The 72,089-nt window shown below is 50.7% G+C and overlaps 1 protein-coding gene across 1 annotated transcript; it reads left to right on the top strand.

Moving 5' to 3' along the window:
* The first annotated feature begins 40,995 nt into the window (after nt 1-40,995).
* Nucleotides 40,996-43,564, top strand: LOC103627429 (wall-associated receptor kinase 5). The gene is made up of 3 exons (XM_008647727.3): nt 40,996-41,955; nt 42,049-42,219; nt 42,340-43,564. Exons 1-3 carry the CDS (start codon nt 41,010-41,012, stop codon nt 43,527-43,529), a joined length of 2,307 nt encoding a protein of 768 aa, XP_008645949.1. The 5' UTR covers nt 40,996-41,009; the 3' UTR covers nt 43,530-43,564.
* Nucleotides 43,565-72,089: the final 28,525 nt, after the last annotated feature.

Here is a 72,089-nt window from a genome sequence, read left to right as displayed (position 1 = left end):
GCCCTGGGTCGGGCGAAGCGGAGTTCGCCGTCTTCCGGGTCCTAGCCCGAGTCCGAGCCCTGGGTCAGGCGGAGCGGAGTTCGCCGTCTTCCGGGTCTTAGCCCGAGTCCGAGCCCTGGGTCGGGCGGAGCGGAGTTCGCTGTCTTCCGGGTCTTAGCCCGAGTCCGAGCCCTGGGTCGGGCGGAGCGGAGTTCGCCGTCTTCCGGGGCTGAGCCCGAGTCCGAGCCCTGGGTCGGGCGGAGCAGAGTTCGTCGTCTTCCGGGTCTTAGCCCGAGTCCGAGCCCTGGGTCAGGCGGAGCGGAGTTCGCCGTCTTCCGGGGCTGAGCCCGAGTCCGAGCCCTAGGTCGGGCGGAGCTTCCTATGGTGCCTTTGGCAGGGCCTTTGCGTTAAATGCTCCTGCAACTTGGTCGGTCGGTGCGGCGATTTAGTCAGGGTTGCTTCTTAGCGAAGGCAGGGCCTCGGGCGAGCCGAAGATGTGTCCGCCGTTGGAGGGGGGCCTCGGGCGAGACGGAAATCCTCCGGGGTCGGCTGCCCTTGTCCGAGGCTAGGCTCGGGCGAGGCGTGATCGAGTCGCTCGAATGGACTGATCCCTGACTTAATCGCACCCATCAGGCCTTTGTAGCTTTATGCTGATGGGGGTTACCAGCTGAGAATTAGGAGTCTTGAGGGTACCCCTAATTATGGTCCCCGACAGTAGTCATAATCCATTATGAGATTATATCAATATGTTATCTCTACGCAAATTGTTCTTACCACATGAGATCCATTATTGGTGCCAGTTTTATAATGGTGTCATGGTTAAGGACTTATGGTACTGCAGCGAAACTGAGAGCCTCCTGTAAATGTGCACACAGGATTTTGCTGCTTGGCGCATGCCGGTACCAAGGTCTCTGGTCATGATCCATTGTGAAACTACACTGATGTGTGATCTTCTGTGGACTCCTTCCTTAAAACAATTTCTATGTTGTTTGTGAAGAGATCAAGCAACATCTGTCATTTCCGTTGGATCAAATGGATATACCACTTTCATGTGTGGTCTTATTTCTTTTGATCTTAGTAGTGACTACCCACACAAGTTCCCTTTACATCCTTTGTGTAAAGGTGAAGCCTTGGAGCTCTTTAGTGTTGGACAACAATTGATTAGATCCCAAAATAGAGATCTGTTTTCCCTGCTACTGAAATGCAGGAGTTTGTTCATTCACTCTCTTATTTAATTCAGGTATTCCCTAAACAAGTGGATAATTCATCTCGCATGAGAAAAATGGATGAACAACATGACCAAATAGATTTCTAACCAAGTGCAGGATTTCTTGTTAGCAAATGTGAACTCTCAACCCTTGGTTTACCAATGGTACTGAGAGGATTTGCTTAATGTCTAAAGTAGTTCAAGTTGGTTTTGACTAACTTGTAATTGCCCAGTGAACAAAGGCTGAGTTTAGAGATCACTTTATCGAATTGTCTAAACTCACTTTGGTTCAACCCACCCTAAAGAAAGTACTTACCAAAATCAAATTAAGTCGACCAGTAGCCACCTAATCATTGCTCTAGTCGTGCCTCGACCGCCTCACGCATGTTTTTCCTGCGTGGGTGATCATGCCAGTTTACGACTAGTGCTGGGTAAAATGGACTGGTTGCAAAGTCCGCATTTATAGATCCCTCCGCTGGTAATTTTCTCGAATCTATATCACCTTTCGTGGACTTGGATTCCCTGGCTAACACGAGTTGACCATGATATTATTCGACATTCACACCCGTCTCGTGTGCTATGAAACTACTGTAACCACTTGTTGGTAAACCTCTTCTTGTGTGTTTTACCCAAGATGGTGCATCTGATTCTATTTGGGTAAAGTTGCATAATTGCCACCCAACAGACTCAGATAGTACAGTGTCATCAGAAAAAGCAAGTTGCACACATGGAACCTTATGTGTTCTTCTGGTGGGCAAAGATGCAAATTGAAATTGCACACTATGTGGCTTGATGTGACACTTGTAAACGTGTCAAGGCCATATACATGAAGACTGTTGGTCCATTACAATCCTTACCTATCCCAACATGGAAAGGGGAAGATATTGTATGGACTTCATCGTGGGATTACCCAGGACTACAAATGGGTATGACTCTATCTGGGTTATTGTTGATCGGCTTAGGAAAATTTCTCATTTTCTGCCAGTCAAGACAGATTACCCAGTTACTGTCTATGCCCAATTGTACATTGCTCGTATTCTTAGTCTGCACGGTGTTCCGAAGACCATAGTGTCGGATCGTGGATCGCAATTCGTATCCAAATTCTGGGAAGAACTTCATAAATCCCTGGGTACTAAACTGCTCCACAGTTCGGCCTATCATCCTCAAACCAGTGGACAGACTGAGAGAGTAAATCAGATACTTGAAGATATGCTGCGGGCATGTGTTCTGGACTTCTCACCGAAATGGGATGAATGTTTGCCTTTGGCGGAGTTTTCATATACTAATAGCTATCAAGAAAGTATCAAGATGGCACCCTTCGAAGCTTTATATGGACGACGATGTCGTACTCCGCTAAATTGGTTTGAACCAGGTGAAAGGTACTTCTTCAGGCCTGACCTGGTAAAAGAAACTGAAGACAAGGTTCAGAAAATAATACATAATATGAAGAAAGCCCAAACTCGTCAAAAGAGTTATGCAGACTGACGACGACAACCCTTATGCCTTCTCGTAGGAGATTATGTCTACCTGAAAGTTTCACCAATAAAGGGTGTATCGCGTTTCGGGATTAAAGGAAAGCTTGCACCCGGTATATTGGTCCATTCCCTATACTTGAGAAATGTGGACCAGTGGCATACCGACTCCAACTACCCGAAACATTGTCTGCTGTGCATAATGTGTTCCACGTGTCACAATTGAAGAAGTGTCTTCGGGTTCCCGATCGAACCATTGAAGTAACAGATGTTGTCCTTGAACCGGACTTGACGTACTCTGAGCACCCTATTCGAGTCTTGGATCAAAAGGACAGGGTTACCCGGAGAAAAACTCTCAAGTTTTATAAGATACAGTGGAACCAGCATTCTGAAGATGAGGCTACATGGGAAACTCAAGACTTTTTAGATAAGAATTTCCCAGGCTTTTTAGCCTCTTGTAAATTATAAAGCCTGTATAGCTGTGTAATAAAGAAGTGACCCCCACATCATCCCTGCCTTGTACCAAAAATAAGGAAATAAAAGTATTTCGCGTTTCCTTTTCCATTACTTACCCTAGGACTTTTAATCTCGGGACGAGATTCTTTTATGGGGGGAAGGATGTAACACCCCTGGTGTTACTATAACTAAAACTTGAGCATGGCATCATAAGCATTGGCATTGCATATGTTTCATACACCTAGAGTGCATTCACTAGGCAAAAATTTCAAACAAGTTGTATTGTTTAAGTGTTTTTGCAAATAGAACCCTGGATAGGAAACTTAACCCTAAATAGGGATTGAAGGGGTAAAACTTAACCCAAGTTGAGAAAACCTAAAGACTTTAGGGAAATAGTTGTAAAATATCCCCAAAGATAAAGTTGAATCACCTTTATACCCCTGGGATACCAGAAACCCTAATTGGAACCCTGGAAAACCCTAAAACTAAACCCTAGGGGCCTATGTGCAAAATTAGTCCACTTTTGGGCTAAAGTGCAAAAACCAAGTCAAATAAGTATTTTAAGTCATTTGGTTCACAAATATGTGGACTTGAAAGCCAAACCCTAAGTTTTGGACTCATTTGCAAAAAGGACCCCAATTTTGATTCCTATGCTGAGTCTGAAATCAGGGTTATAGGCCCAACTTTGGGGCTGTGTAGCTTTCAAAATAGTGAGAATTCATATTAGTTCACCACAGCATAATTGTAACCTGATTATAGAAGAACAACTTTGCTTAAGGTAGTAAGCTCACCTGTTAAGAAAAATCCAGAGATAATTGAGCCTGAAGTTGGACTGTCAGACTGCTTGAGGTTTGAAATTCAGAGTAACAGTGTTATGAGATGAACTTTGAGCTCGATTTTGAATGGGATCCAGTGACTTTTTGTGAGAGCACATTGTAGCAAAGTTATAGATGGATTATAGTTCTACAACTTTACTACAGAAAGTTGGCTTAGGTTTCACATAAAAATTTGAGAAAACTGGGCTCCAACTTGGTCTGTCAGTTAAGCTGTCCACTGAAGCTGGCACACTGTTCACTGTCATCTGAAATATCCCGCCGTGGATCAGGATCAGTCCCCCCGCCGGCGATAAGAACGCCACCGCGGCGTGACTGGTCGTCGGTGGCCGTGGTAAATATCCTTGGCGTCGTGGCAAAAGGTTACCGAGGTGGCGAACTCCGGTTAAACGGCGACCCCCGTGCCCTCACCGGAATCCGTCGCGCGGAAAAGCTTGCCAGCGCATCCGTAGTCCGCGCTTCTTCTCCAACTCCGGTCGACGGCCTATAAATTGAGCTCGGACTCCGCTTCTTCTCTCCATTGCGCACCCCAGTGCTTAAGCAATCAACTCCATTTCGCCAGAGAACTTGCGCAGCCCCAATTCCCTCTCTTCTTCGTTCTTGCTCCGCCGTGAAGAACTTCTTCGTCGCTAGCGTTCCTCTGGTCAGTAACTCTCAAATTGCTCCCTGTTTTAGTTAATCCTTGATCTCCTATTGCCCTTAGATGTGGCAATTTAGAGTTTGGCCGAAGCTCCTCACTGGAACGCACTTGTGCGCTGTCAAACACCGTCGTAACCCCCCCACCGTCGACCCGTTCTTCGGGTCTTGTTCTACCCAAATCAAAGAATGTCCGTAGACCCTAGTGCACCCATGAACCTTTCCCCAGCCTTAATTCGGTCGTCGTCGCTGTCGTTTGCTCGGAATGCCTTCATCCTCTTACCCATCCGCTCGGTCACCGTGGACCAATTGATTCGTAGTCCCAACAATAAAATTGATTTGGGGGAAATGATCCGTAGGAGTCCAATTGTGTTCCTGTCGCTCGGGAGCTCCAGCCGTCGCGTCGTCCGGCCGGTCTAGCTCGCCGGAGCTCAGCTCCCAGCACGGTTCGCCGCTGTGGACTCAGACTGAGAAAGGTTAGAAGCACGGGGATGTTTCTGCAAACTGTCAGTGAGACGTTAAACAGTCGCCTGGGGTTCTTAACGGATAACCGAAACTGCAAGGGCCCTGTTGCAAAAACTCCACTGTGGGCGCGGGCGCGCGCGTGGACGTGCTTCTGCTGGCAGTGGGCCGACCTGGGCTGGATTCAGTCCAATACTATTCATCTGTTTTTCTTTTTCTTTTATCTCCAGAGCCAAAACAATTATATAAAACAGTAGAAAAATTATAAAATTGTGAAACCAATTTTCCTAGGTTTCTTATTTTCCCTAGAATTTAATAAAAATAGTTTTGTGATTTTTAGTGGGAATAAGAAATTTTAGGTCATTTAAAGTAGTTAAAAGTATTAGTTATGGATTTTTAGAAAATAATTGGTAAGTCCAAAAATGCCCAAACTTTTTATGGGAACTTAAAACAATATTTAGAAGCCTTGGGTAGAGTTTGAATTGATTTGGACCTTGTTTGATCACCAAACCCCAAAACAACCGCTGCCTTATGAACTCCTTTACCGACTCCGGAAACCCTAAGTTCTCGGAGTTCCGTGAAGGAAAGTTGTATTCAAGACATAGATAATAAGTTTATATTATCTTTGCATCCTCATGAGCATCCCATGGCATCCATTCTTATACATATGTATGGTTATGATTAGAACGTGAAGAAGAAATAGAAGTCACCGAAGAAAGGACACCACCACCCTCGGATTCTCAAGCAGGCAACTGCTTCTACTTCGATATTTGTGGATCCGAACCCGACTCACCTGTTAACGAAGGCAAGCCCCGGTGCATTTGCCACCTCCCTTGATGTTTTTAAAATCTTTCTCACTTGCTTGCTGCATTAGGTGATAGGAGTTGATTGATTAAACAATTCCTGCATTACCTTCCTTGATCTTGATTACCCTCCTTGAAACCTTGTTTTTACAAAAAGGTTTTACTATGCTTAGTATTGCTTTAGAAAAACAAAAGGATTTGTTTTACAAAAGATGTTCGGCAAAGTGGGAGGGTTGTTTTCGAAAATAAAACTTGATGGTGAATCCATCATGGCCATGATGGATTCAACATCGGAAAAGATGTACCTCTGCCAGGTACCAAGTTTTTGGGTTAAAAGATTAAGCTGAGACCGGGCGGGTGACTTGCACGAGAAAGGAGTCTCGGTGTAGTGTCTCCGTCTGAGTCGATTAAGGACCTTGTCGATGTAGGCTTGATGATCGAGGACCCTTTAACTGGTCACATGCCTCGTCATGGGTAAGCCTTGCCTCGGGCAGACTAAGGCCAGAATAAGATAACACGAAATGGGCGTGGAGCGGTGGCGAGAGTAGCGTGTACCCTCCGTGGCAAGAGGCTGGACGGTGGTGTATCTGTGCTCTCGGTTTGAGTGAACCTGATCTGGTCTTAAGAACCCCGGTGGCGGGTTGACATATGCAAGGGTTAAGTGCTACATATGTCGTGTGATTGGAGATCCTCAGCTGAGTATAATCGATTCGGATCGCCGTACCTTCGCGGTTATGAAGACTTGGTCACTGACCTACACGTAGCATTCCACTAAAGATGATGGGTTTTTGTTAAGAAATTGGCTACTGCAGGACCAGTGATTGAACTAGGGTAGAAGGAACTCTAGTTACAGGTAACTCTACTTAACTTGACAAATAAAACTAGATTTTAAGGATCCACTTTAGTAAGCATTTCTGCAAAACAGAGTCTTTGATTATTGAAAGGCCTTACCTTGACTCCCATATAACCAGCATACCCTTGAGAGTCTTTTCTTTAGTCGGGTAAGACTTGCTGAGTAATTCCATACTCAGGGTTTATCCCTTCGTTGTTTTTAGGTGAGGAAGTAGCAGATTTCTGTTGCTTCTGTGCTAAGGTGGTTCCCCATGATGAAAAACAAGACTGAAGTGCGGGAGGACTTGGTCCTCCACATAGGATCTTTTGCTTAAAATTTATCGGGAGGAGTTTGTACCTCCCTTGGTTTGTATAATATTACTTCTCAGCACTCGCTTTTAGTTCTGGTCTGTAATAAAACAACTTGAGCTTGCTTTCTAATAAATGTAAGTTATGTAATCGCTTCCGCAATTCTTTATCTCCGATGTTCTGTAATGTCTGCAAGACGGGTGAATCGTTCCTAGTAAGGTAAGGAAAGATACCGAGCTTGTCAAGTAGTTCAGGGGCACCTACAGGGTTGTCTGAGGTCCGTTGGACAAGGACAACTGTAGGTGGGCCTAATTACTTGGGAGGTTCCGTCACAGCGAAGTGACGGCGGTCACTTCGGCTCTGCCGGGGGGGGGGGCGCGTCAGGATAAAGGTGTCAGGCCACCTTTGCATTAAATGCTCCTACGACTTGGTTGGTCGGTGTGGCGATTTAGTCAGGGTTGCTTCTTAGCGAAGGCAGGGCATCGGGTGAGCCGGAAATATGTTCGCTGTTGGAGGGGGGCCTCGGGCGAGACGGAAATCCTCCGGGGTCGGCCGCCCTTGTCCGAGGCTAGGCTCGGGCGAGGCGTGATCGAGTCGCTCGAATGGACTGATCCCTGACTTAGTCGCACCCATCAGGCCTTTGCAGCTTTATGCTGATGGGGGTTACCAGCTGAGAATTAGGAGTCTTGAGGGTACCCCTAATTATGGTCCCCGACAGTAGCCCCCGAGCCTCGAAGGGAGTGTTAGCACTCGCTTGGAGGCTTTCGTTGCACTTTTTTGCAAGGGGACCAGCCTTTCTCGGTTGCGTTTTGTTCCGGTGGGTGCGCGCGAGCGCACCCGCCGGGTGTAGCCCCCGAGGCCTCGGAGGAGTGGTTTCACTCCTGCGAGGTCTTAATGCCTCACGTAATGCTTTGGCTGGTCTGGTTGTTCCCTCATGCGAGCTGGCCGTAGCCCGGGTGTACGGTCGGGTCCCAAGTTCTCGGGCTGGTATGTTGACGCTGTCAACGGTTCGGCCGGAGCCGTGTTTGCGAGAGCAGCCCCCGAGCCTCTGCACAGGGCGAGAGGGCGACCAGGGACAGACTCGGCTTTTTTACATACGCCCCTGCGTCGCCTTTCCGCAAGGAGGAGGGGGGGAAAGCGCCATGTTGCCCTCGATGGGCGCCGAACATGGTGTCTCCGGTGAGCTGCAAGCGGGTAATCCGAGTGGACGTCCGTGCCCCGTTCGTTAGGGGTCGGCTAGGGGCCCAGAGGCACGCCCAAAAGTACCTGCGGGTGATCTGCCGGACCCGGTCCCCTGGCGACGGGGTCCGAGGGCTCGATGCCTCCCTCTGATGGGATTTCGTTACAAGATCGCTCTCGCTGGTCTCGGAAATGTCCTAGGGTACCTCAGGAGCGCAACCCGAGCCTTGGTTATGTATCGAACGTACCCATGGTCATCCCTCGCTCGGCGTCTGAGGCGGCTGTGAACCCTTCGGGGGCCAGCCTTCGAACCCCTGATCAGTAATGGGCACGGAGCCCGAGTAGTCTGAGGCGGCCGTGGAACCCTTCGGGGGGCCGACCTTCGAACCTCTGACTAGTAGTGGGTGTAGGGCCCACGCGATCTGAGGCAGCTGTCGAACCCTTCAGGGGGCCAGCCTTCGAACCTCTGATCAGTAGGGAGGCTCGGAGCCTGGTTCCTTCACGGGGAAGGACCCTTTTCGGGGTATCCCCCTTTCCCGGTCCCTATTGCAAGAGAGAGAGAAAGAGGAAAAAAGGAAAAGGATACGAAATCGAACGACGCGGCGTACCTTTACTGGCGCGGTCATTATGGCGAAGGCGAAGCGTCGCCCGCTCCTCCAGCCAGAGGCGCCGCCTGTCCCGCCGCGGAGTTAATGCGACGGGGCGAGTGGTTGGCGGGGCGATCGTTGCGCGTGCACGAGTCGTCCGGGGAACGGCTATTCGCTTTGCGTTTTTGAATCCCGCGTCCGGTCCGGGCGGAACGTTTGAACCGGTCTCGCCTTGGTCTTTATATACCCGGGAGAGGGTCTGGTGACGGTTCTTTGCTCCGCTTCCTGCCTCCTTTTTAGGTTTTCGTAACCCGAGAGACTTAGCCAGAGAAGAGGAAACCGCCCTTCCTGCCCCTTGCGCCGCCATCCCTTCCGCTTGGTGATGGTTGACTGGGTGGCCATCATCTCGCCGCGCGATCCATGGCCTTTTTCCACGGTGACGGTGAGTGATCTGGAGGATCTGGTTGGCGAGGGCTTACTTCGCCCTCTCACCGATGAGCAGCGACCGGAATGGATTCCTCCCGTGGGCGGAGCCGCTCCGTCCCCACCGCCGGGGTACATCGTGAGCTTCGTCTCCTTCCACGAGCGGGGATTCGGTGTGCCGGCGGGCCGCTTTATGCGGGCGATCCTGCACCACTACGGGGTGGAGTTGCACAACCTCACCCCCAACTCCATCTCGCAGGCCGCCATCTTCGTAGCGGTGTGCGAGGGGTACTTGGGGATCGCCCCCCATTGGGATTGGTGGACCCATCTCTTTTTCGCGGAGCTTTTTGCCTCGCCGACGGGGGAGAGGAAAGTCCGCGCAGCGGTGCGGGCCGGCGGGTGCACCCTCCTGCTGAGGCAGTCACGGGCATCGTTGTATATTCCTGCCATCCTCGCGTCCTCAAACAAGGGGTGGCAGCGCCGGTGGTTCTACCTCCGGAATGACGGCGAGTTGCTCCCGCCGTTCTCCCAGCGAGTAGTCACCACTGCCGCCGACGCTTGGCGCCACGGGACCCCGCACGAAAGACAGAAGAACCTCGAACCCCTTCTCCAGGCCTTGGAGGTGTTGCGGAAGGGGGGACTCACCGCTGGGGGAGTGATTGCCGCCATCCACCGTCGGAGGGTGCTTCCCTTGGCGGAGCGACGACTATCGCTTTGGGAGATGACACCGGAGGCTGACTTGGAGGGCTCGCGAATGTCCTCTGATCCTCTTCCCTTCGACGCCCTCCACGGGCGGGTGTCCATCGCGTTGGGGAAGCCGGACCCCACCGCCTACTCCCAGCTTTTGATGCGCCCAGACCAAGGGTGCGTGACTCTGGTGAGTGTCCGCTTCTTCCTTCCTCTTGCATCGGGTTGCTCCTGGTTCTTACGGTTGGGTTTTTCCTCCTTCTTCAGGAGGTGGGGTGGCACAAGCCTTCCCTGCCATGGGTCCCGCAGGATGCGGTGGACCGAGCAGCGCGGCGGGTCGCCGCGGAGGAGAAGAAGAAGAAGAAAGACGCGGAAAAGGCCCGGGCCCATGAGCGGAGGCGGGCTCGAGACGCCTTGGAGAAGCTTCGTCGCCGGCAGGAGAGGGAGGGGCTCCCGAGGGAGCCGTCGCCGGAAACGCCCGACGACGACGACGATGATGAAGATGATGACGAGGAGGACGACATGGCTGCACGCTTCGGCCTCAGCCCCGGCTTGGGGTTTGGCCAGGAGCCATCAAACCAGCCCCCGAGCGGGCTGATGCCGTCAGTCCCCGGGGTTGGGACACCGAGGTCCTAGCCCGAGGGGCGGGGGCAATCCGAGAGGGTACCGGACCCCTCGGCTGGAAGAGCTGAGGCGACCCCGGGGGGCCAGGCCGGAGCGTCTGCTCCTCGAGAGCCACCACCCGTGCCGGCAGCGCAGGGGAGCGACCCTCAGGTCGCCGTGACAGTGCCTGGGCAGTCCGCCCCCCGGGCGTCCAGGGCGCTCAAAGCAAGGGTGGTGCCGAAGCTGTCGGCGAAGCGGACCTCGGTGGTGGTTCCGGGGGTCGAGGTCCAAGAGACTTCCCCCCAGGCACGGTTGATCATGGCCCGGAGCGGGTAAGTATCTCGGAATGTCTTCGTCCTGGCTTTTCGTTCATATGTCCCGGCCGTGATTTTCCTTTTTCCCTCAGCAAGCGGAGCCATGGCCTAACCGACCTGGCACCCCGGAAGGCCCTTAAGACGGCGCCGGCTTGCGTGGCTAGCGCCGCTCCAGGCCTTGCCGTCCAGCCGACCTTCTCGCAAGGCGTTACACCGCAGGGGGCTCAGGCGGCACCGGTCGCCGTGGAGCAGGTTCCCGAGGCTGGCTCTTCTGTCGAGGCGGCCATTGTGATAGGGGAGGCGGCTGATGCTGACGTGGTCCCGAGCCCACCGGACGTGCCGGCCACGCCGGCGCCTGCCGCTACTGAAGTCGCCGCCGCCCCCGTCGGAGAGCGATCGGTTGCTGCCGACGTTGAGACGGCTGATGCGTCGGCGCTTGGTGCCTCGGAAGAGGGGGGCATGGAGATGCAATCCGTCCCGCCGGGCGGCAGCCTCGTCGCTGTGCGGCAGAGCTCCGAGGGCCGGCGCCAGTTGCTCCGGTTTTGGACCCGTGAGGCCTCGGACCCCGTCTTCGTTCTCGACGATGAACGGGAGGACCAGTCCTGGGATGAGCTCCGCAAGTGTGCTGAAGCAATGGTGGGGTCGCTCCGGTCGTCGCTGGAGGTTTTCTGCAGGGACATCCCCAAAATCCTCCAGGTAACGGTTTCAGGCATACCTTTTCTCTTCTGTGACCGAGGCATTCTTCGTGACGCCCCGCTTCCTTCCCTCAGGATCTGACGAATCGGAGCGCCGCCAAGTCGTCGTTCATCCGCCGCGAGGTCGACGTCTGGGGCTCACTGTGATCCTTGAGGACCTCGCTCGCCGGGGCTACTGCGCGCCTTTCTTTGCAGGGTGCCGAAGTAGCAGACCTCCAGTTGCTCTGCACCGACCTGAGAGCCGAGGCGGCAGCAGCGCGCGCGGAGGCGGCCGCGGCGCGCGCAGAAGCGCAACGGCAGCGGTCGGAGCTCGACCGGGTCGTCGAGGAGCGGGACCAATCTCGGGGCCGGGCTGCCGAGGCCGAAAGCCGGGCTGAAACGCTTGCAGCCGACTTAGCCGTAGCCCAGGTCGCAGCCTCGGAGCAGCGTGCCCGAGTCGGAGGTACGCCTTGGCCATCCTTGGTTTTCGTTCCTGTTTGTTTCCTCTGCTTGTGTTTGAGATCTTTCTTCTGGCTGTTCGCAGAGCTTGAGTCCGCCCTTGATGAGTCCGCCAAGGCACTTGCCGAGGCGCTTGCCGGGGCGGCCGAGCAGAGGGAGGCTGACCACGCGGCCATGTCCAAAGCCGTCTCGGATGTTTACCGGATCCTTGGCTTCGGCGACGTTCCCTCAGGAAGCTCCCCTCAAAGTCGCCTCCAAGTCTTGGGCGATCATGTGCGCGGCAGACTCCGCGAGGCGCTACACCACGGCGTCAGGCGAGCCTTCGCCGTGCTCGCTTCTCACTACGTTGTGGACCTGGAGCGGGTTAGCGAGGGGTATTGCCTTCCCGACGAAGATGAAGTCGCCCTGGCAGAAGTCCAGAGGCTCGATGCGGCCGCGGTGGGTCCGAGCGCAGTGCTGGCGACCACCTTTGAGGCGGAGATCCTCCCACCTACGTCGTCGCTGGAAGCCGAGATGGACCCCGTTGAAGGTGGGGACGGAGCTGAAGGCGCGGCTCCTTCCCAAGGCGACGCCTAACTTGTTGGAACAGTTTCTGTTGGATGCGCGTGTGTCTTTCTGCGGCCGCTGAGGCCTGAACACTTTGTTACCGTTGCATGAAGTCGCACTCCTTTTCCTTTTATTTTGCGTGTCCGGCTTCGCCTGTCGGTAGCAGGGTGGCTTCCCCAAGTAGGGGTCACTTTTCATGGCGGGTGACGAGTGAGATGTCCCTAACCCGGAGGCATGGGAGTACCTCGGCTCGGTCGGCCTTGCCACTTACATGCACCCACGTTCGCTCCTTGGGGTCCTGCTTCTGACATAGCCGGGGGAACGTAAAAGCCTTTTTGATTGAAAATTTTGGACGCAGAGGGGTTCCCCAATCTTGACGCAGAGCGATAAGGGGGGTTCCCCCCTTTTTAGCTCCCGAGGGAGGGTCAGGCTCTGCCGAGGCGAGGCTGACCCTTCCTTGACGACTAAGACTTGCGTGGGAGCGAGGTATACGAACAACTTGAAAACATCTTAAGGGTAGAAGCGACATAACCGTTGGATGTTCCAAGCGTTGCCGTAGACTTCGCCCTGACTGTTGGCCAGCTTGTACGTTCCGAGCTTCAGAACTTTGGTGGTGATAAGCGGTCCCTCCCGGGGGTGCGTGTAGCCCCCGGGTGCCCCCAACAAGGGCTCGGGGTGCTGTGCGGTGGTCGCAATCCTCTCCGGGTGGGCTTCGATGCCCCGCCTGGAGATGATAAACCCTAAGAACAGGATTGAGCTTGGCGCTTTTCGCCTCTTTGATGAACTCCGCCGCCATTAGCTTGTGGATCTCCCCGCTTATGGCTCTGCGCTTCTCCTCGTCGAATCGGCGCAGAGGCTGCCTGACGGGTCGGGCTCCGGCCCGAATATTCAGCGAGTGCTTGGCAACATCCCTCGGTATGTCGGGCATGTCCGAGGGACTCCACGCGAAGACGTCGGTGTTCGCGTGGAGGAAGTCGACGAGCACTGCTTCCTATTTGGGCTCGAGCCCGGAGCCGATCCGGATCTGCTTGGAGGCGTCGCTGCTGGGGTCGAGGGGGACGGCCTTAACCGTCTCCACTGGCTCGAAGTTGTCGGCATGACGTTTCACGTCTGGCGCCTCCTTGGAGAGGCTTTCTAAGTCAAAGATGAGGGCCTCGGACTCGGCGAGGGCCTCGGCGTACTCCACGCACTCCACATCGCATTCGAACGCGTGCTTGTACGTGGGGCCGACTGTGATGACCTCGTTGGGGCCCGGCATCTTGAGCTTCAGGTAGGTGTAGTTGGGGACGGCCATGAACTTCGCGTAGCATGGCCTCCCCAGTACCGCGTGGTAGGTTCCTCGGAACCCGACCACCTCGAACGTCAGGGTCTCCCTTCGGAAGTTGGAGGGTGTTCCGAAGCAGACGGGAAGGTCGAGCTGTCCGAGGGGTTGGACGCGCTTCCCGGGGATGATCCCATGGAAGGGCACATCGCCTGCCCGGACAGAGGACAGATCAACACGCAGGAGCCCGAGGGTCTCGGTGTAGATGATGTTGAGGCTGCTGCCTCCGTCCATGAGGACCTTGGTGAGCCTGACGTCGCCGATGACGGGGTCGACGACGAGCGGGTATTTCCCCGGGCTCGGCACGTGGTCGGGGTGGTCAGCTTGGTCGAAGGTGATGGGCTTGTCGGACCAGTCTAGGTAGACTGGCGTCACCACCTTCACCGAGCAGACCTCCCGGCGCTCTTGCTTGCGGTGCCGAGCCGAGGCATTCACCGCTTGTCCACCATAGATCATAAAGCAGTCGCGGACCTCGGGGAACTCTCCTGCTTGGTGATCTTCCTTCTTATCATCGTCGCGGGCCCTGCCACCCTCCGCGGGTGGCCCGGCCCTGTGGAAGTGGCGCCAAAGCATGACGCACTCCTCAAGGGTGTGCCTGACGGGCCCCTAGTGATAGGGGCACGGCTCCTTGAGCATCTTGTCGAAGAGGTTGGCACCTCCGGGGGGTTTCCGAGGGTTCTTGTACTCAGCGGCGGCGACAAGGTCCGCGTCGGCGGCGTCGCGTTTCACTTATGACTTCTTCTTGCCTTTCTTCTTGGCGCCGCGCTGAGTTGACGCCTCGGGAGCATCTTCTGACGGGCGGCCTTGGGGCTGCTTGTCCTTTCGGAAGATGGCCTCGACCGCCTCCTGGCCGGAGGCGAACTTGGTGGCGATGTCCATCAGCTCGCTCGCCCTGGTGGGGGTCTTGCGACCCAACTTGCTCACCAGGTCGCGGCAGGTGGTGCCGGCGAGGAACGCGCCAATGACATCCGAGTCGGTGATGTTGGGCAGCTCGGTGCGCTGCTTCGAGAATCGCCGGATGTAGTCCCGGAGGGACTCTCCCGGCAGCTGCCGGCAGCTTCGGAGGTCCCAGGAATTCCCGGGGCGCACGTACGTGCCCTGGAAATTGCCGGCGAAAGCTTGGACTAGGTCGTCCCAGTTGGAGATCTGCCCCGGGGGCAGGTGCTCCAACCAGGCACGAGCGGAGTCGGAGAGGAACAGGGGGAGGTTGCGGATGATGAGGTTGTCGTCGTCTGTTCCACCCAGTTGGCAGGCCAGACGGTAGTCCGCGAGCCACAGTTCTGGTCTCGTCTCCCCCGAGTACTTTGTGATAGTAGTCGGGGGTCGGAACCGGGTCGGGAATGGCGCCCGTCGGATGGCCCAGCTGAAGGCCTGCGGACCGAGCGGTTCGGGCGAGGGACTCCGATCCTCCCCGCTGTCGTAGCGTCCCCCACGCCTGGGGTGATAGCCTCGGCGCACCCTCTCATCGAGGTGGGCCCGACGGTCGCGGTGAAGGTGCTCGTTGCCGAGGCGGCCCGGGGCCGCAGGCGCGGTGTTGCGCGTGCGTCCGGTGTAGACCGAGGCTTCCCGCATGAATTGGGAAGTCGCGGCATGAGGTTCCGAGGGGTATCCCTGCCTTCGGGAGGCAGAGCTCTCGGCCCGTCGGACCGCGGCGCCTTCCAGGAGATTCTTGAGCTCCCCCTGGATTCGCCGGCCCTCGGTGGTTGATGGCTCCAGCATCGCGTGGAGAAGCATCGCTGCGGCAGCCAGGTTCTGGCCGACGCCACTAGATGCGGGTGGCGGCCTGACCCTGGCGTCGTCGGCGACGCGGTGCTGGAAACCCTGGGGCAGATGACGTATTTCTCCGGCCGGGGGTTGGCCCGCCCATGCCTGCCTGACGTCCCGGTGGATCGGCTCAAGCGCCCCTGCTCCCTCGTCAAACCTGGCCTGCGCCCCGCGGATTTGCTCGAGCTGTGGGTCATGGCCCCACGCCTGAACGGGGACCACAGCTAGCTCCCGCGGGATGTCGACGCGGGGCACTAGCCTAGGGAGGTCACCGTCCTCCGGCATGCCGAGATGATTGCCTTCAGAGGGACCCCCTAGATCGACGTGGAAACATTCGCGGCTTGGGCCGCAGTCCCCGTCGCCGAGGCTGCGGCTACCGTCGGAACAGTCGTAAAGGCAGTAGTCACATGCGGCCATGAAGTCCCGCATGGCACTGGGGTTGCCAAGTCCAGAGAAATCCCAACAGATGATGCGCCCGTCGTCTTCCTCGGACCCAGAAGGCCCGTAGGTCGAGACGTCCGTCAGCCCGTCCCAAGGCGACCGCATGCGAAACCCTAGAGGGTTTGGACTCGCCTTTACGAGAACGTCCGCCAAAGCAAGGTCGCTAGGCGGGTTGAGGCTGAATCCAAATGACGTAGGATGGGAATCGGTCGGTACCTTTTGGTCGACGAGCGGCGATGAAGTCACGTCGGGGACTGACTGCACCGTCGTCTCAGGTGCGAGGGTGACGTCCAGCAAGCTTTCCGCGAGCGCGCTGGCGTCGTCCGCTTGCTCGGCATTGGCGTGTCGCGGGGAGACGACGCTCACCTTCGTCTCAAACGCGAGGTCGACGCCCGGTGCGCCCCCCGTTGGGGTGCCGGGGCCGTCGGCTCGCTCGACAGCCGACGAGGCGCTGTCTCCTGCTTGGCCTTGGTTGCCCCGCCTCCTCCTCCGTCGGTGGGGGAGAGGACGGGGTGAGCTCGAAGGTTGCTCTCCCACCATGCGGGGGAGACGTCGCCGATTCCGCCGCCGGCGGGCGGGCTGCCAGCCGCCATTGTCGTCGTCGCGCGGCGGTGGAAGGAGTATCATGTCGTAGCTGCCGTCGAGGGACATGAACTCAAGACTCCCGAAACGGAGCACCGTCCCGGGTTGGAGAGGTTGCTGGAGACTGCCCATCTGGAGCTTGACGGGAAGCTGTTCGTCAACACGCAGCAGGCCCCTACCTGGCGCGCCAACTATCGGCGTTTCGAGACCGGGGGGTCCCTAGGCCGACGAGTGAATGTCGCCGCGTGCCCCAGCCCAGATGGGTCGAGCGCGAGGGCGAGCGCGAAGGGGGGAAGAGCGAGGCGGCCGGAGACCGGCGTGAGAGAGGTGGGAATCCCGCGGCCTTCGTGTTCGTCCCGTGCCCAGGTCGGGTGCGCTTGCAGTAGGGGGTTACAAGCGTCCACGCGGGAGAGGGAGCGAGCGGCCCCAAGCGAGCGCCTGTTCTCGTCCTCGTCCCCGCGCGGCCAACCCTCTCTAAGAGGGCCCTGGTCCTTCCTTTTATAGGCGTAAGGAGAGGATCCAGGTGTACAATGGGGGGTGTAGCAGAGTGCTACGTGTCTAGCGGGGGAGAGCTAGTGCCCTAAGTACATGCCGTCGTGGCAGCCGGAGAGATTTTGGCACCCAGCTGGTGTGATGTCGTGGCCGTTGGAGGAGCGATGGAGCCTAGCGGAGGGACAGCTGTCGGAGCGGTTGGGTCCTTGCTGACGTCTTCTTGCTTCCGTAAGGGGGCTGAGGGCCGCCGTCGTCACAGAGCATGCGGGGCGCCATCATTGCCTATCTGGCGGAGCTAGCCAGATGGGACGCCGGTCTGGTTCCCTGTGGCCCGAGTCAGCTCGGGGTAGGGTGATGATGGCGCCTCCTATTGACGTGGCTGGCCTGCGCCCTAGGTTGGGCGATGCGGAGGCTCCTCCGAAGCCGAGGTCGAGTCTGTCTTCCGTGGCCGAGGCCGAGTCCGAGCCCCTGGGTCGGGCGAGGCGGAGGTCGTCGGCTGAGGCTAGGGCGGAGTCCGAGCCCTGGGGTCGGGCGAAGCGGAGTTCGTCGTCTTCTGGGACTTAGCCCGAGTCCGAGCCCTGGGTCGGGTGGAGCGGAGTTCGCCGTCTTCCGGGACTTAGCCCGAGTCTGAGCCCTGGGTTGGGCGGAGCGGAGTTCGCCGTCTTCCGGGACTTAGCCCGAGTCCGAGCCCGGGGTCGGGCGGAGCGGAGTTCACCGTCTTCCGGGACTTAGCCCGAGTCCGAGCCCTGGGTCGGGCGGAGCGGAGTTCGCCGTCTTCCGGGACTTAGCCCGAGTCCGAGCCCTGGGTCGGGCGGAGCGGAGTTCGCCGTCTTCCGGGACTTAGCCCGAGTCTGAGCCCTGGGTCGGGCGGAGCGGAGTTCGCCGTCTTCCGAGGCTGAGCCCGAGTCCGAGCCCTGGGTCGGGCGAAGCGGAGCTTTCTATGGTGCCTCCAGCGGGGCCTGACTGTCTGTCAGCCTCACTCTGTCAAATGGCACTGCAGTCGGAGTGGCGCAGGCGGCGCTGTCCTTCTGTCAGGTCGGTAAGTGGAGCGGCGAAATGACGGCGGTCACTTCGGCTCTGCCGGGGGGCGCGCGTCAGGATAAAGGTGTCAGGCCACCTTTGCATTAAATGCTCCTACGACTTGGTCGGTCGGTGTGGCGATTTAGTCAGGGTTGCTTCTTAGCGAAGGCAGGGCCTCGGGCGAGCCGGAAATATGTTCGCCGTTGGAGGGGGGCCTCGGGCAAGACGGAAATCCTCCGGGGTCGGCCGCCCTTGTCCGAGGCTAGGCTCGGGCGAGGCGTGATCGAGTCGCTCGAATGGACTGATCCCTGACTTAGTCGCACCCATCAGGCCTTTGCAGCTTTATGCTGATGGGGGTTACCAGCTGAGAATTAGGAGTCTTGAGGGTACCCCTAATTATGGTCCCCGACAACTATTTATCGTTACTATTCACCGACACTATTCATCATCATTACTATTCACCATCGTTACTATTCATCGATAATACCTATAATTACTTTTCCATCATCACTATTCATCATTACTATTCATCGATCATCTGATCACCCCAAATTTCAACTACTCATCCATCATGTTGTCCAGTCCACTAAGACCAGCCAGACCCATATTCCAGTCATACGAACTCCGGTGATTGTGATTTTCCTTCTAGTAGGGAACTTCCCATCTGGTCATCCATCCCAGATTTCTCCAAGTTGAGCACGCCTAACTTTGGGATTCTTTCAAGCCAGACTTCCAAAAAAATGGCGAACCATGTTTGTATGGATACATCTTCAATCCTATAAAACCTGGCCTAAGATACCACAACCCACTTGGACCAGAATACCACAGCATTCCAGCTATCTAGATCCCGCCTTAGTGTTGTCTGATGTGACACAGTAGGTAGGAACAGTTTCCACCAACATAAACCTCTGCCCAAGAAAAGCCCAAAAATAATTCCTTGCACCCCGCTCAAAAATACATTTGTATTTTTGATTTTCCAAATATCTCTAAATATTCAAATTCTAGAATATTTCTTTCCTTTTCTTTTTTCCCTATGATTATAAAATCCAAAACTCCTCCATCCAAACTCAGATTTTAGTCATTCTTGTTTCTAAAATTCTTGTCAAACTATTCCCTATCCAACCATGTCATCCCTTAAGCATGGTTCATATTCCAGAAAACTCCCAAAATACTCTTGTCCCATATTCTACCTATAACTCTCCTGTCTATGCTAAGTCAGACGATTCTTTTGTCACTATTCTCACCAATAGTGAACTTCACTGAGCTACACCACATACACCCAGCTACCCACTCCACACACTCAACACCCTCAGCCAAGGCAAACACCCCACCCACTCAGTTACTCCGCTCTGCCGGCTACACGCATAGTGTCGCTTCGCCTCCAGTCCACCCTCCTGGTAAGCACCTTCGCTCCACCACTAGTAGTACCTCAACACCACATGACACAGATTCTACTCAAGACTCTACCCATCCATATATCGCTATTCTGACCACTATACTAAATATTTGTTGGTATACTTGCTGGTTTGTTGTATGCTTGTTCATGTTGCATAGTTATCGGAGCGTTCGTGTCATCTCGTGGAGGCCAGATCTGCAAGTCTACGCCAGGCAGTGGAGCTAGAAGCCAGTTCCACGAGCTCTCCTTCCCCCTTCGCCGGATAAGCACGGCAAGCTCACTGGATCCCTTTGATGCATAAATTACCTATGATTTTTCAACCACAACCCTCAGCCTGTTATTTTATGCATAATATGATTTTGAGACAAGTTATTATGGCCACCCAGCCGCTTGCCGCAATCAATCCCTGATATAATTGTTACAAATGATTTGAGGAAAGGTGTGAGTTTTCAAAAGAAAATGCTTTTCAAAATGTGTTTGATGAAGGGTTTTCACCCTTATCACCTTTGAGTAGGGATGATCAGGGACTCCCTGGTTTTGGGGAGGGCCTAAGGTGATGGCTCAGCTGGTTTAGGCATGAGCAGAAGGATTGTCCCCTCATATAAGGACCGGTTTGTCATCCTTCACTACCAATCCTCATGATAAGTACAACCACTCGAGACTGTGTGGGCAGTCACTCAATCTGAACTCGTACGGACCAACCCCAGGGTTATGAAGGCTGGGGAGCACCAGGAGGATAAGGAGGGGGAATGTTTTGTCCAGTTTGGGCATGGCAGTGGTCTGACTCCTTGCGGTATAACCGTTAAGGTTGGGACGTGCGAGGAAAGAAAGAGATTCGGCATTCGGGTCTCACGACGGTGAGATCGCAGAAACCGGACTAGTGGGTAAAGTGTATCCCTCTGCGCAGAGTTTGAAAACCTATTCGAATAGTCCATGTCCACTGGTATGGACGAGTCTGGTGTGGTATGGCAATTAGTGTTTTGTTTAAAAAAAGGTGCGTTTGAGAAAAGATGTTTTTAAAAGGTTCGGTGGTTTAGCCGTGAGCTATGGTGGACGGGAAGTCCAGTAGCTGTTTTTGAAAATGAAAACCAGTGGGAAACTGCTAAGATACCTGGATGGTTTAGTCCAGGGGATTTCGTTCTATACTGAAAAACTTCCTGCTCCGTTTGGAGAGGATGCGCTTTGCAAAATACAAAATGTTTTTCAAAACAACCGTGCATAAAATATTGCTGTTTTTGCAAAATATCCTGAGCTCCACATATTCCATGCATTATATCTGATTTCCCCATTCCGCGGGTGAAGATGGGTTGCTGAGTACGTTTGTACTCACCCTTTCTTATTTGTTGTTTTTTCAGAAAAAGGAGATCGGGTAAGTGAGAGCACCTAGAGGGGGGGGTGAATAGGTGATCCTGTGAAACTTAAAAACTTAAGCCACAAAACTTGGTTAAACGTTAGCACAGTTGATGCCAAGTGGCTAGAGAGAAGGTCTTGCACAATACGATAATCACAAAGAATTCAACACAGAGAAGACACAGTGATTTATCCCGTGGTTCGGCCAAGTACAAAACTTGCCTACTCCACGTTGTGGCATCCCAACGGACGAGAGTTGCACTCAACTCCTCTCAAGTGATCCAATGATCAACTTGAATACCACAGTGTTATACTTTTCTTTTCTTATCCCGTTCGCGAGGAATCTCCACAACTTGGAGCCTCTCGCCCTTACACTTTTGATGTTCACAAAGAATCACGGAGTAAGGAAGGGAAGCAACACACACAAATCCACAGCAAAATGCGCACACACACGGCCAAGAATCGAGCTCAAAAGACTATCTCAAAGTTCTCACTAGAACGGAGCTCGAATCACTGAGAATGACAAACGAATGCGCAAAGACTGAGTGTGGATGATCAAGAATGCTCTAAGGTTGCTTGGTATCTTCCTCCATGCGCCTAGGGGTCCCTTTTATAGCCCCAAGGCAGCTAGGAGCCGTTGAGCACAAATCTGGAAAGCCATTCTTGCCTTCTGTCATCGGGGGCACCGGACAGTCCGGTGCACACCGGACACTGTCCGGTGCCCGATTTCCTTCCTTAAATAGCGAAGCCGACCGTTGGCAGACTTGGAGCCGTTGGCGCACCGGACATGTCCGGTGCACACCGGACAGTCCGGTGCCATCTTCTAGCCGTTGGCTCAGCCACGTGTCTCGCGCAGATTGCGCGCCCGACCGTTGGCCCGGCCGACCGTTGGCTCACCGGACAGTCCGGTGCACACCGGACAGTCCGGTGAATTTTAGCCGTATGTCGCCGGTGAATTCCCGAGAGCGGCCACTTCGCCCGAGCCAGCCTGGCGCACCGGACACTGTCCGGTGCACCACCGGACAGTCCGGTGCTCCCAGACTCAGCAGATTCTTGGCTTTATCCTTGATTTGTACTTTGTCCACCTTTTTACACTTAAGCACTTGTGTTGGGCACTAAACCACCAAAATACTTAGAAATGGCCCAAGGGCACATTTCCCTTTCAATCTCCCCCTTTTTGGTGATTTATGCCAACACAATATAAAGCAAGTAGAACAAGTACAAAATCAAATCAAATTAGAACTCAAAATTGTTTTGTTTCACTTTGACATATATGGATCACTCTATGCCACCACTTGGTTTGTTTTTGCAAATCAAACTCAAATTCCTATCTCTATGTCAAACACACATGTTAAGACATCAAGAGAGTCATTCTAAGAGAAATTGATTCAAGATTTCAAAAACTCCCCCTTTTTCCCATGATCAACACTTTCTCCCCACAAGAGGCCAACTTTTGACATAAAAGAGTTTTGACAAACTAAAAGCTCTAATCTACTATTTTCAAAATTTCTCAAGTGGTAGCTGATCCATCTATTGCTTTGGCCTTTATTTTCTCCCCCTTTGGCATCAAGCACCAAAACGGGATCAATCTTGGCCCTTGAACCCCATTGCCTCACCAAAATCTTCAATTAAGAGCAAATAGGCAATAAGAGTTAAAAGATGAACTTGGAAAAGTTACTCTTTTCATCGGAGTGCAGTGGAAGTCTTGCATGGTCCAAGTCCACCTTTTTCCCTTTCAATTCTCCTTGGAGACTAAAACACGCAAACTCAAGCATATGGTTAGTCTCAAAGGGTCAAGTTGTAACACATCTCCCCCTAAAACTGTGCATCACTTTGCAACGGACTTGTGAGGTCCAGGGAGTGTTTGTACAACTTGAGCACCACAATAAGCAACAAAATGCAAAAAGTAACATGATCAAGAGCATAAATACATGTATGCTACAATTCAATCCAAGTTCCGCGAATCTAAGACATTTAGCTCACTACGCAGCCTGCAAAAGGTCTTCTCATCTAGAGGCTTGGTAAAGATATCGGCTAGCTGGTTCTCGGTGCTAACATGAAACACTTCGATATCTCCCTTTTGCTGGTGGTCTCTCAGAAAGTGATGCCGGATGTCAATGTGCTTTGTGCGGCTGTGTTCAACAGGATTTTCCGCCATGCGGATAGCACTCTCATTGTCACATAGGAGTGGGACTTTGCTCAGATTGTAGCCAAAGTCCCGAAGGGTTTGCCTCATCCATAGTAGCTGCGCGCAACACTGTCCTGCGGCAACATACTCGGCCTCAGCGGTGGATAGGGCAACGGAGGTTTGTTTCTTAGAGTTCCACGACACCAGGGACCTTCCTAAGAATTGGCACGTCCCTGATGTACTCTTCCTATCGACCTTACATCCAGCATAGTCGGAATCTGAGTATCCAACCAAGTCAAAGGTAGACCCCTTTGGATACCAGAGCCCGAAGCAGGGCGTAGCAACCAAATATCTAAGAATTCGCTTCACCGCCACTAAGTGACACTCCTTAGGATCGGATTGAAATCTGGCACACATGCATACGCTAAGCATAATATCCGGTCTACTAGCACATAAATAAAGTAAAGACCCTATCATGGACCGGTATGCTTTTTGATCAACGGACTTACCTCCTTTGTTGAGGTTGGTGTGTCCGCCGGTCCCCATCGGAGTCTTTGCGGGCTTGGCGTCCTTCATCCCAAACCGCTTTAGCAGATCTTGTGTGTACTTCGTTTGGGAGATGAAGGTGTCGTCTTTGAGTTGCTTCACTTGGAACCCAAGGAAGTAGTTCAACTCACCCATCATCGACATCTCGAATTTCTGCGTCATCACCCTGCTAAACTCTTCACAAGACTTTTGGTTAGTAGAACCAAATATTATGTCATCGACATAAATTTGGCACACAAACAAATCACCATCACATGTCTTAGTAAAAAGAGTTGGATCGGCTTTCCCAACCTTGAAAGCATTAACAATTAGAAAGTCTCTAAGGCATTCATACCATGCTCTTGGGGCTTGCTTAAGTCCATAGAGCGCCTTAGAGAGCTTACACACGTGGTCGGGGTACCGTTCATCCTCGAAGCCAGGGGGTTGCTCCACGTACACCTCCTCCTTGATTGGCCCGTTGAGGAAAGCGCTCTTCACATCCATTTGAAACAACCTGAAAGAATGGTGAGCGGCATATGCTAGCAAGATACGAATTGATTCCAGCCTAGCCACAGGAGCAAACGTCTCCTCAAAGTCCAAACCTGCGACTTGGGCATAACCTTTTGCCACAAGTCGAGCCTTGTTCCTCATCACCACCCCGTGCTCGTCCTGTTTGTTGCGGAATACCCACTTGGTTCCCACAACGTTTTGCTTGGGACGAGGCACCAGTGTCCAAACTTCATTGCGCTTGAAGTTGTTGAGTTCCTCCTGCATGACTAACACCCAGTCCGGATCTAGCAAGGCCTCTTCTACCCTGAAAGGCTCAATAGAAGAGACAAAGGAGTAATGCTCACAAAAATTAACTAATCGAGATCGAGTAGTTACTCCCTTGCTAATATCACCCAGAATTTGGTCGACGGGATGATCCCTCTGAATCATCGCTCGAACTTGGGTTGGAGGTGCCGGTTGTGCTTCTTCCTCCATCACATGATCATCTTGTGCTCCCCCTTGATCACACTCCTCTTGATGGACCTGTTCATCGTTTTGAGTTGGGGGATGCATCATTGTTGAGGAAGAAGGTTGATCTTGCTCCAATTGTTCCTGTGGTCGCACATCACCAATCGCCATGGTTCGTATAGCGGCCGTCGGAACATCTTCTTCATCTACATCATCACAATCAACAACTTGCTCTCTTGGAGAGCCATTAGTCTCATCAAATACAACGTCGCTAGAGACTTCAACCAAACCCGATGATTTGTTGAAGACTCTATACGCCTTTGTATTTGAGTCATAGCCTAACAAAAATCCTTCTACAGCTTTGGGAGCAAATTTAGAATTTCTACCCTTCTTTACTAGAATGTAGCACTTGCTCCCAAATACACGAAAGTAAGATACATTGGGTTTGTTACCGGTTAGTAGCTCATACGAAGTCTTCTTGAGGAGGCGATGAAGGTAGACCCTGTTGATGGCGTGGCAAGCCGTGTTCACGGCTTCCGACCAAAAACGCTCGGGGGTCTTGAATTCTCCAAGCATCGTCCTCGCCATATCGATTAGCGTCCTGTTCTTCCTCTCTACCACACCATTTTGCTGTGGTGTGTAGGGAGCGGAGAACTCGTGCTTGATCCCTTCCTCCTCAAGGAACTCCTCCACTTGAAGGTTCTTAAACTCGGACCCGTTGTCGCTCCTTATCTTCTTCACCTTGAGCTCAAACTCATTTTGAGCTCTCCTGAGGAAGCGCTTGAGGGTCCCTTGGGTTTCAGACTTATCCTGCAAAAAGAACACCCAAGTGAAGTGGGAAAAGTCATCAACAATAACTAAACCATACTTACTTCCTCCTATGCTTAGATAGGCGATGGGTCCGAAGAGGTCCATATGTAGCAGCTCCAGGGGTCTTGATGTGGTCATCACATTCTTGCTGTGATGCGCTCCTCCCACCTGTTTACCTGCCTGACAAGCTGCACAAGGTCTATCTTTTTCGAATTGTACGTTAGTCAAACCTATTACGTGTTCTCCCTTTAGAAGCTTGTGAAGGTTCTTCATCCCCACATGTGCTAAGCGGCGATGCCACAGCCAGCCCATGCTAGTCTTAGCTATTAAGCATGCATCTAGACCGGCCTCTTCTTTTGCAAAATCAACTAAATAAAGTTTGTCGTCTAATACACCCTTAAAAGCTAGTGAACCATCACTTCTTCTAAAGACAGACACATCTACATTTGTAAATATACAGTTATATCCCATATTGCATAATTGACTAACCGATAGCAAATTATATCCAAGAGACTCTACTAAAAACACATTAGAGATAGAGTGCTCATTAGAAATTGCAATTTTACCTAACCCTTTTACCTTGCCTTGATTCCCATCACCGAATATAATTGAATCTTGGGAATCCTTATTCTTGACGTAGGAGGTGAACATCTTCTTCTCCCCCGTCATATGGTTTGTGCATCCGCTGTCGATAATCCAGCTTGAACCCCCGGATGCATAAACCTGCAAGGCAAATTTAGGCTTGGGACTTAGGTACCCAACTCTTGTTGGGTCCTACAAGGTTAGTCACAATTTCCTTAGGGACCCAAATGCAAGTTTTATCACCCTTGCATTTTGCACCTAATTTCCTAGCAATCACCTTTCTATCCTTTCTACAAATTGCAAAGGAAGCATTCAAAGCATGATATATTGTAGAAGGCTCATTAACTTTCCTAGGAACATTAACAACATTTCTCCTAGGCATATTATGAACAACATTTCTCCTACCAACATTTCTATCATGCACATAGAAAGAACTAGAAGCAAACATGTCATGAGAATCATAAACATATGAATCAAAAACATTATAACTTCTATTTGCATTTCTAGTATGTCTCCTATCAAGATACATAAAAGCATGGTTCTTTTTAGCACTACCAGCCATAGGGGCCTTCCCTTTCTCCTTGGCGGGAATGGGAGCCTTATGGCTTGTTAAGTTCTTGGCTTCCCTCTTGAAGCCAAGTCCATCCTTAATTGAGGGATGTCTACCAATCGTATAGGCATCCCTTGCAAATTTTAATTTATCAAATTCGCTTTTGCTAGTCTTAAGTTGGGCATTAAGACTAGCCACTTCATCATTCAATTTAGAAATTGAAACTAGGTGTTCACTACAAGCATCAACATTAAAATCTTTACACCTAGTGCAAACCATAACATGTTCTACACAAGAGTTAGATTTACTAGCTACTTCTAGTTTAGCATTTAAATCATCATTAATACCTTTTAAAGTAGCAATGGTTTCATGACAAAAAGATAATTCACTAGAAAGCACTTCATTTCTTTTAACTTCTAAAGCATAAGATTTTTGTGCCTCTACAAATTTGTCATGCTCTTCATATAAAAGGTCCTCTTGTTTTTCTAAGAGTCTATCCTTTTCATTCAAGGCATCAATCAATTCATTAATCTTATCTACTTTAGTTCTATCCAATCCCTTGAACAAACTAGAGTAATCTATTTCTTCATCACTAGACTCATCATCACTAGAAGAATCATAAATGACATTGTTTTGATTACTTACCTTCTTCTCCCTTGCCATAAGGCATGTGTGACGCTCGTTGGGGAAGAGGGATGACTTGTTGAAGGCAGTGGCGGCGAGTCCTTCATTGTCGGAGTCGGAGGAGGAGCAATCCGAATCCCACTCCTTTCCGATATGTGCCTCGCCCTTGGCCTTCTTGTAATGCTTCTTCTTTTCCCTCTTGCTCCCGTGTTCCTGGTCACTATCATTGTCGGGACAGTTAGCAATAAAATGACCAATCTTACCGCATTTGAAGCACGAGCGCTTCTCCTTTGTCTTGGTCTTGCTTGGCTGTCCCTTGCGACCTTTAAGCGCCGTCTTGAAGCGCTTAATGATGAGGGCCATCTCCTCATTATTTAGCCCGGCCGCCTCAACTTGCGCCACCTTGCTCGGTAGCGCCTCCTTGCTCCTCGTTGCCTTGAGAGCAATGGGTTGAGGCTCATGAATAGGACCGTTCAACGCGTCGTCCACATATCTTGCCTCCTTGATCATCATTCGCCCGCTTACGAACTTCCCCAGAACTTCTTCGGGCGACATCTTGGTGTACCTAGAATTTTCACGAATATTGTTCACCAAATGAGGATCAAGAACGGTAAAGGACCTTAGCATTAGGCGGACGACGTCGTGATCCGTCCATCGCGTGCTTCCGTAGCTCCTTATTTTGTTGATAAGGGTCTTGAGCCGGTTGTATGTTTGAGTTGGCTCCTCGCCCCTTATCATTGCGAACCGTCCAAGCTCGCCCTCCACCAACTCCATCTTGGTGAGTAAGGTGACATCATTCCCCTCATGAGAGATCTTGAGGGTGTCCCAGATCTGCTTGGCATTGTCCAAGCCGCTCACCTTATGGTACTCGTCCCTGCACAAAGAGGCTAGCAACACAGTAGTAGCTTGTGCATTTTTATGAATCTGTTCATTAATAAACATGGGACTATCCGTACTATCAAAGTGCATTCCACTTTCTACAATCTCCCATATGCTTGGATGGAGAGAGAACAAGTGACTACGCATTTTGTGACTCCAAAATCCGTAGTCCTCTCCATCAAAATGAGGAGGTTTACCAAGTGGAATAGATAATAAATGAGTATTAGTACTTTGAGGAATACGAGAGTAATCAAAAGAAAAGTTCGAATTGACCGGTTTCTTTCTCTCGTATTCGTTGTGGTCGTCGTCCTTTTGGGAAGAAGTAGACTCATCGCTGTCGTCGTAGTAGACGATCTCCTTGATAAGCCTTGTCTTCTTCTTCTTCCCCTCCTTTCGTCTATGGCCCGAGCCGGAGTCGGTAGGTTTGTCATCTTTGGGTTCGTTGACGAAGGACTCCTTCTCCTTATCGTTGATCACTATCCCCTTGCCCTTAGGATCCATCTCTTCGGGCGGTTAGTCCCTCTTTTGAAGAGAACGGCTCTGATACCAATTGAGAGCACCTAGAGGGGGGGTGAATAGGTGATCCTGTGAAACTTAAAAACTTAAGCCACAAAACTTGGTTAAACGTTAGCACAGTTGATGCCAAGTGGCTAGAGAGAAGGTCTTGCACAATACGATAATCACAAAGAATTCAACACAGAGAAGACACAGTGATTTATCCCGTGGTTCGGCCAAGTACAAAACTTGCCTACTCCATGTTGTGGCGTCCCAACGGACGAGAGTTGCACTCAACTCCTCTCAAGTGATCCAATGATCAACTTGAATACCACAGTGTTATACTTTTCTTTTCTTATCCCGTTCGCGAGGAATCTCCACAACTTGGAGCCTCTCGCCCTTACACTTTTGATGTTCACAAAGAATCACGGAGTAAGGAAGGGAAGCAACACACACAAATCCACAGCAAAATGCGCACACACACGGCCAAGAATCGAGCTCAAAAGACTATCTCAAAGTTCTCACTAGAACGGAGCTCGAATCACTGAGAATGACAAACGAATGCGCAAAGACTGAGTGTGGATGATCAAGAATGCTCTAAGGTTGCTTGGTATCTTCCTCCATGCGCCTAGGGGTCCCTTTTATAGCCCCAAGGCAGCTAGGAGCCGTTGAGCACAAATCTGGAAAGCCATTCTTGCCTTCTGTCATCGGGGGCACCGGACAGTCCGGTGCACACCGGACACTGTCCGGTGCCCGATTTCCTTCCTTAAATAGAGAAGCCGACCGTTGGCAGACTTGGAGCCGTTGGCGCACCGGACATGTCCGGTGCACACCGGACAGTCCGGTGCCATCTTCTAGCCGTTGGCTCAGCCACGTGTCTCTCGCAGATTGCGCGCCCGACCGTTGGTCCGGCCGACCGTTGGCTCACCGGACAGTCCGGTGCACACCGGACAGTCCGGTGAATTTTAGTCGTACGTCGCCGGTGAATTCCCGAGAGCGGCCACTTCGCCCGAGCCAGCCTGGCGCACCGGACACTGTCCGGTGCACCACCGGACAGTCCGGTGCTCCCAGACTCAGCAGATTCTTGGCTTTATCCTTGATTTGTACTTTGTCCACCTTTTTACACTTAAGCACTTGTGTTGGGCACTAAACCACCAAAATACTTAGAAATGGCCCAAGGGCACATTTCCCTTTCAGTAAGAGTTACGCCTGTTCCCAACCTTGCCTGTGGCTATTGGACCGCTGATTTGCTTCGCTGCGTATATCGGGCTACTTCAGCCCCACTCTAATGATATGTCCCAAGTTGTGGACCAACTCTTAAAGTTGATTGCCACCTTAATAGGTTTGTTTCGTTAAAGCAGATCTGATATCATCTGTTGTAAAAATGTGTTTACTAGCCTCCTAGGACTAGTAATTGTATCACATTTGAGTCCCAGAGGATTGGGGCGCTTCACACCTGTAGCCATTGAGGCTCGTAGTGAACCCTGAGAGCACCTAGAGTGGGGGGTGAATAGGTGATCCTGTAAAATCAAATACTAAATAGCCACAAAACTTAGTTATTGAAGCGTTAGTGCGACTAACTAGCTTTGAAGCGAGTTCTTGTGAACAAACACAATCACAGAGAAAGCAACACACATGACACACAATTTTTATCCCGTGGTTCAGCCAAGTAACACTTGCCTACTTCCACGTTGTGGTGTCCCAATGGACGAGGGTTGCACTCAACCCCTTTCAAGTGATCCGATGATCAACTTGAATACCATGGTCTTTTCCTTTAGAGTGTTTTTCCCGTTTGCGAGGAACCTCTACAATTTGGAGCCTCTCGCCCTTACAATAGAGATCACAAAGAAAGCACAGAGTAAGGTTGGGGAGAGCAACACATGCAAGACTCAAATCCGTAGCACAACCACACACACAAGTCTAGACTTGAGCTCGAAACACAACACACGGAGTTCGCAACTCAAATGGAGCTCAAATCACTATCACAATGAAGCGAATGCGCTGGAGCAGAGTCTGGATGCTTTAGAATACTTAGAGAATGCTTGGTATTCTCCTCCATGCGCCTAGGGGTCCCTTTTATAGCCCCAAGGCAGCTAGGAGCCGTTGGAGACCAACTTGGAAGGCCAATCTTGCCTTCTGTCGAGTGGTGCACCGGACAGTCCGGTGCACCACCGGACAGCTACTGTTCATGTCCGGTGCTTGATTTCTTTCCATATGGAGAGTAGACGACCGTTGGTCCTTGGAATCGGTTGGCGCACCGGACACTGTCCGGTGCACACCGGACAGTCCGGTGTGCCCAACCGACCGTTGGCGCGACCACGTGTCGTGCGAAGATTGTGCGGCCGACTGTTGGCACTGGCAACCATTAGCTCACCGGATAGTCCGGTGAATTTTAGCCGAACACCTTTTTCCTTTTCCCGAGGGCGACGAGTTCGCCACGGATGACTCATCGGACAGTCCGGTGCACCACCGGACAGTCCGGTGAATTTTAGCCGTACGACTCCGTCGATTACCGAGAGCGGCCACTTCACCGTTGACTAGCCTGGCGCACCGGACACCGTCCGGTGCACCACCGGACAGTCCGGTATGCCAGGCCGAGCTGAGGTTTTCTCTTTTCTTTTGTCACTGTTTCTAGCACTTGGACAAACACATTAGTATCTAAAAGCAATGTACTAAGTCTAGACATACCTTTTGCCTTGATTTGCACTTCTCACTTTATTTGGCACATAAGGACTTAATCAAATGTGTTGGACATTTAATCACCAAAACTTTATAGAAATGGCTCAAGGGCACATTTCCCTTTCAATCTCCCCCTTTTTGGTGATTTATGCCAACACATCAAAAAGCAACCAAAATAAGTGCAACATCAATGAAAATGAAGACCAAATTGTTTTTCTTATAATTTGGCATATTTGGATCACTCTTTGCCACCACTTGGTTTGTTTTTCCAAATTAAATTCTTTTTCCTATCTCTAAGTCAAACACACTTGTTTGGGCAGATAGAGAGATATTCCAAGAGTGAAATTAATCAAGTGCCAAAAACTCCCCCTTTTTCCCATAATCAAAATTCTCCCCCATAAGAGACCAAATTTTTGCAATAAGAGTATTTTGGACAAATCACAAATTCTAACTCTACTATTTTCAAAATTCTCAAGTGGTTGGCCGATCCAGTTGCTTTGGCCTTAATTTCTCCCCCTTTGGCATTAAGCACCAAAACAGGATCATTTTTGGCCTTTTAACCCCATTGCCTCACCAAAATGTCAATTAAGAGCAAAAAAAGGCAATGAGAGCATAAGTATGAACTTGGAATTAAACACACTAATACCAGAGTGCAGTGGAAGTCTTTGAGGCGTCCAAGTTCATTTTCCCTTTCAATGCACCTTTGAGACTACATCAAGTGTATTCAAGCAGATAGGTTAGTCTCAAAGGGTCAAGTTGTAGCACATCTCCCCCTTAATATGTGCACCATTTTGCATACAGACTTGTAAGGTCCGAGGATTACTTGTACAACTTGAGCACCATAATTAAACACTAATTCATTTAAATGCACATAGTAACATGATCAAAGGCATAAAACACATGTATGCTATAGATCAATCCAAGTTACGCGAATCTAAGACATTTAGCTCACTACGCAACCTGCAAAAAGTTTTCTCATCCAACGGCTTGGTGAAGATATCGGCTAGCTGGTTTTCGATGCCAATATGATAAATATCGATATCTCCTTTTTGCTGGAGGTCCCTCAGGAAGTGATGCCAGATGTCTATGTGCTTAGTGCGACTGTGTTCAACAGGGTTATCTGCCAAGCGGATTGCACTCTCATTGTCACATAGGAGTGGAACTTTGCTCAGATTGTAGCCAAAGTACCGAAGGGTTTGCCTCATCCAAAGTAGTTGCGCGCAACACTGTCCTGTGGCAACATACCTGGCCTCAGCGGTGGATAGGGCAACGGATGTATGTTTCTTGGAACTCCAGGACACCAGGGATCTTCCTAGAAATTGGCACGTCCCTGATGTACTCTTCCTATCAACCTTGCACCCGGCATAATCGGAGTCTGCGTATCCAATTAAGTCAAAGGTAGACCCCTTTGGATACCAGATCCCGAAGCACGGCGTAGCAACTAAATATCGAAGAATTCACTTAACGGCCACAAGATGACACTCCCTGGGGTCAGATTGATATCTAGCACACATGCATACACTAAGCATAATGTCCGGTCTACTAGCACATAAATAAAGTAATGAACCTATCATGGACCGGTATGCCTTTTGATCAATGGACTTACCTCCTTTATTGAGGTCGAAATGCCCGTCGGTTCCCATCGGTGTCTTTGCGGGCTTAGCGTCCATCATCCCAAACCTCTTCAGAAGATCTTGAGTGTACTTCGTTTGGGAGATGAAGGTACCGTCCTTGAGTTGCTTCACTTGGAATCCAAGGAAGTAGGTCAACTCGCCCATCATAGACATCTCGAACTTTTGTGTCATCACCCTGCTAAACTCCTCACAAGACTTTTGGTTAGTAGAACCAAATATTATGTCATCGACATAAATTTGGCACACAAAGAGATCACCATCACAAGTCTTGGTAAAAAGAGTGGGATCAACTTTCCCAACCTTGAAAGCATTAATAATTAAGAAATCTCTAAGGCATTCATACCATGCTCTTGGAGCTTGCTTAAGTCCATAGGGCGCCTTAGAGAGCTTAAACACGTGGTCGGGATACCTGTCATCCTCAAAGCCAGGGGGTTGTTCCACGTATACCTCCTCCTTGATTGGCCCGTTGAGGAAAGCGCTCTTTACATCCATTTGAAATAGCCTGAAGGAATGGTGAGCAGCATAGGCTAATAATATTCGAATATACTCTAGCCTAGCCACAGGAGCAAAAGTCTCCTTGAAATCCAAACCTGCGACTTGGGCATAACCTTTTGCCACAAGTCGAGCCTTGTTTCTTGTCACCACCCTGTGCTCGTCTTGCTTGTTGCAGAACACCCAATTGGTTCCCACAACGTTTTGCTTTGGACGTGGCACCAGGCTCCAGACTTTATTTTGCTTGAAGTTGTTGAGCTCTTCCTGCATGGCCAACACCCAGTCCGGATCCTGCCAGGACTCTTCTACCCTGAAAGGCTCAACAGAAGAAACAAACGAGTAATGCTCACAAAAATTGGCTAAGCGTGAGCGAGTAGTTACTCCCTTGCTAATATCACCCAGAATCTGATCGACTGGATGATTTCTTTGGATCGTTGCTCGGACTTGGGTTGGAGGGGCTTGTGGTGCTTCTTCCTCCATTACTTGATCTTCCAGTGCCCCCCCTTGAACATGCCCTTCTTCTTGCGGTACCTGTTCATCGTCTTGAGTTGGGGGGATGCACCATCGTGGAGGAAGATGGCTGATCTTGCTCCTGTTGTTCCTGTGGTAGCACATCACCTATCGCCATCGTGCGCATTTCGGCCGTCGAAACTTCATCCTCGTCTATGTCATCAAGATCAACTTGCTCTCTTGGAGAGCCATTAGTTTCATCAAATACAATGTCACTAGAGACTTCAACTAATATTGATGATTTATTGAAGACCCTATACGCCTTTGTATTTGATTCATACCCTAGTAAAAACCCTTCTACTGCCTTGGGAGCAAACTTAGAATGTCTACCTTTCTTCACCAGAATGTAGCATTTGCTCCCAAATATACGAAAGTAAGAAACGTTGGGTTTGTTACCGGTAAGGAGTTCATAGGAGGTCTTCTTGAAGAGGCGATGCAGATAGAGCCGGTTTATGGCGTGACAGGCTGTGTTCATAGCTTTCGACCAAAACCGCTCGGGCGTCTTGTACTCTCCAAGCATCGTTCTCACCATGTCGATTAGTGTCCTGTTCTTCCTCTCTACCACACCATTTTGTTGTGGTGTGTAGGGAGCGGAGAATTCGTGCTTGATGCCTTCCTCCTCAAGAAACTCTTCCACTTGCAGATTCTTGAACTAGGACCCGTTGTCGCTTCTAATCTTTTTCACCTTTAGCTCAAATTCATTTTGAGCCCTCCTTAGAAAGCGCTTTAGGGTCCCTTGGGTTTCTGATTTATCCTGCAAAAAGAATACCCAAGTGAAGCGGGAAAAATCATCAACAATTACAAGACCATACTTATTTCCCCCGATGCTAAGGTAGGTGGCGGGTCCAACGAGGTCCATGTGAAGAAGCTCCAGTGGTCTTGATGTTGTCATCACATTCTTGTTGTGATGAGTGTTTCCCACCTGTTTCCCTGCCTGACATGCTGCACAAGGTCTGTCTTTCTCAAAATAGACATCGGTTAGTCCTAACACATGATCTCCCTTTAGAAGCTTATGAAGGTTCTTCATCCCAACATGTGCTAGACGGTGATGCCAAAGCCAGCCCAAATTAGTCTTAGCTATTAAGCATGCATCTAGATCGACCTCCTCTTTCAAAAAATCAATTAAATAGAGTTTGCCATCTAATACACCCTTAAAAGCTAATGAACCATCACTCCTTCTAAAGACAGATACATCAACGTTTGTAAAAAGACAATTGTAACCCATGTGACACAATTGACTTACAGACAGAAGGTTGTACCCAAGCAACTCAACTAGAAATACATTTGATATAGAGTGCTCGTTAGTGATGGCTATCTTGCCCAAACCTTTGACCTTGCCTTGGTTCCCATCTCCAAAAATAATCGTATCCTGGGAATCCTTGTTCTTGACGTAGGAGGTGAACATCTTCTTCTCCCCCGTCATGTGGTTTGTGCATCCGCTGCCGATTATCCAGCTAGAGCCCCCGAATGCATAAACCCGCAAGGAATTTAAGCTTGGGTTTTAGGTACCCAACTCTTGTTGGGTCCTACAAGGTTAGTCAAAATAGTTTTTGGAACCCATATGCAAGTTTTATCTCCCTTGCATTTAGATCCCAACTTCCTAGCCACTACTTTTGCATTCTTACATGAAAGAACAAAAGAAGTGTTGCAAGCATGAAAAACGGTAGTGGGTTCATTGCACATTTTCCTAGGCACATGAGACACAACATGATTTCTCCTAGGCCTACTTCTACAATGAACAAAAGTAGAGCTAGAGGCAAACATAGCATGTGAATCATTATAAGCAGTATGAACATAACCCCTATTGTAATGAGGACGACTAGCAATTTTCCTATCATAAATAAAGGCATGGTTCCTTTGAGGACTACTAGCCATAGGGGCCTTCCCTTTCTCCTTGTTGAGAACGAGAATCCTTTGGCTTGTTAAGTTCTTGGTTTCCTTTCGAAAACCAAGTCCATCCTTAATTGAGGGGTGTCTACCAATAGTGTAGGCATCCCTAGCAAATTTTAATTTATCAAAATCAATTTTGCAAGTCTTAAGTTGAGCATTAAGACTTGCCACCTCATCATTTAATTTAGTGATAGAAATAAGATGTTCATCACAGGCATCAACATCAAAGTCCTTACATCTATTACAAATACTAACATGCTCTAAACATGAACTTGTTTTACTGACTTCCTCTAGCTTAGCATTTAATTCATCATTTAAATTCTTTAAACTAGAGACACATTCATGGCAAGCAGATAATTCAGAGGATAGCATTTCATTTCTTTTAATTTCTAGAGCAAGAGATTTTTGAACACTAACAAATTTATCATGTTCTTCATACAAAATGTCCTCTTGCTTTTCTAAAAGTCTATCCTTTTCATTAAGAGCGTCAATTAATTCATTAATTTTTTTTCTACCTTAGCTCTATCTAAACCTTTAAACAATTCAGAGTAGTCTACTTCATCATCGGAAGATTCTTCATCACTAGATGAAGTGTACTTGGGTGTGTCCCAAATACGTACCTTTTTCTCCTTAGCCATAAGACAAGTATGGCGTTCGTTGGGGAAGAGTGAAGACTTGTTGAAGGCCAAGGCAGCTAATCCTTCATCGTCGGAGTCGGAAGAGGAGCAGTCCGAATCCCATTCCTTTCCAAGGTGCGCCTCGCCCTTTGCCTTCCTGTAGTTCTTTTTCTCCCTCTTCCCGCTCTTTTCTTGTCCCTGGTCATTATCATTATCGGGACATTGAGCAATAAAGTGACTAGTTTTACCGCATTTGAAGCAGGAGCACTTTCCCCTCGTTTTGTTCTTGTTGGGGTACTCCTTGCGTCCTTTAAGTGTGGTCTTGAAGCGCTTGATGATAAGCGCCATTTCATCTTCATTGAGCCCGACAGCCTCCACTTGTGCTACCTTGCTTGGTAGCGCCTCCCTGCTGCTGGTTGCTTTGAGAGCAACAGGCTGTGGCTCAAAGATGGGTAGTGGACCGTTTAGTGCATCGTCCACGTATTGAGCCTCCTTCACCATCATGCGCCCACTCACGAATTTTTCGAGGATATCTTCGGGCGTCATTTTGGTGTACCTGGGATTTTCACGAATAAGATTGACAAGATGGGGGTCAATTACAGTGAAAGACCTTAGCATGAGTCGGATGACATCATGATCCGTCCATCTTGTGCTTTCGTAGCTTCGTATCTTGTTGACCAGGGTCTTGAGCCTGTTGTAGGTTTGTGTTGGCTCTTCTCCCCTGATCATCGCGAACCTCCCTAGCTCACCCTCCACCAGTTCCATCTTGGTGATCATGGTGGCATCGTTTCCCTCGTGAGATATCTTGAGGGTGTCCCAGATCTATTTGGCGTTGTCCAAGCCACTCACCTTGTTGTACTCATCCCTGCAAAGAGATGCTAGCAAAACAGTAGTAGCTTGGGCATTCTTATGAATTTGCTCATTTATAAAAACAGGATTGTCAGTACTATTAAAATGCATTCCGTTTTCAACAATCTCCCAGATACTAGGATGGAGAGAAAATAAATGACTACGCATTTTATGACTCTAGAAAGAATAGTCTTCTTCATCAAAGTGTGGGGATTTCCCAAGTGGAATTGATAGCAAATGAGCATTTGAATTGTACGGAATGCGAGAATAGTCAAAAGAGTAGTTCTAATTAACCGTTTTCTTTTTCGATGAAGAGTCGTCGTCGTCGTCCCTTGGTGAAGAAGATGATGCATCACTGTCGTAGTAGATGATCTTCTTGATGCGCCTCTTCTTCTTCCCGTCCCTCTTCTTGTGACTTGAGCCTGAGTCAATGGGCTTGTCGTCTCTTGGCTCGTTGAAGAGGGACTCCTTCTCCTTATCGTTGACCACCATCCCCTTACCCTTAGGATCCATCTCTTCGGGCGGTTAGTCCCTTAGATGAAGAGTACAGCTCCGATACCAATTGAGAGCACCTAAAGGGGGGTGAATAGGTGATCCTGTAAAATCAAACACTAAATAGCCACAAAACTTAGTTATTGAAGTGTTAGTGCGACTAAGTAGCTTTGAAGCGAGTTCTTGTGAACAAACACAATCACAGAGAAAGCAACACATGTGACTGCGATTTTTATCCCGTGGTTCGGCCAAGTAACACTTGCCTACTTCCACATTGTTGTGTCCCAATGGACGAGGGTTGCACTCAACCCCTTTCAAGTGATCCGATGATCAACTTGAATACCACGGTCTTTTCCTTTAGAGTGTTTTTCCGTTTGCGAGGAATCTCCATAATTTGGAGCCTCTCGCCCTTACAATAGAGATCACAAAGAAAGCACAGAGTAAGGTTGGGGAGAGCAACACATGCAAGACTCAAATCCGTAGCACAACCACGCACACAAGTCTAGACTTGAGCTCGAAACAGAACACACGGAGTTCGCAACTCAAATGAAGCTCAAATCACTATCACAATGAAGCGAATGCGTGGGAGCGAAGTCTGGATGCTTTAGAATACTTAGAGAATGCTTGGTATTCTCCTCCATGCGCCTAGGGGTCCCTTTTATAGCCCCAAGGCAGCTAGGAGCCGTTGGAGACCAACTTGGAAGGCCAATCTTGCCTTCTGTCGAGTAGTGCACCGGACAGTCCGGTGCACCACCGGACAACTACTGTTCATGTCCGGTGCTTGATTTCTTTCCTTACGGAGAGCAGTCGACCATTGGTCCTCGGGATCGGTTGGCGCACCGGACACAGTCCGGTGCACACCGGACAGTCCGGTGTGCCCAACCGACCGTTGGCGCGACCATGTGTCGTGCGAAGATTGCGCGGCCGACCGTTGGTGCTGGCGACCGTTGGCACACCGGACAATCCGGTGAATTTTATCCGAACGCCTTTTTCCTTTTCCCGAGGGCGACGAGTTCGCCGTGGATGACTCACCGGACAGTCCGGTGCACCACCGGACAGTCCGGTGAATTTTAGTCGTACGACTCCGTCGATTCCCGAGAGCGGCCACTTCACCGTTGACTAGCCTGTTGCACCGGACACTGTCCGGTGCACCACCGGACAGTCCGGTGTGCCAGGCCGAGCTGAGGTTTTCTCTTTTCTTTTGTCACTGTTTCTAGCACTTGGACAAACACATTAGTATCCAAAAGCAATGTACTAAGTCTAGAAACATACTTTTTGCCTTGATTTGTACTTCTCACTTTATTTGGCACATAAGGACTTAATCAAATGTGTTGGACATTTAATCACCAAAACATTATAAAAATGGCTCAAGGGCACATTTCCCTTTCAAACCCCCACACATGATGGATCTGCTCCAACATGCATATTGCAAGAAGATTGGTCCCACCTATAAGCTTCTCTGGGTCTATGATGGGCTTAGGGACCACTAGCGTCTAAGGATGGGCATACCCGATATTAGCAACACACCTCCCGAGATCCTGTCAATAGAAGGAAACCCTTAGTGAACTCGACTGGTGCTAGAGTTGCACCCCAGGGCTACACGCCCCTAGAGCCATTCCCTATTCCAACTAAGTCTAGGGCCCTCTAGGCTGGTGGTAGATCTTGGGACTCTAGGCCCTCCAGATCGGGGTCAAATCCTAAGGTCCTCTAGGTCTTTGATCCGCCCTAGGCCTTTGGGGTTCTCTAGGCTAGGGACCAAGCCCCCGGCTTGGCCAAGTCCAGAGACTCATACAGACTAGGGCTCGCAACCAAAGATCTCACCGAACATTCTATAAGATACCTCTGAAGCGGGATGGCCTCATGTGAAGACGCTCCTAATGCAGGAAGGCACTGGGCAGTACGCCCTTGGTACCACGTGCCATGTGGTGCAAGGTAGACAAGATAAAGCTTTTGTCCATCACATGAAATAAGATGGACGATGTTGCAGTAAAAAAGAATGCAATGTCACTACAACAAAGATTGCATGTGTACCCACAGCTAGTGTGTTGTGTGTCACTATCACTATTGTCATGCTAGAACTTTTATGTGTACCTGTAAGCATTTTAAAGTACATGAAACTACACCATTCGCCAACTATGCTATACTCATTGGCATGGACTTCCGTAGCTACCACTATGGCTGGACATATCTGTCACTACAGAAAGACATGCTCAACAGTGGATGAACGAGGCATGAACTGTGTATGGCTTTGCATCTAGGATAGGAGAAGTTGAACTTCTGCTCGATAGGGCCCACTATCTAGGAGGCATATAACTCCCCTCCTTTGTGCTATAAAAGGCAGAAGTAGATCAACATAGAAAAAAAGAGATGAGCCAGACGTCGAACAAACAAGTTCAGGCAAGCCCAAGACTATTATAGGTTTCACAGCGCGAGACATTTTGGTTATAGACTAGAACTCTCAACAAAACCAAAGTAGAGGTGGAGCTAGTCGGTCCTTCTTCTTAGACAACATTTGAGCATGTAATCTTTGCCTCTGCTTTCATTAATTCATCTACCACAAAGGGGCGATATGGTATTACACTTTTTGGCCCGAACCTCTATAAATAGTTTGTGTGCTTGTAGCCACATCAACGCCCTGATCTAAGGGGCCTTCAGCCTACACCTTTCGTTCTCTTCCTACTCAACAAATTTCTTGGTACTTATGGTATCTTGTCATCTTATGCGTATGTATACAGTATATATAGATTATGGTAGCTAGTTGGTTTCTACGTATAAATTAAAGTGTGACTATATGTTTGTTTGCGTGGAAATTAAAATGCTAAAAAGTACCTAGACATATACTAAAAGTATATGAGTACATTCTTTATATATATATATATATATATATATATATATATATATATATATATATATATATATATATATACTAATTTGTTGTGAGTAGGATATTTTGAGTATGTAAAGCAGTGTACTAGGAGAACATACTTGTTTGTTGCTCGTTTGAAAGAAGGGGATACTATATTTATACTAGTTTTTAGAAGGGCGTATTTATTCATAGTTAATGTTTAGGTCTTTTAATTAGAGTTTAAAATATGAACTAAACTTTAGTTTAGTCTGTCTAAACAGGCCAATGGAATGTTTCAAAAATACAAAGTACCTCCATGGTTATGTTCATACGTCGAACGGAGAGGATGAACGAGTACCTCGTCTTAAAGGAGTGCGTGATCAATCAATCGCTGTCGATGAACCAGTACTCTATCTTGAACCTGAAGATCAACGTGCATCAACTACCGCAACGCCACATCAGAAAAGGAGGCGTGTCCTTTGAAAATGTCGCACATAACTGTCGGCATCGTGTGACGTGCAGTGAAGTCAATTCGTCTTGTGTGCGAATGAAATTACCTGCGATTTTGTTCTCTTCAAATTAGCCGCGGCATGTGGCCAGGAAGCAGTAGCACTGCCGCCAAGCCATGCCTCCTAATTACGCCGCCGCGAGAGGCTGGGAGAGCGCAAGAACCATGATCCTTGCGCTGTTCGCCGCATCGGTCCTGTCGACGGGGCCTCCGCCAGCGATGGCGGCGGCGATGCAGCCGAGCGCGACGTGCCTGCGGCGGTGCGGCGACATCGACATCCCGTACCCGTTCGGCGTCGGCCCCGGGTGCCACCTCGAGACGGGGGACTGGACGTTCATGCTCTCCTGCAACCGCAGCGAGGACGGACGGCTCCGGCTATACAACTACCAGATCGAGGTGCTGAACATGTCGGTGCGCCTGGGGCAGCTGCGCATCTACAACATCATCAACCCATGGTGCTACAACGCCACGACGCGGGCGATGAACGACCAGAGCAACTGGTGGTACGACATGTCCATCACCAACTTCCGCATCAACGACGCGCAGAACAGGTTCACCGTCATGGGCTGCAACTCGCTCGCCTACATCCGGTGGCCCAACGACAGCGCCGCCGCGTACATGACCGGGTGCATGGCCATGTGCCCCGGCGTGGGGCGGCTGAATAACGGCGCCTGCAACGGCTTCGGGTGCTGCCAGACCGCCATCCCCAGCGACCTGAACGCGTACTCGGTCTCCTTCGAGGAGAAGTTCAACACCTCCCGGATCGCCAACTTCAGCCCGTGCAGCTACGCCGTCCTCATGGAGGCCGCCGCCTTCAACTTCCGCACCACGTACGTGACGACCGACGCGTTCATGACGAACAACGACGGCCAGGTGCCGCTCGTGCTCGACTGGGCCATCGGGAACATGACGTGCGAGGAGGCCAAGCGGAGCGCGTCTGCGTACGCGTGCGCCAGTAGCAACAGCGAGTGCATCGACTCCAAGTACGGCAAGGGCCGGGGCTACCTCTGCAACTGCTCCGCCGGATACGACGGCAACCCCTACCTGCTCAACGGCTGCCATGGTGCTCGTTCTCCTACCGTCGCTGGCGCATCAATAATGAAACTGAATTCGATCGCCTAGCTCGGCGTCCTAAGCTAACGATTGGCTTTTGCAGATATTAACGAGTGCGAAGATGCAAGGTTCAGGTACCCGTGCTCTGTTCCTGGTACCTGCGTCAACACGATCGGATCATTCTACTGCGCGTGCCCTCACAGGACGACGGGCAACGCCGTAAACGGAACGTGCGAGGACGAAAAGAACCAAATTGGGTGGCAGATCGCCGTTGGTAGGAACACGTCGTCTCCATTTTCTTGTTTCTTGCGAACGCTAGCTAGTAATAAGTTGAATAGATGATCCAACCACCGCACACATAATGAAATGACCTAGTCGTCTCTTGCTGAACTAGGTGTTAGCAGTGGCGTTGTCGTACTGATCGTCACGGCGACCTGCCTCTACATGATCCACGAGAAGAGGAGGCTCGCCAAGATCAAAAGCGACTACTTCAAGCAGCACGGCGGCCTCCTGCTGTTCGAGGATATGAGGTCGAGGCAGGGCCTGTCGAGCTTCACGCACTTCACTCAAGAGGAGCTCGAGGTGTCGACCAACAAGTTCGACGAGCGCAACGTGATCGGCAAGGGCGGCAACGGCACCGTGTACCGGGGCACCACCAAGGACGGCACCACCGTGGCGATTAAGAAGTGCCGGCTGGCCAACGAGCGGCAGAAGAAGGAGTTCGGCAAGGAGATGCTCATCCTGTCCCAGATCAACCACCGGAATATCGTCAAGCTCTACGGCTGCTGCCTCGAGCTGGAGGTCCCGATGCTGGTGTACAAGTACATCCCCAACGGCACCCTGTACCAGCTCATCCACGGCAGGCGTGACCGCGGCGTGCCGCGCGTCCCGTTGGCACTGCGGCTCAAGATCGCCCACCAGGCCGCCGAGGCGCTCGCGTACCTGCACTCGTGGGCGTCCCCTCCCATCATCCATGGCGACGTGAAGACGTCCAACATACTCCTCGACGAGGACTACGCCGCCATGGTAACCGACTTCGGGGCCTCCACGATGGCGCCGACGGACGAGGCCCAGTTCGTGACGTTCGTGCAGGGGACATGCGGGTACCTGGACCCCGAGTACATGAGGACGTGCAAGCTGACGGACAAGAGTGACGTGTACAGCTTCGGCGTCGTCTTGCTCGAGCTCCTGACGTGCCGGAAGGCGCTGAACCTGGGGGAGCTCGAGGAGGAGAAGTACCTCTCGTCGCAGTTCCTCCTGCTGCTCGGCGAGGACCGCCTTGAGGAGATACTGGACGAGCAGGTGAAGGGCGAGCAGAGCTTCGAGCTGCTCGAGCAGGTCGCGGAGCTGGCGAAGCAATGCCTGGAGATGACCGGCGACAAGAGGCCGTCGATGAGACAGGTAGCTGAAGAGCTAGACAGGCTGAGTAGGCTGTCCCGGCATCCCTGGGGGCGGCAGAACTCCGAGGAGATTCTGGCATTGCTTGGCGGATCGCCGAGCACGGCCTCAGAAGTAGAACTTAGTACCAGTCGGAATATCAGTTTTACTGATACGGCGTACATTGGAATTAGGTCTCCACGTTAGGGCCCGTTCAGAAATCCACGTTGAATTTAAATTCATAGATGGAGGATAGGAAATGATTTTATGCAAAGAAATTGGAAATCACTAAATAAAGTAACTTATTTAGTTTAAAATTTGGCATTCCACCACTTTCCAAAGTTCAGATATAAGCTTATCTTAAATTCATAAGGTGGAGGATAGGAAATGATTTTATGACTGAGTAGAATTTGTTTCTACTCTATAACTTATATGACACTCTTCGTTCCACTTCTCTATAGTAAAAATGTAGCACATAAATATCTATGACATCTTGCTAATAATAGTATACAAATATATTTTGTATAAAAGCGAATTAGCTTAATTGATATATGTCTAAATTACTATTATTAGAATGGAATTCAATTCCAGTGATCCAAACGGGGCGTTAGGGATTCACTAACCTCTTAATACCACTTCTACATCAGTCATCCGAGTGTTCATTATACAGAATCACTTCCAGCAACTCAATCAATTTTATTATAGAATGATTTTCTAGTTCAACAAAAAAATCAGAAAATGAGTACTCAGCCTCACAAACACATACGAAGTATTTTACAACCTCACTGAGTATGATGTACAGTGTCATATCTAGTGGTACACTGCAAAGTCTAAGGAGTCGATTATGTCTGAGACCAGTTCTATAGGCTCTCTAGTAGGGATGGCAACAGGTAATTTATCGTCGAAGAATAACTCCCTATTCATGTTCCCGCGACGATTTTTTTCCGCGGGGATCCTCACGAACGTTTGCGGAAGTCATTTCTTTCTCATCCTCATTCCCTCCGGGGATAAATCCACGACAGGATCCAAGTCTACACTTAAATTGTAATTAGGATTTTTTTATTAATGCAAAACATTGTCACTTATACACATTATCATATGTAAGAAATCATTATATGTAGATCAAAATGAACACATTTGTACAATGAGTGATCTATTGACAAGTTAATTATTTATTTTTATCATTAACTATTTGTCGGGGACCATAATTAGGGGTACCCTCAAGACTCCTAATTCTCAGCTGGTAACCCCCATCAGCACAAAGCCGCAAAGGACTGATGGGTGCGACTAAGTCAAGGATCGGTCCATTCGAGGGACTCGATCACGCCTCGCCCGAGCCCAGCCTCGGACAAGGGCGGCCGACCCCGGAGGATCTACGTCTCGCCCGAGGCACCCCTCTAGCAACGGACACACCTTCGGCTCGCCCGAGGCCCAGCCTTCGCCAAGAAGCAACCTAGGCCAAATCGCCACGCCAACCGACCAAATCGCAGGAGCATTTAATGCAAAGGTGGCCTGACACCTTTATCCTGACGCGCGCCCTCCGGTCGATAGAGCCGAAGTGACCACAGTCACTTCGCCGCTCCACTGACCGGTCTGACAAGAGGACAGCGCCGCCTGCGCCGCTCCGACTGCTGTGCCACTCGACAGAGTGAGGCTGACAGCAGCCAAGTCCGGCCCTAGGCGCCATGGGAAACTCTGCTTCGCCCGACCCAGGGCTCGGGCTCGGGCTCAGCCCCGGAAGACGACGAACTCCGCTCCGCCCGACCTAGGGCTCGGACTCGGGCACAGCCCCGGAAGACGACGAACTCCGCTCCGCCCGACCCAGGGCTCGGCCTCGGGCACAGCCCCGGAAGACGACGAACTCTACTCCGCCCGACCCAGGGCTCGGACTCGGGCACAGCCCCGGAAGATGACGAACTCCGCTCCGCCCGACCCAGGGCTCGGACTCGGGCTCAGCCCCGGAAGACGACGAACTCCGCTTCGCCCGACCCCAGGGCTCGGACTCGGGCTCAGCCCTGGCCTCAGCCGACGAACTCCACCTCGCCCGACCCAGGGGCTGAGACTCGACCTCGGCATCGGAAGACAGACTCGACCTCGACCTCGGAGGAGCCTCCATATCGCTCAACCCAGGGCACGGACCGACCACGTCAACAGGAGGCGCCATCATTACCCTACCCCAAGCTGACTCAGGCTACGGGGAACAAGACCGGCGTCCCATCTGGCTCGCTTCGCCAGACAAGTAATGATGGCGCCCCGCACGCTCTATGACGACGGCGGCTCTCAGCCCCCTTACGGAAGCAAGAAGACGTCAGCAAGGACTCGACAGCCCCGACAACTATCCTTCCGCCAGGCTCCAGCGCTCCTCCGACGGCCACGGCACCACACGAACCGGGTGCCAAAACCTCTCCGGCTGCCACGACGGCATGTACTTAGGGCGCTAGCTCTCCTTCGCTAGACACGTTAGCACACTGCTACACCCCCCATTGTACACCTGGATCCTCTCCTTGCGCCTATAAAAGGAAGGACTAGGGCCCTCTTACAGAGGGTTGGCCACGCGGGGAAGGACGGGACAGGCGCTCGCGTGAGGCCGCTCGCTCCCTCCCGCGTGGAACGCTTGTAACCCCCTACTGCAAGCGCACCCGACCTGGGCGCGGGACAAACACGAAGGCCGCGGGATTTCCACCTCTCACGCCCATCTCCCTCTGGCTGCCTTCCCCCTTCGCGCTCCGTCTCACGCCGACCCATCTGGGCTGGGGCACGCGGCGACAATTTACTCGTCGGTCCAGGGACCCCCCGGTCTCGAAACGCCGACAGTTGGCGCGCCAGGTAGGGGCCTGCTGCGTGTTGACGAACAGCTTCCCGTCAAGCTCCAGATGGGCAGTCTCCAGCAACCTTTCCAGCCCAAGACGGTGCTCCGTTTCGGGAGTCTTGAGTTCATGTCCCTCGACGGCAGCTACGACATGATACTCCTTCCCCCGCCGTGCGACAGCGACAATGGCGGCCGACAGCCCGCCCGCCGGCGGCGGAATCGACGACGTCTTCCCCGCGTGGTGGAAGAACAACATTCGATCTCACCCCGTCCCCTCCCCCGCCGACGGAGGAGGAGGCGGGGCAACCAAGGCCAAGCAGGAGGCGGCACCTCGTCGGCTGTCGAGCGAGTCGACAGCGTGGGCGCCCCAACGGGGGGCACGTCGAGCATCGACCTCGCGTCTGAGACGAAGACGAGCGTCGTCTCCCCGCAACACGCCAATCCCAAGCAAACGGACGACGCCAGCACACTCGCGAAAGGCTTGCTGGGCGTCACCCTCGTACCTGAGACGACGGTGCTGACAGTCCCTGACATGACTTCGTCGCCGCCCGTCGACCAAGAGGTACTCACCGATTCCCATCTCACGCCTTTTGGATTCAGCCTCGACCCGCCAAGCGACTTCGCTTTGGCGGATGCTCTCATAGAGGCGAGTCCAAACCCTCTGGGGTATCGTATGCGGTCACCCTGGGACCGGCTGACGGACGTCTCGACCTACGGGCCCTCGGGGTCCGAGGAAGATGACGAGCCCGACTTCTGTTGGGATTTCTCCGGACTTGGTAACCCCAGTGCCATGCGGGACTTCATGACCGCATGCGACTACTGCCTTTCCGACTGTTCTGACGGTAGTCGCAGCCTCGGCGACGAGGACTGCGGCCCAAGTCGTGAATGTTTCCACGTCGATCTAGGGGGTCCTTCCGAAGGCAACCATATTGGTATGCCGGAGAACGGTGATCTCCCTAGGCCTGTGCCTCGCGTTGACATCCTACGGGAGCTAGATGTGGTCCCCGTTCCGGCGGGGGGTCATGACCCACAGCTCGAGCAAATCCGTGGGGTGCAGGCCAGGCTCAACGAGGGAGCAGGAACACTTGAGCCGATCCGCCGGGACGTCGGGCAGGAATGGGCGGGCCAACCTCCGGCCGGAGAAGTGCGTCATCTACCCCAGGGTATCCAACACCGCATCGTCGACGATGTCAGGGTAAGGCCGACACCCACTTCTAGTGGAGTCGGCCAGAACCTGGCTGCAGCGGCAATGCTTCTCCGCGCGATGCCAGAGCCATCAACCACCGAGGGGCGGCGAATTCAGGGAGAGCTCAAGAATCTCCTGGAGGGCGCCGCGGTCCGACGGGCCGAAAGCTCCGCCTCTCGAAGGCAGGGGTACCACCCGGAACATCGCGCCGCGACTTCCCGATTCATGCGGGAAGCCTCGGCCCACACCGGGCGCACGCGCAACACAGCGCCTGCGGCCCCGGGTCGCCTCGGCAACGAGCACCATCACCGCAACCGTCGGGCCCACCTCGACGAGAGGGTGCGCCGAGGCTACCACCCCAGGCGTGGGGGACGCTACGACAGCGAGGAGGATCAGAGTCCCTCGCCCGAACCACCCAGTCCGCAGGCTTTCAGCCGCGCCATAGGACGGGCGCCGTTCCCGACCCGGTTCCGAACCCCGACTACTATCACAAAGTACTCGGGGGAGACGAGACCGGAACTGTGGCTCGCGGACTACCGGTTGGCCTGCCAACTGGGTGGAACGGACGATGACAACCTCATCATCCACAACCTCCCCCTGTTCCTCTCCGACACCGCTCGCGCCTGGTTGGAGCACCTGCCTCTGGGGCAGATCTCCAACTGGGACGACCTGGTCCAAGCCTTCGCCGGCAATTTCCAGGGCACGTACGTGCGCTCTGGGAACTCCTGGGATCTCCGGAGCTGCCGACAGCAGCCGGGAGAGTCTCTCCGGGACTACATCCGACGATTCTCGAAGCAGCGCACCGAGCTGCCCAACATCACCGATTCAGATGTCATCGGCGCGTTCCTCGCTGGCACCACCTGCCGCGACCTGGTGAGCAAGCTGGGTCGAAAGACCCCCACCAGGGCGAGCGAGCTGATGGACATCGCCGCCAAGTTCACCTCTGGCCAGGAGGCGGTTGAGGCTATCTTCCGGAAGGACAAGCAACCCCAGGGCCGCCCACCGGAAGATGCCCTCGGGGCGTCAACTCAGCGCGGCGCCAAGAAGAAAGACAAGAAGAAGTCGCAAGCGAAACGCGACGCCGCCGACGCGGACCTTGTCGCCGCCGCCGAGTACAAGAACCCTCGGAAACCCCCCGGAGGTGCCAACCTCTTCGACAAGATGCTCAAGGAGCCGTGCCCCTATCATCAGGGGCCCGTTAAGCACACCCTTGAGGAGTGCGCTATGCTTCGGCGCCACTTCCACAGGGCCGGGCCACCCGCTGAGGGTGTCAGGGCTCGCGACGACGACAAGAAGGAAGATCACCAGGCAGGAGAGTTCCCCGAGGTCCGCGACTGCTTCATGATCTACGGTGGGCAAGCGGCGAACGCCTCGGCTCGGCACCGCAAGCAAGAGCGTCGGGAGGTCTGTTTAGTAAAGGTGGCGGCGCCAGTCTACCTAGACTGGTCCGACAAGCCCATCACCTTCGACCAAGCCGACCACCCCGACCGCGTGCCGAGCCCGGGGAAATACCCGCTCGTCGTCGACCCCGTCATCGGCAACGTCAGGCTCACCAAGGTCCTCATGGACGGAGGCAGCAGCCTCAACATCATCTACGCCGAGACCCTCGGGCTCATGCGTGTTGATCTGTCCTCGGTCCGAGCAGGCGCTGCGCCTTTCCACGGGATCATCCCCGGGAAACGCGTCCAGCCCCTCGGACAACTCGATCTTCCCATCTGCTTTGGGACACCCTCCAACTTCCGAAGGGAGACCCTCACGTTCGAGGTGGTCGGGTTCCGAGGAACCTACCACGCAGTACTGGGGAGGCCATGCTACACGAAGTTCATGGCCGTCCCCAACTACACCTACCTCAAGCTCAAGATGCCGGGCCCCAACGGGGTCATCACCGTCGGCCCCACGTACCGACACGCGTTCGAATGCGACGTGGAGTGCGTGGAGTACGCCGAGGCCCTCGCCGAATTCGAGGCCCTCATCGCCGACCTGGAGAGCCTCTCGAAGGAGGTGCCAGATGTGAAGCGCCATGCCGGCAACTTTGAGCCAGCGGAGACGGTTAAATCCGTCCCCCTCGACCCCAGCAGCGACGCCTCCAAGCAGATCCGGATCGGCTCCGAGCTCGATCCCAAATAGGAAGCAGTGCTCGTCGACTTTCTCCGCGCAAACGCCGACGTTTTCGCGTGGAGTCCCTCGGACATGCCCGGCATACCGAGGGATGTCGCCGAGCACTCTGGATATCCGAGCTGGAGCCCGACCCGTGAAGCAGCCTCTGCGCCGATTCGACGAAGAAAAGCGTAGAGCCATAGGCGAGGAGATCCACAAGCTAATGGCGGCAGAGTTCATCAAAGAGGTATTCCATCCCGAATGGCTTGCCAACCCTGTGCTTGTGAGAAAGAAAGGAGGGAAATGGCAGATGTGTGTAGACTACACTGGTCTAAACAAAGCATGTTCGAAGGTTCCCTACCCTCTGCCTCGCATCGACCAAATCGTGGATTCCACTGCTGGGTGCGAAACCCTCTCTTTCCTCGATGCCTACTCAGGGTATCACCAAATCAGGATGAAAGAGTCCGACCAGCTCGCGACTTCTTTCATCATACTCTTCGGCATGTACTGCTATGTCACCATGCCGTTCGGCTTGAGGAATGCGGGTGCGACGTACCAACGGTGCATGAACCATGTGTTCGGCGAACACATTGGCCGGACGGTCGAGGCCTACGTCGATGATATCGTAGTCAAGACGAGGAAAGCCTCCGACCTCCTTTCCGACCTTGAAGTGACATTCCGATGTCTCAAGGCGAAAGGCGTGAAGCTTAATCCCGAGAAGTGTGTCTTCGGGGTCCCCCGAGGCATGCTCTTGGGGTTCATCGTCTCCGAGCGGGGCATCGAGGCCAACCCGGAGAAGATCGCGGCCATCACCGGCATGGGGCCCATCAAGGACTTGAAAGGCGTACAGAGAGTCACGGGATGCCTTGCGGCTCTGAGCCGCTTCATCTCGCGCCTCAGCGAAAGAGGCCTGCCTATGTACCGCCTCTTAAGGAAGGCCGAGTGCTTCAGTTGGACCCCTGAGGCTGAGGAAGCCCTCGGGAACCTGAAGGCGCTCCTTACAAACGCACCCATCTTGGTGCCTCCCGCTGCCGGAGAAGCCCTCTTGATCTACGTCACTGCGACCACTCAGGTGGTTAGCGCCGCGATTGTGGTTGAGAGACGAGAAGAGGGGCATGCATTGCCCGTCCAGAGGCCAGTCTACTTCATCAGCGAGGTACTGTCCGAGACCAAGATCCGCTACCCACAAATCCAGAAGCTGCTGTACACGGTGATCCTGACGCGGCAGAAGTTGCGGCACTACTTCGAGTCTCATCCGGTAACTGTGGTGTCATCCTTCCCCTGGGGGAGATCATCCAGTGCCGAGAGGCCTCGGGTAGGATTGCAAAGTGGGCGGTGGAAATCATGGGCGAAGCGATCTCGTTCGCCCCTCGGAAGGCCATCAAGTCCCAGGTCTTGGCGGATTTCGTGGCTGAATGGGTCGACACCCAGCTCCCAACAGTTCCGATCCAACCGGAACTCTGGACCATGTTCTTCGACGGTCGCTGATGAAGACAGGAGCAGAAGCAGGCCTGCTCTTCATCTCGCCCCTCGGGAAGCACCTACGCTACGTGCTATGCCTCCACTTCCCGGCGTCCAACAATGTGGCTGAGTACGAGGCTCTGGTCAACGGGTTGCACATCGCCATCGAGCTAGGGGTCCGACGCCTCGACGCTCGCGGTGACTCGCAACTCGTCATCGACCAAGTCATGAAGAACTCCCACTGCCGCGACCCGAAGATGGAAGCCTACCGCGATGAGGTTCGGCGCCTGGAAGACAAGTTCTACGGGCTCGAGCTCAACCACATCGCCCGACACTACAACGAGACTGCGGACGAGCTAGTTAAAATAGCCTCGGGGCGAACAACGGTTCCCCCGGACGTCTTCTCCCGAGACCTGCATCAACCCTCCGTCAAGACCGACGACACGCCCGAGCCCGAGAAGGCCTCGGCTCAGTCCGAGGTACCCTCGGCTCAGTCCAAGGTACCCTCGGCTCGGCCCGAGGTACCCTCGGCCCCCGAGGGTGAGGCACTACGCATCGAAGAGGAGCGAAGCGGGGTCACACCTAATCGAAACTGGCAGACCCCGTACCTGCAGTATCTCCACCAAGGAGAGCTACCCCTTGACCGAGCCGAAGCTCGACGGTTGGCGCGGCGCGCCAAGTCGTTTGTCTTGCTGGGGGACGGGAAGGAACTCTACCACCGCAGCCCCTCAGGCATCCTCCAGCGATGCATTTCCATCGCCGAAGGCCAGGAGCTCCTATGAGAGATACACTTGGGGGCTTGCGGCCATCACGCAGCACCTCGAGCCCTTGTTGGAAACGCCTTCCGACAAGGTTTCTACTGGCCGACGGCGGTGGCCGACGCCACTAGAATTGTCCGCACCTGCGAAGGGTGTCAGTTCTACGCAAGGCAGACCCACCTGCCCGCTCAGGCCCTGCAGACGATACCCATCACCTGGCCTTTTGCTGTGTGGGGTCTGGACCTCGTCGGCCCCTTGCAGAAGGCACCCGGGGGCTACACGCACCTGTTGGTCGCCATCGACAAATTCTCCAAGTGGATCGAGGTCCGACCCCTAAACAGCATCAGGTCCGAAAAGGCGGTGGCGTTCTTCACCAACATCATCCATCACTTTGGGGTCCCGAACTCCATCATCACCGACAACGGCACCCAGTTCACCGGCAGAAAGTTCCTGGACTTCTGCGAGGATCACCACATCCGGGTGGACTGGGCCGTCGTGGCTCACCCCATGACGAATGGGCAAGTAGAGCGTGCCAACGGCATGATTCTACAAGTACTCAAGCCTCGGATCTACAACAACCTCAACAAGTTCGGCAAGCGATGGATGAAGGAACTCCCCTCGGTGGTCTGGAGTCTGAGGACAACGCCGAGCCGAGCCACGGGCTTCACGCCGTTCTTTCTAGTCTATGGGGCCGAGGCCATCTTGCCCACAGACTTAGAACACGGTTCCCCGAGGACGAGGGCCTACACCGACCAAAGCAACCAAGCTAATCAAGAAGACTCGCTGGACCAGCTGGAAGAGGCTCGGGACATGGCCTTACTACACTCGGCGCGGTACCAGCAGTCCCTGCGACGCTACCACGCCCGAGGGGTCCGGTCCTGAGACATCCAGGTGGGCGACCTGGTGCTTCGGCTGCGACAAGACGCCCGAGGGCGGCACAAGCTCACGCCTCCCTGGGAAGGGCCGTTCGTGATCGCCAAAGTTCTGAAGCCCGGAACGTACAAGCTGGCCAACAGTCAAGGCGAGGTCTACAGCAACGCTTGGAACATCCAACAGCTACGTCGCTTCTACCCTTAAGATGCTTTCAAGTTGTTTGTATACCCCATTCCCATGCAAAGTTTAGTCATCAAGGAAGGGTCAGCCTTGCCTCGGCAAAGCCCGACCCTCCCTCGGGGGCTAAAAGGGGGGAACCCCCTCTGCGTCGAAATTTTCCTCGAAAAAATATCCTTTCTGCCAGAATGTCTTTCGTGCTTTTCGACTACTTCGAAAGTGGATCCTGAAAACGACGGAGTACACGTAAGTAGCCAAGGCTGACCGAGCCGAGGGACTCCTACGCCTCCGAGATACGGATACCTCACTCATCACCTTCTGCGATAAGTAACTCGCGTTCGGATAAGTGATTCCGCGGACCGAACAAGTCTTCACGCTCGAAAGCTCCTCTGCCGAAGTGATTCTTCGGGCCTTCTCGACTGCGTCGGTGACAGAACCCTATGGACGGGCAAGAGTGCGTGTAAGCGGCAAGGCCGACCGAGCCGAGGGATTCCTACGCCTCCGGGATACGGATACCTCACTCATCACCTTCCGTGAAAAGCAACTCTCGCTCGTACAGACAATTCTGTTACCGACGAAAAAGTCCAGATACTCGAAACAAGAGGAAAAGAAGCGCAGCTTTACAACACGACGATGGTGTGTTTGGGCCTCGGCGGCCGCAGAAAACACAAGCTACAAGATAATCCGATCCTGCAGGCTCGGATCTTGACAGTTGAAGGGAGCAGCAGCACCTTCGGCGTCAACTACACCTTCGGCGAGGTCCGACCTAGCCTCGGACGGCGACGCGGTCTGAGGATCTCCACTCTGAAGGACGACATCATCACCACGCCTAGGCCTTCGCCGCCAGGGTCTTCTCCAGGAATCCGGCTCGAGCAGACGGCTCGGCCGGTCACCCCGAGGCCTCGGCCAGCTGTCCCCCGAAGACATCAGCCCGCCCCGAGGCCTCGGCAACTCAATTCCAGCGTCGGTCCCACCAGTGGACGACCCGGCCAGGCTCTGGCCGACCAAGCTTTCTTTTCGAGCCAACTCTGCCCCTGTCCGTGATGACACCGCTACTCCTGGCTTCGGCTCATCGAAGAGCGGTCGAGGGGTTCCTTTAACTAAGCAAGAGAAGCCTCGGACAGCAAGGCCGACCGAGCCGAGGGACTCCTACGCCTCCGGGATACGGATACCTCACTCGTCACCTTTGCACGGGGCGACTCACGCTTGGTGAAGCGGTTCAGATAACCAACAGGCGAGTCTTAGTGCTCAAAAATGAGGAAAAAACACGGCTCCGCGCCAAAAATACATACATGTTCAGGCCCCGACAGCCGCAATAAACAAAACACCGGCATTCAAGATGCCATTACAAATGGAACCCCGGTTCCACCTCCGCAGGTACAAACAACCCCACACAATTGGGGGGCCTGCGGAGCAACAGAAGACCGACAGGTGGCTCGCCGTCGCTCGCTCCGACAGCAGCGACAACGACCCCCGCTCCGGGTGGCCGAACTGCAGCAGCGATGGCCTCAGGGCGGACGTCGCTGCAACCTTGCCCTCGCCCACGCTGGCGCTCGAGGGGCGAGGACAAGTACAAAGAGCCGGAGGCCCGGAGCGCGGATGGTGGCGGTGATCCCGTCGGCGACGGGGACTTCTCGAGCCGCCTCCGCCTCGGCACCGACGACAGGAGCCGTCAGCCCCTCGGTAGATCCCCACTCAGATCCTCCCGGACGAGTGGAGCACCGACCCCCGCGCGGAGGCGCCGTACCGGTGCAAAGGCAGGACGACCCCAGAGCACGAACGCCGCCCTAGCAGCGCGCGACGTCTTGGGCGGTCCTCCCGTGCGCGCGGCGCGACAACCGCCCTCGCGGCAGGAGGGGGCACCGGGAGCCAAGCCGGCGAGCCCAACGCGCTGAAGCTGACGACGCCCGCCGTCGACCAGCCACGCGTTGTCGAAGTCCGCCCCTCTCGCAGGGCCAGTGAGCGCCCTCTCCCTCGAACGCTGAAGGAGAGGCTGACCCACGAACCCGCGCAGGAGGTAGAGCTCCGGCTCAGCCCGACCTCCACCCCAGCGAGGATGATGAACATCCTTGAAGCTGAGGGTGGGACCAAGATCGTAGCCCGGCTTGCTTCTCCCCACCCAGGGGCTGGTGGTCACCGCCTTGGGTTGCCACCAGCGAGGGGATGCAGCCGGGCTGACTGATGAAAATCCTTGAAGCTGAACGATGGCTGAAAGGTACCAACTTCCACGAAGTTGCGTTCCTCCAACGACAAGGCGGAAGGATTGCAGGCGTTCCCCATCTGGGGGCTCAGAAGGTGGAAAGACACGGTGCATCAGGGAGCGCGAAGACATGGTCGCCTTTCAAGGGGGTCACCCTCCTTTTAAAGGCGGCTCTCCCTACTTGCGTCCCCAGCCGTCGTGGGCTGAGTCTTCTCCAACACGCTCCAAGGTCCTCCCCCTACGGTGCGGGGGTGGGTCCCACGCGTCATGCAAACTGGCCCAGGGCAGAAGAAGCCAAACCACCGCGCGCGGTGCATGCAACCGCCCAGCGGTTACAAGCATTCCTCCACTTTCGCCCAGACCAGCGGGTGAAAGGGCGGGCAGCCATGCAGGCGGCATGCAACCGCGCTAAGTGGGCGCACCCCTCCGACTTCCAACGCACCCAGCATGGGGGCCCAGGCCCACGCGTCATGCAACCGGCACGCCGGTTGCTACGTGCAAGCAACTGCACTGCCACTTGCACCACTACCACGCCTCCTCGACTGTGGAACCACTACCGCGACTCGAGGCAACCCTGCGTACGACCCAGTAGTGCCGGCCAGGCGCAACGGTCAATACGGCCAAAAATGGGCCGGCAGTAATGGCGGTGGCAGGCGGGCAGAAGCAGCGGTCACGTCGTCAGCCAAGCTCACGTCACCTCGTGGGACAGCGAGAGAACCCTCTCTCACGGTGTGAAGACGGCGCGCCCATGTTCCGTTCCTCGAACGACTCGCGCACGCGCAACGGCCACCCCGCGAACAGCTCGCCCCGTCGCATTAACTCCGCGGCGGGACACGCGGCGCCTCTGGCAGGGGAAGCAAGCGACGTTTCGCCTTCTCCATAATGACCGCGTCAAAAAAGGTACGCCACGTCATTCGATTCCGTATCCTTTTCCTTTTCCTCTTTCTCTCTCTTACAACAGGGACCGGGAAAGGGGGATACCCCGAAAAGGATCCTTCTCCGTGAAGGAAACAGGCCCCGAGCCTCCCAACTGATCAGAGGTTCGAAGGCTGGCCCCTCGGAGGGGTTTAACAGCCGCCTCAGAGCACGTGGGCTCCACACCCACTACTGGTCAGGGGTTCGAAGGCCGGCCCCTCGGAAGGGTTCAACGGCCGCCTCAGGCCACTCGGGCTCCGCGCACACTACTGATCAGGGGTTCGTAGGCTGGCCCTCGAAGGGTTCACAGCCGCCTCAGACATAGAGCGAGGGATGACCCTGGGTACGTTCGATACATAACCAAGGCTCGGGCTACGCTCCCGAGGTACCCTAGGACATTTCCGAGACCAGCGGGAACGATCTTGTAACGGAATCCCATCAGAGGGAGGCATCGAGCCCTCGGACCCCGTCGACAGGGGACCGGGTCCGGCAGAACACCCACAGGTACTTTTGAGCACGCCTCCGGGCCTCTAGCCGACCCCTAACAAATGGGGTACGGCCGTCCACTCGGATTACCTGCCAGCAGCTCACCGGAGACACCATGTTCGGCGCCCTCCGAGGGCAACATGGCGCTTTCCCCCTCCTCCTTGAGGAAAGGCGACGCAGGGGCGTATGTAAAAAAAGTCGAGTCTGTCCTTGACCGTCCTCTCGCCCTGTGCGGAGGCTCGGGGGCTACTCTCGCAAACCCGGCTCCGGCCAAACCGTTGACAGCGTCAACATACCAGCCCGGGAACTTGGGACCCGACCGTGAACCCGGGTTACGGCCAGCTCGCATGAGGGAACGACCAGACCAGCCGAAGCATTGCGCGAGGCATTAAGACCTCGGAGGAGTCAAACCACTCCTCCGAGGCCTCGGGGGCTACACCCGACGGGTGCGCTCGCGCGCACCCACCGGAACAAAACGCAACCGAGAAAGGCCGGTCCCCTTGCAAAAAAGTGCGACAAAAGCCTCCAAGCGAGTATTAACACTCCCTTCGAGGCTCGGGGGCTACTGTCGGGGACCATAATTAGGGGTACCCTCAAGACTCCTAATTCTCAGCTGGTAACCCCCATCAGCACAAAGCTACAAAGGCCTGATGGGTGCGACTAAGTCAAGGATCGGTCCATTCGAGGGACTCGATCACGCCTCGCCCGAGCCCAGCCTCGGACAAGGGCGGCCGACCCCAGAGGATCTACGTCTCGCCCGAGGCCCCCCTCCAGCAACGGACACACCTTCGGCTCGCCCGAGGCCCAGCCTTCGCCAAGAAGCAACCTAGGCCAAATCGCCACGCCAACCGACCAAATCGCAGGAGCATTTAATGCAAAGGTGGCCTGACACCTTTATCCTGACGCGCGCCCTCCGGTCGACAGCCGAAGTGACCGCAGTCACTTCGCCGCTCCACTGACCGGTCTGACAAGAGGACAGCGTCGCCTGCGCCGCTCCGACTGTTGTGCCACTCGATAGATTGAGGCTGACAGCAGCCAAGTCCGGCCCTAGGCGCCATGGGAAACTCCGCTCTGCCCGACCCAGGGCTCGGGCTCGGGCTCAGCCCCGGAAGACGACGAACTCCGCTCCGCCCGACCCAGGGCTCGGACTCGGGCACAGCCCTGGAAGACGACGAACTCCGCTCCGCCCGACCCAGTGCTCGGACTCGGGCACAGCCCCGGAAGACGACGAACTCCGCTCCGCCCGACCCAGGGCTCGGACTCGGGCACAGCCCCAGAAGATGACGAACTCCGCTCCGCCCGACCCAGGGCTCGAACTCGGGCTCAGCCCCGGAAGACGACGAACTCCGCTTCGCCCGACCCTAGGGCTCGGACTCGGGCTCAGCCCTGGCCTCAGCCGACGAACTCCGCCTCGCCCGACCCAGGGGCTCGGACTCGACCTCGGCCTCGAAAGACAGACTCGACCTCGACCTCGGAGGAGCCTCCATATCGCTCAACCCAGGGCACGGACCGGCCACGTCAACAGGAGGCACCATCATTACCCTACCCCAAGCTGACTCAGGCTACGGGGAACAAGACCGGTGTCCCATCTGGCTCGCTCCGCCAGACAAGTAATGATGGCGCCCCGCACGCTCTATGACGATGGCGGCTCTCAGCCCCCTTACGGAAGCAAGAAGACGTCAGCAAGGACTCGACAGCCCCGACAGCTGTCCTTCCGCCAGGCTCCAGCGCTCCTCCGACGGCCACGACACCACACGAACCGGGTGCTAAAACCTCTCCGGCTGCCACGACGGCATGTACTTAGGGCGCTAGCTCTCCTTCGCTAGACACGTTAGCACACTGCTACACCCCCCCATTGTACACCTGGATCCTCTCCTTGCGCCTATAAAAGGAAGGACCAGGGCCCTCTTACAGAGGGTTGGCCGCGCGGGGAAGGACGGGACAGGCGCTCGCGTGAGGCCGCTCGTTCCCTCCCGCGTGGAACGCTTGTAACCCCTACTGCAAGCGCACCCGACCTGGGCGCGGGACAAACACGAAGGCCGCGGGATTTCCACCTCTCACGCCCGTCTCCCTCCGGCTGCCTTCCCCCTTCGCGCTCCGTCTCACGCCGACCCATCTGGGCTGGGGCACGCGGCGACAATTTTCTCGTCGGTCCAGGGACCCCCCGGTCTCGAAACGCCGACACTATTACACGTAAACATTATCACGTGCAAGTTTAACGGGTTCCCGCGGGGAATGAGGATGATGAATGATTCCCCATCACCATCCCCATCCTTAGGGGTGGGCACATTTTTACCATAAACCGAAAACCGAACCGAACCGTACCGAACCGAACCGAAATTTCGGTTTTTTTGGTAGTTCGGTTCGGTTTCGGTTTTGTATCTAAGAAGTTCGGTTTTCGGTATCGTAATCGGTTTTCACCGTATACCGAACCGAAAAAACCGAATACCAAACTTTATCAATTCTCAAATTTGACTATTCGATTATGTGAACTAATTGTGTGATACAATTAAATTGTTATTCACTTATTTGTATGTGATGTATGATGTATATCTAAATATTTGTACCTATATAATTTTTACTTTTTAAAATTATATGTAATCTATCATGTAAACTTGTTGTATGTATTGTCTTGATTATAAGTTTGGTATTCGGTTTTTACCGAAAAACCGAAGTAAAAAACCGAAACCGAACTTCTCGGTTTTTCATTTTCTAGAAAACCGAACGGTTTCTAATGTTTGGAAAACCGAAGTTTTTTAAAACCGAAAAACCGAACCGAAGTTTAGAAAAAAACCGAATGCCCAGCCCTACCCATCCTCGTATACCTATTGGAGGAGAACTTTTCCCCGTTTACATCCCCGTGGGGGAAGAAACTTCTTAATCCCATAATGGATGGATTTTTCGCGAGGAATCGGGGCCCATGGCCATCTCTACTCTCTGGGTGCCCTATCTGGTGCACCACATACGGTGCACACCAAACCAGGGCCGTTCCTGACTTTTTAGGGGCCTGGTGCGAAATCCGAAATGGAGGCCCCATCCACACACAATATATATAATATTCAACGTATACAAATTATTATGCACTATTTTCAAGTTTATAAGATGACAAATATAAAATATAGCAAAAACACATACTTGTTATCCGATGTCATTAAAAATATCTTCTAACATTTTGTGATACAAATCATCGCTTATACCATTAAGATCAATCTCATCCAACAACTTCTTTTAGATACATATAATTGTCAAACCATTTAACCTCTCTTAAGTCATTGTTGACCTTAAATAGTTAAAAAAATATTTCAATTTTAAAAATCTTCTCTTCGTCGATGCAACCATCATGTGTATAGTAAATAATACTCTCTCTGTATCAAAATAGAATTTATTTTGCTTCTCTAGCTGATTCATCATCATCTAGTTGAATATAGACATAAAAATCAAGAGTTAAAACAAATACTATTTTGGAACGAAGTGAATATTAGATAAGTAATTGAGACATTAGTTTAACAATCTAAACGAAACTGATCGATAGTGCATCGCTCTTGCGTATTTATGTCTAGAGTAGATATGCTTAGCGGAAAAAAAGTGCTAACGTCCGGTGGCCAGAGGGTCCCTCTGTTTTTGGGGGCCCGGTGCGGCCGCACCCGCCGCACCCCCTCAGGGCCGGTCGTGCACCAAACATGTTGGTGCTATTCTCATTTGTAATAGGGCACACTTCTAACTGATGGTCCATATTCGGTGCCCATCAAACATGTATAGTGCTTCTGCGGCATCACCAACTCACCTATTTTTATCGTTTTTTAGTTGGGTTTTGTTTCAAACTTTTCATGGGTTTACCTAGAACTAGTTTTCATAAGTGTCCATCATCACTCCTAACTAGGTTAATTTACCTATTTATGCCCCTTTATAGTATGGCTAAAGAAAATAAGTTCATCTCGCTACTATAAGTGTCCAACAACTCCAACGACATTTAGAACTAGCTGATCCTTAACCTCTCGCTCATCCTTTGAAAATCGATAAATGATCCCCATCAATAGGGCACAAATACCACATAAGGCCAATCATTCTCTATTATCATGACCTAACTTACATTTTTTCTGCAAAACATATGTTGGTCTCAATAATCTTATCATATCATTAGTAATCGAAAGTCAACTAGGGTCTTATGCTTTCACTTGGATAGATCGGTGTAGAAGAAGCCTAATGAATTTGGTTTCTCACTTTTATAGAGGTGTGTGTTTTCTTGAAGCTATCGATGCTTCCATGGAGGTTCATGATCGAAAGTCCATCTACAACTAGATAAGCTCTTGTATTGATGACATTTGTGAAATATTCATGTATGGTTTTACTAATTGAGGCAACTAGTGGAATAATATCTACTTTAGTATTGTGAATGAGCTAGAGGCCATAAAGGATACTCAAGTGTTCAACATGGAAATAAGGAGAGAAACAAAATGTAAAGGCTCAATGCAAAGGTATACTTAGGACATTTTGTTTTTATCAATCAAGATGCAATAAAATGCATGATTGGATTTAGAATAAGCAGCAACACTATAAAGAGAGGAACACAAAGTTCAAAATGGTTAGTTAAATATCACTAGGTGAATCGATTCCATGCATTTGTATTAAACCTAGCGAAGGCCAAAAATTCCATTGTAGACATGATAGTAAAGATCCAAACTCATGTGCACAAGTGTGAGAGACTCTTTGGAGTTAGCACATGTGTAAAGGATAGAAGAAAATTGCTAGAGGGCGCCTCTAACAAGCATTTAACCATGATAGACAAAGTGTTGAACTAGCACAATGCTCGTCTGATAGCTAACCCTAGCTTACAAGAAACAAGATCATTGGAATTAGAGTGTTGGTTCGACGACAGTCATTAGGCCAATCCAGTGCTCCTTGAAGCTTTATAGTTACCTTTCAAGAGAGCATTAAACTCAAACTGATTGGTCCAACATTATCAACTTAGGGCACATTACACAGGACGATCACACTATTTTCCTGAGCGGACCCACTACTAGGTGCATAAGAAACTTCATATAGGGTCGTTGAATCCTGATCATTAATTTGACAATGGGTGTCATACTAGTATGACATTGCTGGGATCTCTCTGGTCACTTTCTACATGGTATCAGACCCTGGTCGATGATCGGACCATATGCCATCAATAGCTATTGGAGCAACAACAATGACATTCAAAATGCTAAGTGAGCTCTAGATTCGTTAGACCAGTGATTTATGGTTGGCATCAAATAATCTGACGCTCCCATTTTGTGCACAATATTTGAGTCAATGGCTAGTTGTCTCTCGGGACCTTATAAATAGAGTTTGTTTGAGCATGAAACAAATATCTTAGCTTCCCAACATGACATACACTGTAATGAGTGTAAGGAAACACCCCTCACTGATTTCTATTGATATTGCCTTATCGAAAGTGAGATTAGGAGTGATCTCTAGTGATTTGCAATAAGTTGTTTCATCTAATGGTACTATTGATCCTATTGAGCTACGAGATTCTTGTTACTCTTAGTGATTGTCGTCACCTAGGTGACTTGGGAGCAGCGAAGGATTGTTGAGTGTCTTTGATGATTGTTGCAGACTCCAATCATCATTATAAGGGGCTCTTGTGCTTATTTTAAAAAGAAAATATAGTGAAATTATAAGGTGGCATGTGGGAGTTTTTCAAAAAGAAAATATAGTGAAATTATAGCTTATTGAAGTGCCTCTCTAGAGTGATTATTACAGTGACCTTATTATGGATTTGGTGTATGATGCCAATTAGCATGTGAATCATTTAACTTGGACTCACCACTACGAGAGCCTAGGTTGCGGGCATGCAACCAAACCTCAAAGATATAACATGTGTCATCTCTTGTCCCATATGGTTTGTAGTCCATATCTATTATATTCTTATAACTATATCTACTTGTATCATCTTTTTATATTTAGCCTTATGTATATTTTTATTGATCTTTATCTCTTGCTAGTAAGTAGCTTGTTGCATTGAATAGAATCATTTTACCAAATTGCTAGATTGATTAGAAGCTAGTATTGAGTAAATTAGAGCTAGAGCAAGTATACACATCCACACCCATCATCTTAGCTCTAGTGATAATATTGAGTTTTATAGAATAAATTTTTATAGTCTATTCACTCTCTAACCATCTAGATCCTAACAACGGTTTTTGAAAACATTGTGCTAGTGGTCACTAACAATGCTTCAAATAATATTATTGCATCAAAGTTGCTCAAACTAAAATATTCTCACATATTTGGACCACATGAATGCATATTGTATCGATCTAATGCTAGAGAATATTAGTGCATAACATTATTCAAGGTGGCAAGGCTATCACAAATTGAATTTATGCACGTACTAGATTTCTAGCCTTCATGGGTCAATACACCAAAGGCGTGTCTTAGAGCCGAATAGCTGATATTATTCGATTTATCTCTAGTTACTTAAACTTGTAAAGTCTCCATGATAAACAAAATGAACTGAATCAATTATTTGCATCACAAGAATGAGATAAAAGTTCTTGGTTTAAAAAGATTACAGAATAGAATGCACATGACTTGGTACCGAACAACACGTATTAGACACAAATGGTAGAGGTTATAAATTATTTTGAGCCACTTGCATATGTACTCCAAAAAGTAGATAGTGATATTCCTGCAATGTGGTACATTTATGGTGATCTTCTCAAAGCAATGTAAGATATTGCAACATGTCTAAATAGGAATGAGAAAAGATATGGTCCTATTTGGAGAATCATAGATGCAAGGTGGGATAACAAGCTTAAGACTATGTTGCATAAAAGTTGGGTATTTCTTAAATTTAGGTTTCTTCTATGAAAATAAGAAATAAATGGAGGACAAGGTTCTGATGGAAGCTATTGTAGAATGTGCAGCTCGAATGTCCAATGATGATATAACAATGAAAGATAATATTGTTTCTCATCTTACTATGTACATTGAAGCCACATGTTCTTTTTTTAACACTAACGACTATAAGATAAAGAACTATTAAAACAATTCCCTAGGTTAGTATGTACAATTGTATAGTTCATTCTTTTTTTCTCATCAAATAAAAATATTTTCAAGTTTGTTAATATGCTCTTTCCTATCATCGTAGTGACATGGCAGTATGTACATAGATCGACATAAGGACTTAATAAGGAAGATGGTATCAGAATTTTAAGCCTCACTACCGGAATCGCGTTCTTTGCCGAGTATCTAATACACTCGGGAAAGACTATTTTACACTCGACAAAGGCTTTGCCGAGTGTAACACTCGACAAATACTTTATCGGCAAAGGGTTCTTTGCCGAGTGTTTTTTTTCGGACACTCGACAAAAGGCTTTGCCGAGTGTAACACTCGGCAAATACTTTATCGGCAAAGGATTCTTTGCCGAGTACTAAATTCTTTGCCGAGTGTTTTTCGGACACTCGGCAAAGGCTTTGCCGAGTGTAACACTCGGCAAATTAAGAATCGATTTTTTTTAAAAAAAAACAGCAAAACATTTTTTAAATTATAGGAACTACTCTTCAACCCGCAAAGGCTTTGCCGAGTGTAACACTCAGCTAGGGATGTTCCTAAAACATCCGATTTGTATCACAAATCTAATATTTTAGCATAGATATACATAGAATTTAAAGTTAATTTTTGGCAATGTTATTAAGAATATTATGAAGTATTTAAATAAATTTTTGCATAATTTTTTATGTACATTATTTTCTCCCTAGAACAAAAAAGTGAAAAAACATTCGAATCCGTATTCGGATAGACATCCGAATTTTATATGAATTATTTAAAAAGATATAGAATGAATTTAATGTTTATTTTTTGTGAAGATTAATAGTCTCAATGCTAAAAACAAGAATATAAATTTACATAGCAAATTCTATATGTTAGTTGTTCACAATCAAAGAAAGGAGACCAAAAAAATGACATCCGAATAAATATCCGGATCCATCCCTACACTCGGCAAATTAAGAATCGATTTTTTTAAAAAAAAAACAGCAAAACATTTTTTAAATATAGGAAATAACTCTTCAACCCTACCTATTACCACCTTACCCATTGCCCTATCATTTTTCAATATTATTTTTTAAATCAAATTTATATGTTTTGTGAATTGTGAGATTCGAACTCGCAACCTCCCTCTCGCGCATAGCCTTCTATACCACTACACTACTACACTAATTATGTCTATATTACGTTTTCATTCCCCATGTACTATAACAAACCGAGAGTAATTTGATTATTTAAGGCACTAAATGAGTTCATTTGAAAATGTGACCAACTATAAAGTTTCATAACTTTTTGAGATCTACAAGTTTTATTTTAATAGTTTCTACATCTGAGACCGTATACAAAATTTGAATTTTAAAAATGGAAACTTCACACGATTTTTTCAATGATAAGATGATTTCAAATCAAAAAGTTGTTAATTACAAAGTTTCATTACATTTCAATACCTACAACTTTTATTTTGATGGTTTTTCCATCCGAGATAGTTTGAAAAATTCAAATTTCAAAATTCAAACAAGTTTTGCATAACAAGATGATTTCAAACCAAAACATTGTCAACTACAAAGTTTCATAACTCTTCAATACCTACAACTTTCATATTGGTGGTTTTTTCTTTCGAGGTTGTTTTCAAAATTCAAATTTTAATTTTTTTTAAATTCGGACGTAGTTTTCGTTGACAATATGACTTCAAATGAAAAGTTGTCAACTACAAACTTCTATAACTTCTCAAGATCTACAAAGTTTTTTTGGTTGTTTGGTCATTTGTTCATCTCACATGATGGTTCTAACAATATGTACAAATTCTATACGTCTCTCTCATAGTTTCATAAACTACGAGAGAGATATAGGTTTTATGAACAAATTTATTTTTATTTTGTCATATGAAGTAATGTTCAATATATAAATTGTACATCATGATGAGTTATACAAATTTATAGTTTAAAACCTTTTCATTTGAATTAATTTACTGCTTTAAAATGTGATTTTTAAATTGTCTTTGCCTTGTGTTGGAAAAAAAGCACTCGGCAAAGAGCTCTTTGCCGAGTGTCAAAAAAAGACACTCGGCAAAGAAATTCTTTGTCGAGTGTCAAAAATAAAACACTAGGCAAAGAGCTTCTTCGCCGAGTGTTATATTTTACCGAGAGGTTTTTGCGTGGCACTCGGCAAAGAACTCTTTGCCGAGTGCCCGAAAAAAAACACTCGGCAAAGAATTTGACACTCGGCAAAGAGCCAAATTCCGGAATTGCCTGACTTGTAGCTCTTCTTCATATGAAAGGACCCGTAGTGCATTTGAGAGAATAAGTTCTCCAATTTTGGACTATAAATATACATTCTACTATGCTATGCACTATTAGTGTCATCAATAATCTAACTTGCTTGGACATTATATTCTTCCAGGTGCATCCTAACGTTGTCTCCAACAGCTTATCTATCATATCCCTTATCTCATCCACTATTTCAAAATTCACTATGAAAATAGTGTAATCTACAATATAAAATAGTGTATTACGCGACCATATATATGACTTGCTGGAGACAACCTAAGAAAAGAATAAGACTAGGTCAGTGTAAAATGAATGCTCTTGTTTTCGTCATATTCGACACATAGCCAGAGACGGACCTAATGGGTGGTCCATATGGGTCACGGCACACCCTTAACCCTAAAACCCTAAACCTTAAAAATTTAGAAACACCGTACTGTAGATCCGGTGCAACCTGCTATACAGTCACCTTGATTGCAACGCTCCCAGATGTCTCATCAATAAGGGCATGTACAGTGGTGTTTAATGTGGGGGCTCTTAAGGTGTTTTAGGGGGTTATTTGCAAAAAAAATCTTAGAGCCGTCTCTCCGTGAAGAGACGCCTCTGGCTCGTAAACCAAGTAACAACAGACGCCTCACTTCCCACTGTACGAATTTGTCGTCTGTTCTATCGATCTGATGCTATACAAATACATTTAATTCTGTATTTATTAATAGACTACGTTTATAGACACTCCATTGTACAATAGAGTCTCTTAGTTGTCTCCTGTGCTTGGAGAACCGTTTTTGTGTCTCTCCACTGTACATGCCCTAATATCTCTATCTTCCTCTTAAATGGCCATGCTCGTTTTCCAGCTTTCCAAGGCGATCGATACACCGTACTCACAGCAAGAAAACTTCAATTTGAAGCTTTGCATCAACATCCACCACGGTCAGCTCCTTCTCGCGCTTGGATTGAAGCAAGAACATGTCGATTAGAACATGTATTCTAGAGCAAACTAGTTAGTCCATGTACCATCAAAATTAATTGTGAGAAAAAGTTAACCCTATTTCCCTTTCATCAACCCATAAGGGCTTGTTTGGGAGCAAAAAGATTTTAGCCCATTCAATTTCCTAATCCCTATGCTCCCAAACAAAGCCCTAAGAGTTCATCAAGCAACGTCAAAGAAAGAACGAGTTGTTGCAAAAGACGAGGATGAAGAATTTGATTGTTCTAACAGTAAAGAGGAAGGGGGTGAGAATATCCCTTAATTCCTTATGTATATGGAGAGAGTTTCAAGTGATCAGGAGTGATAGTCATTTGAGCTACTTTATGGCGAATTTGATTGTTCTAACAGTAAAGAGGAAGGGGATGGGAATACCCCTTAGTCCTTTATGTATATGGAGAGGGTTTCAAGTGATGAGGAGTGATAGTCATTTGAGCTATTTTATGTCTCATAGTATGTTTCTTTGCAAACTCCCTATGTGACGATTTAATGTGTATCTGTTTTCTTAATTTAAGTAAGTGTGAAATCAGTATCTATTTATACATATAATTCATGATATATGTTTGTATCATTATACTCCCTTCGTAAAAGAAATACAGTTCAATCTAGCGCTCTTTTTTCATCCATATTTGAATAAATGTAGCTGGCATGCATTAGATTAATTAATTAAAGTATATTTAGTCTAAAATTATACTACCTCGATCCTAAAATACAGTTCTAAGTAGCTCTCTTTTTTATGAATGATAATAAATATAATCATACATAAAGACTATATTTGTATGTTAATTAATGAATGTATGTTTAATCTAAAACAAATAATATAGTATAAGATTACGAGGTGCCGCTAATTGAAACTTATCCGTAATATCGCCCGCTATCTGTTGTAATCCGCTGCATCGACGTCAATCCGGTGCAATCCGCTATACAGTCACCTTGATTGCAACGCTCCCAGATGTCTCATCAATAATATCTCTATCTTCCTCTTAAATGGCCATGCTCGTTTTCCAGCTTTCCAAGGCGATCGATACACCGTACTCACAGCAAGAAAACTTCAATTTGAAGCTTTGCATCAACATCCCACCCCCCGGTCAGCTCCTTCTCGCGCTTGGATTGAAGCAAGAACATGTCGATTGGAAATGCTCTCCCCTCGCCGATCTGATGATTCCGGACTTGAATTCGTAGCGGATGAAGCAAACCGCGAAGCACCGTCTAGTTTCATTCCATGTCGCTAGCTAGCTGCACTGCATCTGCATGGCTGGCGGTTGCCGTCTGTGCCCAGGTCGTCCAATCAGGCCGCAACAGGCGTTGCCGACAGTACCCGCACCGCGACCAGGCCCCAGACGGTACCGGCGCCGTCGCGACAGTTAGGCTGGGGGCCTGCATGCTCCTGCGAGCGAACCTGAAAGCGCATGGGCCGGGGCCCGGGGGAGAAGGGCAAGCGCACCTGGTCCCGATCCCAAAGGGCCGGGGGCTGCGTCTCGCTCGCCGTCCCGTCTTGTTGATGTGGGCGGATCTCATCTGGTGGTAGCGCGGAGCCCCGCCAAGTCAGTGCAGCAGCCAGAGTTACGGCCCACGGATTAATGCAATGTGTGGCGTGGGCCTCCGTCCGGTCCCGTCTTACTTTGGATAAGCCTGGCCTGTCCTGTCCTGTCGTTAGGAAATTATTAGAGTCATCTGATTTGACTCTTGAAGGATTCATTTGACCGCGAGTGAGTAATTTCAGGGGAGTGGAGCATCGTTACCTTACCTGGTGCTGGTGGTCCATATGCTTGCCTGGACTATAACAAGCTTGCCCGGAGTGTCGTTTTCTTTACAACAGTTCGTGGACTAGCAAGAAGCTATCTTCTGGATCAAATTCCACCAGACTGTAAACGTAGCATGACCACCAGGTGCAGTGCAGCGCGCGCTCCATGGGACCATCTGGGGAAAATTGCGAATGAAGCTAGCCCTAGCTTGGATGCTTATAAAATAATGAATTGGGAAAACAAATGTAGAGGTGTGATGCAAAGAGGAAAACATGAATTAGGATGCTGAAGAGTATGGCAAATATGGCTTTCGTAGGCCACAATAATCTACGATTTTGGTGACTAATAACATGCATGCATGTTTGCAAAGAATATGCTTAAGTTAAGTAGGTCGTCCCTATGATGCAATGCAATATATATATATAATACATGAAGATGGCAATACAAAAGAAGGCATGATGATGGATCTCGTTTTTTTTGAAGCAAATCAGCAAAGTCCTAGAAACAAAACATATTTTAAGATGACCCAGATCACGCGCTCGCGAAGAATAGGCTGAATAAAAACCAATACACAAGCTAGACCAATGAATAGTAGCAGTAGGGTTTTCGGCGTGATGTTTTTTTCTTCAATAAGGGTGAAATAAACATATCTACAAGCAAATTTTGTTTTTGTTTGGCCCAAACTTAATTATCTGCAAAGTTTTATCACTTATGGCACCACTGTCCACTGCAGCGTCCTGAACGGAATACGCGCGCGCGATGCCAAATAATGCATACGGAGTACATTCTTCAGGCGTCCCCCTGTCTACTGTCGCTTTCGTATCTCTTTGCCTGCCTCGATTGGCAGATCGATCTACTACCGGCCGGTCTCCTGAGGCATCTCCATTCGCTTCATCGGGATTGATTCAGGCATACTTAGCTCAAACAAAAGCAACCCCACACGAAGTGTTCGTCCGAATGAGGTCCACCAGCAGTGCAGGTGCGCGCCGGAAACAGCACAGGTCCTGGCGTCCTGCTACTAGCAGTATGCAGATAAGTAGACAAGACAACTGAGAGGCTTTTCTTTAGACTGAAGATAACAGGCAGCTGTGAGACATGATTATTATTGCAAGGTTAAATAAACGGGTTTGGGTTGCAATCTCGGCGCACACAACATTTCTGCGCATGAAATGCAAGGGTCATGTTTCGTGTGACTCCCAACTTTCTTCAGCTTCTCCTGTAAGATCAGTGTACTGTTGGTGTAGCATGGAATTCTCTCTCTCTCTCTCGTCAAACTCGAGAACGAACTAGCAGAGGTGAAGCCTCACAAACTAATTTGGACCCGTTTGTGAGGACTTCTCGCTCCTCTCAAAATATCTGCGGTTTCTAAGAAATACTCCGCCATAGCTCCATATATAAAATGACCCTAAATCTCACAGCTGCATCAATATTTTTTTAAAAAAAAACAGCTACAAAAGCTGCAACATCATCTCCACAGCATTTGCCACGGAGCTAGACGCACATGAGACCAGAAACGAGCACAATAAACAAACACACCTTCGATCTTTTTAAAATCTGTACGAATCTCTGTGCGTGGGCTAGGCATACATCATCGTCCCAGGCACCCGGGTCCCAGCAGCTGCGTGCAGCAGCAGCAGCCATGAAGACGGAGCAACCATGAAGACGGCGAGCAGATAGCAGTGCCTGCCATTCGTGCATGTGCACACAGACTCACAGAGAGTCTCGTGATAAGTAGACTACCAGTGGCAGACGACATTATTCGACCTTTTTCACCCGGCCTCGTAGTCTCAGGTCGTCAGGATTGAAATCGTGGGAGCTCGAGACTATTGTCGGATCACAGCTCAGAGCTACAGCTACTCCACAGTAGGAGGAGCAAAGATCATCTGCTGCATGCAGCCTGCATGTATGCTGCACTCCTCGATAAAGGACTGGTCAATGTCCGTGCATCACCATATTATTATCAGGCTTTTTAATATCAGTTCCAAGAAGCAAGATCGCCGACAGATGGTAAGCACCTATATACTAACGTCATAGGTCTTTCTATCTCCCCGTACCATTTCAAACTCCAACAATGTACTACACCACAAAACAGTCAGTATTTTATCCATCTATATAGCCGGTCTAGTAACCTTAGCCTTGGTACTATACACAATCGAAATAAGTATATCGGCCCTGACATGCTTAATAATATCCACATTCTTTCACACGTTTCCTATCAGCGATTGTCTCGGTCTTTGTACACGCAAAAAAACCATCAAATCCTAAGCCTCACATGTAGACATGGCATTGCGTTGATAGGTTTCTAGGATCTTTACCGTGTTCATTGTTCAATCTTAGTCAATTCGAGATACTAATTTGCTTTAATTTAACAGCAGTAAATCGATCTAGACTTGTGCACACCATAAACCTATGAATATGCAGAGGGATTAGGCATACTATCTTGGCCTAGATTAAGGCCAGGGTTAGAGAACTGGCCGCCGTCGTTTCCTCCGCCTTGTAGAAGTGGAGGTGGGTCTTGTCTCCATGGAGGTGGAGGAGGAGGGTCGTCGCCGCCACCGCCTCCATTCCCCTGTAAAGGCTCATATCCTGGGCCCGTTGAGGCTCCATTGGTCTCCGACACCATGGATGAAGCTCTTTCGGTCACTATAAGGGTAGACAATAGATCAGAATCAAGAGTGTAGGGTTAGGGTCTTAGGCGAGGCTTAGTGATGGCTTAATCACCTGTCGGCACTTAACCCCGTGCTTATATATAGTGCTTAGTAAAAAAACTCGGTCGGGGAGAGAAAGATCGCCCTCACGGTATTATATTAAGAAGAGACCGAAACATGGTCTCAGCCGAGAAAACCTTCGAACCCTGCCCCCCATCACTAATGGGCAGATCAACTGTCCACTCTGCAACGACCCAGCCGGAGGGTGGCGCGCAGGATATCGATCCCTGAGAGCGGACAAGACACAGTGAGGGGAATTTTTTAACCAAGCCTAAAATTCACCCCCGAGGGGATCGAACCTGGGACCTGGAGGTGCTATTCGGAACACTTAACCATTATGCTAGAGGCCTTTTCGCATATAGTGGTTAGTAACCAGGGACCACAACTAATAGGGTTAGTGGCGCCCCCGACCAGGGCACGAGTTGGTTAGAGTTTCCCCTTATCTCTATATAGAGGACACCCTAACATGCGTCACTTATACATGTTCATTAGGAACTGGCCTTAACAGGGCATGAGGCCCACTCTATTACGTCCTGACCCGAACACGACATGACCTGAAGGCCACGCGCTCGTGTTAACCCAACTCTTAGCCGTGTGCCATACTTAGGCCACACTCTTGGCACACTGAGCCAAAACATGGACAATATGATATGAGCGTTGGCCTAATAAGGTCCACTTGAATGATATGGATCCTAGCAGGCAAGGCCCACCCCATGCCCTTGCTCCTTGACCGTTGGCCAGCATCAGCCCATTGGCTAGCCTCACCTGCCCCCTATCCCTTATAAAAATGGAGACATTCGATGGAGGGAGGGAGCCCTATCCCTCCCTCTAACCTCCACTCCACTATAATAGTCCCACTCATGTCGATGTTGCCTTCACCCATCACTCACCTTTTTGCCCTCTCGGATCTCGATCTCCCTCCTCATCTTTGGCTCCTCCCGCCATAGCGGCACAAGTGCATGACATACCCTATCGTTGATCTCTTCCTGCCTCCCCTTATCTTCGTTCCAAATTCAGATTTGGTTCTCATTGTCTTTTGATCCACCCTATAAGAAAAATAGACCAATGCC

The sequence above is a fragment of the Zea mays genome, chromosome 5, assembly GCF_902167145.1.
Source record: "Zea mays cultivar B73 chromosome 5, Zm-B73-REFERENCE-NAM-5.0, whole genome shotgun sequence".
NCBI classification, from domain to species: Eukaryota; Viridiplantae; Streptophyta; class Magnoliopsida; order Poales; family Poaceae; genus Zea; species Zea mays.
This window is presented reverse-complemented; position numbering and strand designations above follow the sequence as displayed.

Coding starts and splice junctions, on each gene's coding strand:
- LOC103627429 (XM_008647727.3), top strand. CDS start 41,010: ATGCCTCCTAATTACGCCGCCGCGAGAGGCTGGGAGAGCGCAAGAACC. Junction 41,956..42,048: donor CCTGCTCAACGGCTGCCATG/GTGCTCGTTCTC, acceptor TGGCTTTTGCAG/ATATTAACGAGTGCGAAGAT. Junction 42,220..42,339: donor TGGGTGGCAGATCGCCGTTG/GTAGGAACACGT, acceptor TTGCTGAACTAG/GTGTTAGCAGTGGCGTTGTC.